Genomic DNA, 72,089 nt, shown 5'->3' on the forward strand with positions numbered 1-72,089 from the left:
GAGGTGCTGGACTACCAAGGGGTGTACAATCTTTTTTTACGGGAGCACCTCTTGGATAAGTGCTTTCCGGAGCTGCGCCAACATCTGGTGGACCGCAAGTTAACGGATCCCCATGAGCTTGCGGAGGAGGCAGATATTTGGGTGAGCACCCGGGTGTCTCACAAGGGCCCCGGGTGAGATGGCTCGAAAGGCGGACAGGGTTTCCCCCAGAAGAAAGAGGGGGGAGATAAAAAGGTGGAGTTCTCGAAAGGCCCCCAAAATAAGTTTGGGAAGGGAGTAGAATCCCACCCCCGTCCAATTCCACAAGACCCACAGGAGTCAGCAGCCAAGGATTGTGAGGTGCTACGAATGTGGGGAGATTGGACACTACAAAGGAGATCCCAAGTGTCGCAAGCGACCCCCAGCCCCACCGGGTGGGAAGAGCCCCGGGGTAAGTAGTGTAGCACTTGGGGTGGAGCTGCCCTTAGATAGGGAAGGGGAGTGGACAGGCCTGACCCTGGTTTCACTCGGGGATAGAGAGGTGGTCCACGTAGTGTCCCTGCCCCCAAACACTGCTAAATATCAGCAGAGGGTGAGAGTTAACGGGAGGAGGTGGAGGCTCTGAGGGACACAGGTGCCAGCATCACCACCGTAGTGAGGCGGCTGGTGTCCCCAGACCAAGTAGTCCCCGAGGAGTTCCATCCGGCCGTATTGGCTGACGGCAGTGTGAGTCACTATCCAGTGGCTCGTGTTCCATTTGAGTGGTGAGGCGTCAAAGGCCTACTGAGAGTTGCGGTGAGCCCTGCCTTGCCTGTGGGGTGCTTGCTAGGGAACGACCTGGAGCACACCAAATGGAGAGATGTAGAGTTTCGAGCTCATACCGAGATGCTGGGATTACCAGGGTGGACTTGCGTAGTCACGCGGTCCATGGCTGCCCGGCATGGAACTCACCCTGGGTTGGAGCCTGGAATTATGGCCCAACCCAACGCCAAGTGTGGAGAGAAGAAGGTGGTAGAGGACACGCCCCGTGAGGTGGATGGGGAGGCCGCAGAGGTGCCCCTGGAGCCCGCAGAGGTGGATGTCATTCCCGTGGGGGACTTGCCGACCCTTGCCGACTGGCATGTGGAAGGAGGGCCTACCCGGGAGGAATTTTGTCAGGCACAAATGGCGTGCCCCACGCTTGAAGGCATGCGGCGACAGGCCGAAGTCCAAGTGGCCAGTCAGGAGACGGGCGGGTATCATGTGTATTGGGAGGATGGCCTTCTGTACAGTGAGCCTAAGGTGCCAGTGCATGGATCTTCGAGGGCCATAGTGGTCCCCCAATATTACCGGGCCTTCCTGCTGGAGTTAGCGTACGAGATACCCTTAGCCGGACATCTGGGCCAGGACAAAACCTTTGTGCGGTTGGTCCCACATTTTTATTGGCCCAGGATGAGAATTGCCTCAGACACCTTTTGTAAGACCTGTAAGTCTTGCCAGGCAAGTGGCAGGACTGGGACTAAATTGAAGGTCCCTTTGGAACCGCTCCCGGTGGTCGGGACCCCTTTTGAGAGGGTCGGTATAGATATTGTTGGGCCATTGGACCCTCCGACCTCAGCGGGACACCGGTTCATTTTGGTATTGGTGGACCACACCACTCGGTACCCAGAGGCTATTCCTCTGAGGACCATCACTGCACCGGTGGTGGCGCGGGCACTGTTGGGGATTTTTACCCGAGTGGGATTCCCCAAGGTCGTGGTGTCGGACAGGGGCACAAATTTCATGTCGGCCTATATGCAGGCCATGTGGAAGGAGTGTGGAGTGACCTACCGGTTCTCCACTCCTTACCACCCCCAGACTAACGGGCTCGTAGAGCGCTTCAACAAAACCTTGAAGGGAATGATCCGGAGCCTGCCAGAGGGCTTGAGGCGTAAATGGGACGTCCTCCTCCCCTGCTTGTTGTTCTCCTACCGGGAGGTACCGCAGAAGGGAGTCGGGTTCAGCCCGTTTGAGTTGCTCTATGGCTATCCCGTTAGGGGTCCCCTCAGCTTAGTGAAGGAGGGGTGGGAGAAGACTTCGCAGAAGCTTCCCAGTGACATTGTCAGCTACATGCTGGCGTTCCGCAGCCAGATGGCCAAGCTGTGGAAGGCGGCCTCAGAGAACCTAGAGGCTAGCCAGACCGTTATGAAGGAGTGGTACGACCGCAACGCTCGGACGGTCGAGTTGGACGTTGGACAGAAGGTGTGGGTCATGGAACCTGGGGAGCTTTGTGCCCTCCAGGACCGGTGGACTGGCCCGTATGACATTGTGGAGCGACAAGGCCAGACCACATACGTTGTGAATCTAAAGACCCCCGACAGCCCCTGAGGGTATTCCACGTCAACCGCCTGAAGCCGCACCATGAGCGATCAGAGCTTGCTCTCCTTATGGTGATGGATGGGAGCGAAGAGGAAGAGGGTGAAGCTCTTCCTGACCTTCTAGCGGTACAGGAGAAGGATGGCTCGGTAGAAGGTGTAGTCCTTTCCCCATCCTTGACCCCAGAGCAACAGAGGGACTGCCGCCATGTCCTGGGACAGTTCGCCTCGTTGTTCTCCCTCACGCCTGGAATCACTCATTTGTGTACCCATGATGTGGACACAGGGGACAGGCCCCCGGTGAAGAACAAGTCTTACCGGCTCTCTGACCGAGTGAAGGATAGCATCCAGCGTGAGGTAGCCAAGATGTTGGAGCTGGGGGTGATAGAACCTTCCAGCAGCCCGTGGGCTAGTCCGGTGGTGTTGGTGTCGAAAGCGGCCCCACCGGGTACCACACCCGAACTTCGGTTCTGTGTGGACTACAGGGGTTTGAACTCTGTCACGAGGACAGATGCTCACCCCATCCCACGAGCAGACGAGCTGGTGGACCGGCTGGGAGCAGCCCGGTACCTCAGCACCATTGACCTGACATCCGGATATTGGCAGATTGCCATGGCCGATGGAGCAAGGGAGAAGGCAGCATTCTCCACCCCCGAGGGCCACTTTCAGTTCCGAGGGATGCCCTTTGGGCTCAAAAATGCTCCGGCCACATTCCAGCGGTTAGTGAATCAGGTACTATCTGGTCTGGAGTCCTTCTCAGCAGCATACCTGGATGACATAGCTGTCTTCAGCAGCACCTGGGAGGACCATCTGCAGCACCTCCAGGAGGTATTGCAGGCGCTGCAACGCGCTGGCCTAACAATTAAAGCCAGCAAGTGCCAGATTGGACAGGGATCTGTCGTGTACCTGGGACACCTGGTGGGCGGAGGTAAGGGGCAACCCCTCCAGGCCAAAATAGAGACCATCTTGCCTTGGGAGCCCCCCAAGACCCAAACAGAGGTCCGAGCTTTCCTCAGCCTCACTGGGTATTACCGCCGGTTTGTCAAGGGATATGGTACCATCGTAACCCCCTTGACGGAATTGACCTCTAAGAAGCAACCTCGCAAGGTTATATGGACAGCTGCTTGCCAGGAGGCATTTGACACGCTGAAACATGTGATGTGTACCGCTCCAGTACTCGCAACTCCAGATTTCAGTAAGGAATTCATTGTACAGACAGACGCCTCAGAGCATGGCATAGGTGCGGTGCTCTCACAACTCAACACCGAGGGCCAAGATCAACCAGTGGCCTTCATATCCAGAAGACTCCTCCCTCGGGAACGGCGATGGAGCACCATTGAAAGAGAAGCCTTCGCGGTGGTCTGGGCTCTGAAGAAGTTGAGGCCATATCTCTTTGGAACTCACTTCCTCATTCAGACCGACCACCGGCCCCTTCGCTGGCTCATGCAGATGAGGGTCCATTTCCCTACAGGGGATGGACTTTCGGGTGGAACATCGGCCCTGAGTTGACCACGCCAATGCTGACGGTCTCTCCAGGTTTTTCCGCCTTAGCGATGAGAACTCCCTAGAGGTTGGGTAGCTCTCCCCTCTTTCGGCTGGGGGGGACGCGTGTTAGACCTGTCAGCCCTAGGGTGGTCTCCCCCTCTATTTATGATCGTGCCTCGTTTTTTCCACCCTCATTTTTATGTTGGACTTAGGTCTCCGGGCGCCTTTTCATTGCCAATCAGTGTTAAGGTGCAGGTGCTCCCTTCTCCCAAGATGGCTGCCGCAGGCCCCTGCTACTGCAGAGTGGTCTTCATTAGTAGCACCCTAGCTGCCAGGAGCTGGCTGGAACCCCACAACAATGTTGCGACACCAGCCTGCCTTTTTGTCCCATAGGTAGAATGGGGAAGCTCCTGGAATGTGCTGGAACCTTCTAGAAGGGAGGTGTGGTTTTTACTTTTGCCGCCTTGGCTAGAGGTCACCTGACCTAGGGCTACTTAAGTGAGGGAGGGAACTTTTTCTAGTTAGTTGGCCAGTGGGGTAAAGCAGAGCTGGAGAATCCACGCCGGAGTTTTAGGCGGTAGGGCCTAGCCAGGGACTTATGCCTCTGAGAGTGACAGGATTTAGGTGCTGCTGATAGAGATCAGGGTGTATATAATATCCCTACTTCCACAGATAGAGTAATCTCACAGTTACACGCACATACATTCTTCATACACTAGGGCCCATTTCACTAACATACACTCAAATACTCTACCAGCAATAACCTGTGGAAAGAAAAACTCCTAAACACCCTGCATCTATATCGGGGTCGATAAGATCTGGTTATTGAGACTGCCCTTAAACATAATCTAAACAATCCATACAATAATAATCAAAATAGGATACTCAATAATTGACAAGAAATAATAACCAACACCATATTCAAAGTTATATTGCTTTATCTAAAATTAGTCAAAGAAAATCAATCAGAATAAATCATTTTTCTCATAGTTACCTATTCTAGCTAAATGTCAGAACGGGTCAGGACAAGTCTCTCGGTAAAGTCTCTCAAGACGAAGTCCTCTTCAGCAACGATCCTCACCAACGCAGATTCGGAACGCGGCAAAAGGCAAATGGCAAGTGGCAAAGCCCTCTCTAGACTAACAATTCTTATAGCAAATCGAACAAAAGAAAATATAATTTGTATTAACTTCTTCCGTCAAACCTCTGAGCAAAGCGAGAAGGAAAGGATGTAGCATCGCTACATTTGAAAATCTTCGCTCAGGAAAAATCACAAAATAAACATAACGGAACAGGAACCAAAAAATACATTTGTATCTTGTAACTTCCACGTCTCCTCGGCAATGAGATCACAGTTCAGAGTCTTTCTTTAAAGCTCCTTTGTTTCCCAAAGCTGCCAAGGACACTTCATTCATTTGGAGATCGCCCAAAACTGCTGCTGTCCTCACGGAAAATTTCAACCAGGCAAAGCAAGGACTGTGGTCAGCTGACTTCAGGACCATATTCAGCAAGGCTCTCTCTCGTCACAGATTCTACTCGAGGCCAGGCTTTACGTATCGGCCATCTTTGTTTAGGCCACAATAGGCCACAATAGACCATCTTAATTAAAAGAGACAAAAACAACGTTACCACAGCATAGTGATTGAACAGTGTTAACCCCACTAATACCCTTATGTGTATGCAATTATCTAGCTCTTGCAACATAGAAAAGCATTAATTCGAAAAGCGTTTCGTGCTTAAAAATAAACAGCACTCAGCAACGTTTAAACATGAAAACATGCACATTATTGTTAAATAGCACACTTATGCATTCCCACGTGTAATTCTCTCTTGTTAAAACAAACGAGTTGATTAGTAAGTATAAACACTTACACAAGACAAATAATTAATAATTAATAATTAGTAAATTAATATAACAAATAGACATGCCAGAGCTTCAAAACCCAGTTATTTTCAAACTGAAAACTCTGCTCTAGCAATCCCCCCTTTGGTGATTTTATCACCAAATAAACCCAAAAAACAAAATTAGTGAAAATTTAGTCCCATTTTAGGAGAAATCGGAAATGTCTTTTTCTCATTACACAACACTACACACCAGTCACTCTTTCATCATCCCTCTTTGTTTCTAAATAAACACTCTCCCTCAATTCTTCTAATTCAATTTCTTGTGGTTCCCTTTTCAACCTTTTGTTTTTCTTCTCTTTATTCAGTTTCTTCTTCCCTCCCCTGTTTTTACAACACACACACACTAATCTCAGTATCAATAAAGCAATAATTATACAAGTTAAAGGAAACAATATTCTACCTATAATAGTACTACCTATTTTTGCAATAAAATCTTTAACAGCTATCACCTTATTAGCTATTTTAGTCCATAAACTCCCAGCTTCAAGTGGTACTAATTCTTCATGCAAATCAGTAATATTTTTGATATAGACCTTCAGGTCTTTGCTTTCATCTGGAATGTAAGTGCAACAATGTTGAACTTTCAGCATTCCACAAACTCCACCCTCCTTGGCCAATAAAATATCAAGGGCAAGTCGATTTTGCATTGACATGGCACGTACGGCACTTAATTCCGTATTCACTAAAAGAAACCCCCCAGCGGTATTTGTCGATAAGCGATCCACCACTGTTGACAGTTTCCGAATTCCATAAGCATTTAAAGAAATTCCCACTGCTGGAATTAAAACCCCAAAAATATCACCCACAATTTCAGACCAGGTTTCTCTCTTGAAACGCATTAGTAAATTAATATGTTCTACATCTGTTATTTTATCTATATGAAAAATCTTTGGAAAGACCAAACCCACATAACACGTGCCATACCAATGGTCAGGCAACTTGTAATAAGCCTTGTTCCCACAAACATAATACACTCCTGGGAAAACTGTATCTTCTCCACCTCTGAAACCCCAACCTGTTGCAATGAAGTATGTATCATGGCACTCATTAGTCCCAACAAAATATGTATCCTATTGGGATTTCCTCCTTGTAATGCATAGTTTACCCTTCTGTGGTACATCTAGAGCTAAAGTTAGACTAGCCCCATGTCTCAATTCTTTTCCCATCTCAATGTCCCAAATTGTCTCACTCACTTCATATTTCCCTGCTTTCTCATGCATGTTCAATCTCCTTTCCTCTACCATATCCAGGAAAGCTTTCTCCTCTTCTTTCAGACTGCAAGTTAAATTATTCTTAAAAATGTAATCTAATGTTAATCCTTTTTCTTCAATAACAATTTCACCAAAAGTGTTAGCTTCTTTAGCTGGATTCAGTTCTTTGTTCATTGGCAAATGCCCAAAAATACTATCTCTGTTAGACATCTTATAATCTACTTTCCCTAACAAATAAAAAACACTACTTAATATACTACATGAAATACCATATGTAGCTGGCAAATGATGATAAGTAACACCCTCTGAAACGGATGCAGGTAATTGCATACAAACGTAGCAATCCCTTACTTCCATTGTTTTCACATATTCGTACAATAACTTCGAAAAAACATTACTAGAAAAATTATTAATTGACCTATCTTTGTGTATGTAAGTATTACTAATTCTATTCAAAACTACTTTTTGCGAATTCTTCTCTATATCTGTCATATTTTCTGTATGCATCTCAAATGTAACTTTAAAAGTAACTAATAAAACTAAAACTCCCCATAGTAGCATTAATAATCCAGTACAGCAGCAGCACATTCTACACCATCTTTTAAAGAAGGCACATCTACTTTGATTATCCTCTATGTTAGCCATTTTATTACTTTGACCTTGTCTTTTGACTTAGCCTCTACTACTCCACTACTATTATACTTTGGATTACTTCAGACAACTGAATTTCAGACTTTCTCTTTTCACTTTTCCTCCAAGTGATTTTTCAATTCACTCAATTTGGATATTCATCAGTTTTCACTCCTTCTTCTTCAGTAACATCAAATTGTATCAGATCATCAACAACATCTTGTGCATCTGACTCTTCTCCAATGTCAGTCAGGATAACTTTTAAGATTCCTTCTTTTTCCTCAACCACTTTTCTCAAGATCCCCTCCGGATTATCTCGAGTCACTGTTTCTTCTTCTCCTTCAGACAGTGCCACATAAGACCATTCCGGTGATCTGTACTTTTGGTTGGGTCTTCTTATTCTTTTTATTTCCTCAGGTTCTCCTGATTCTTCTTGCTCCTTTCTTTTTACTTCATTTTGACTCGATACTTCATTCACTTGTTCAGCATTTGATGTATTTGTTCTTATTACTCTGTATCTCAATCTCTTTACTCTGTTGTTAGGCCAACGATCTCCTTTTATCACCTTTTTCGGCCTAATTTCTTTATTGTTTCTTTCTCCAATCCAAGTTCTCTTTCTCAGAACTCGACCCTCTGTTTGTTCATTCTCACTCTCATCCAATTCTGTTTCAAGTGCCTTCTGTTTTCATTTTCTAGCAGTTTTCTTTTCCTCCACAGTTTCTTTCACCACTATTTGAGACTTCCCTACTCCTGTCCCTCCTCGGGTCTCCGACACGCAATCTTCTTGCTGTCTACTTGTCCCTTCACCTAGCTTATTAGAAGAGTTCCCTACACCTCCTCGGGGGTCTTCCGCAATCTGTCCCTCTCTATCTTTTTCTGACCCTGCTTCTTCAAGTATAATCTCAAGTGGTTCTTCAGTCTCCTCCTCTTCTGATTCAGGAGTAATCTCTGTGGAATTGCTCTTTTCTTTTCTTTTTTCTTCACTGCTTTTTGAAATTTCAGGCTCTCTTACAGAATCTGATCTCCTTTCTGAGACTCCCAATGGTTCTCTTGGAGTTTTTTCTGCTTCTTTTCTCACTGGTTCTGGGTCTTCATCATCACTGGAATCTGATTCTTCAAAGTACTCTTTACCAGTTCCCTCTTTTGGGTTTGGAACTCTCAGAGTATGACTCGCATGCACCCAGTTTTTCACACCAGCACACTTCACTGCAGTTGTCGTAGTTAGAATGACTTGTCTCGGCCTTCCCCACCTTGGAACTAAGCAATTTCTTCTTCTGTGCACCTTAATCCTCACCCAGTCTCCTGGACTCAGATCATGAGCTTGCTTCTTCTCAAGTGTGGTAGCTTCTTCTCCAACCTGGTGAAACACAGAATGAACTGCGTCAGCCAGGCCTTTACAGTAATCCAAAATCATGTCATCAGTTATTGTCATCAACTTATTGACAGGTACAAATGCATGGCGCATTGCACGTCCCATGATTATCTTGTGCGGACTTAAACCAGTAGTTCTATCTGGAGTAGATCTAATAGTCATTAGCACTAGAGGCAAGACGTCCGGCCATTTCATGCCAGTGGCTAAGCACATTTTACCAATCCTGTTCTTGATTGTGCCGTTTATCTGCTCAACCACACCAGAAGCCTCTGGTCTGTATGCACAATGTAGCTTCTGCTGTATGCTTAATGCTTCACAAATCAAACTCATGAGTTCATTATAGAAGTGTCCACCTCTATCAGACTCAATCGTCACTGGAAACCCGTACCTAGGAATCAACTCCCTTAACAGTAATTTTGCCACTGTTACTCCATCATTTCTCCTAGTCGGATAGGCCTCAACCCATCTTGAAAACAAACAGACTACAACTAGTACATATCTCAGTCTGTTCACTTGGGGCATTTCAATGAAATCAATCTGCATTCTTGTAAAAGGACCTCCTTCTCTGCCTATTGTTCCCAGACTCACCACTGTCTTTTTCCCAGTGTTAAATTGCTGACAAATCAAACACCTTTGACAGATGCTCTCTGCAATTGTCCTGAACTTTGCATTGTACCAGGTCTGCTTGAACGACCTTATCATCGCATCCCTCCCCAAATGTCCCTGGCCATGATACATCCTTGCCATTGACGACAAAATGGAGTTGGGCATTACTGGTCTGCCATCCCTATAGACCGAAACATGGTCTTTTTCTCTTGGGGCACATCCTGCCTTAATCCAATCTTTTTTCTCTTCCTCTCCTGCCTCATCCTGCAACTGCTTCACTTCATCCCATGTCTCTAAGGCATTAGTAAACATCACAGAGCAAAAAGACATTTCTCCCTCTCGTTCCCTATTAATTGACTGATTCGATTTTGCACAGTATTGAGCAATGTCATTTGCATACCGGTTTCCAACCGTGATAAAATCCTCCCCTTGTCCATGGGCAGCACACTTTACAACTGCTAACTCCTTAGGCAGCTGTATCGCCTCAAGTAATTTCCCAATTGCTTCAGCATTCTTTATTGGAGTTCCACTCGATGTCAAGAAACCTCTTTGTAGCCAAAGCTGGCCAAAATCATGCACCACTCCAAATCCATACTGACTATCAGTCATCACAGTCGTCCTCAAATCTTTCCCAATTTCACAAGCTCTTGTCAATGCCACCAATTCAGCAACTTGTGCAGATTTCACTCCTTTCAATGGTGATGCTTCCATAACCTCTGAAACTTTGCACACCGCATATGCTGCACATAGCACACCATCATCATTTCTCAGGCATGAACCATCCACAAACAACACATGATCACTCTCATGTAAGGGAAGATCCCTTATGTCTGGTCTCGGTTTTGTACAGTATTCAAGCACATCCAAACAATCATGATCATCTTCTGTTTTCACACCCACATTTTCAATATCCGGCAAAAGTGTCGCTGGATTCACATTTACACATCTCTCAAGAGTCACATTTGATGCTCCCAGAATCACTTTCTCATATTTAGTCAACCGACTATGTGACATGTACTGAGTTCTGCTTCTTGTCAAAAGAATTGCCACATTGTGAGGTACGAATACCCTTACAGGATATCCCATTATGATTCCCTCACTCTGTTCCAGACTCCTGCATGTTGCAGCCACAGATTTCAGACAACCTGGTAAACCCACAGCTACAGGGTCAAGTGTCGATGAGAAGTACGCAATAGGCCTTCTCAGTAATCCATGCTTCTGAATTAACACTGAAAGTGCACATCCATTTCTCTCACTGCAGTACAATTCAAACTCCTTTTCGTAGTCAGGCATACCCAAAGCTGGAGCCTCACACATTTTATTTTTAAGCTCTCCCCAGAAACATCCTCACTTCTCTCTGGGTCTTTGGAGCTTTCATTTCCCTGATGATTCTGATTCTGTCATCAGTCACTTTTCTCAGACCTTTTTCAATATTATGTCCAAGATAATGCACCTCTTTCTTGCAAAATTGCAATTTGGCTGGAGATACCTTTAACCCTCCATCTGCCAAATGATTCAGTAAAGCTATGGTATCTACTTCACAAGCTTCTCATGTCTTTGATGCCACAAGTAGGTCATCAATATATTGTACTAGTACTGAACTTTCAGGCATGATCAAACTCTCCAACGATTTTTTCAACAATTGATTAAATATCGAAGGACTCTCTGTATACCCCTGTGGGATTCGACACCATGCTAAAATACGCTGGCCAAACCTAAATGCAAAAATCGGCTGGCTATCATGATGCAATGGAATTGAAAAGAACGCATGACACAAATCAATCACTGTATACCACTCAGCATCATGTGGAATCTGATACAGGATCACTGATGGATTTGGCACAATAGGACAACATGCCACTACAATTTGATTAACTTTTCTCAGATCCTGTACGATCCTAAATTTCCCATTAGGCTTCTTTAGCCCCATTATCGGTGAATTACACGGACTACTCAGTAGTTCTCTCAGGACTCCCTGCTGAATCATTTTCTCAATTATAGGAGTTATTCCCTCAATTATTTCTGGTGTCATTTTGTACTGAGGAATGTTAGGATATGTAATTCCCTCTTTCACTGCAATTTTCACTGGATCTACATTATTCATCAATCCCACATCCTCTCCAGTAAAATCCCAAACTGTCCTTTTCACTGTGTCCCTCAGCTCTCGAGGCAAATCCTCTGGATCAAACACAGCAAATGCACCAATTAACTCACTTTCCCTATTTTCTAGAGTCACTCGGTACAAAACATCCTCATCTGGTGTTTCAAAAGCTATTCCATCCGGTGTACAGAAAATTGTGCAATTCATCTTGCATAACAGATCCCTACCTAACAGGTTCACTGGACTCGTGTCACAGACAATAAATCTGTGCATGTCTGAAAATTTCCCTATCTGTACTCTTACTGGTTCCGTAAGACGTGTTCTGATTTGTGTATTGGCTACACCAACTACTTGGATTGCTTCATCCGAGAGAGGAAGATTTCTAATATCTGTTGACCTGACAGTTGATCTTGTCGCACCTGTGTCTACTAAAAAAGTAACACTCTCTTCATTTATTTTCCCATCCACAAATGGTCCTGCCTGGTCTATTTCTAGAGTTGCACCAAGTATGCACTCTTCCTCCTCTCTTCGGCACCGTCAATAATCACCCTCAGACTCACTCCCTTCATTCTTTAACAAGTACTGCTGTACCTGATTAGAACGCCTTGGTTTGTTTACCTGCTCATCATTGTAGAATCCCGAATCCTGATTATACTTTTGTGCTCCTCTATTCTGCGGCAAGGGCGGTTTTGGCTCTTGACTCTGCTGTCTCACAACTTTCTGCTGTTGCTGCTGTTGATTATTCCCCTCGTTCTGCACCTGTTGATTTAAGGTTTTACCCTCATTATTCACTAATGGTGGATTCGTACAATCATTCCTCCAATGTCCCAGTTGGCCACAGTTGTGACAAGGAAACTTTTTTTTCGCTTCCTCAAGATTCCCCTTTCCTTTCCCTGCATATCTAGGTCTATTCCCTGCATTATTTCCTGGATTATTCGCCTGTTCCATCAACTGTGCTTCCTGTCTTTCTGCAACTTTCACTTGTGCCCACATTGCTTTCTCTTTCAGCTTTCTTTGTTTTGCTTCAATTTCATCACTGAAGTATTTAGCATGTCTCAGAATCTCATCTATTTTCTTACTCTGCCAATCCACTGTATGCTCTCGAATTCTCTCACCAATTTCAGGTCTCAGGCCATATACAAATCTGTATACAAAATGACTCAAATCTTTGTCACCCAGGTGTTCATCTCCACTGAATTGTTTAAACGCCAGTATCAGCCTCTCGTAAAAAGCATGAACTGATTCTTTTGCTTCCTGTTGTGTTCTATCTATTTTTACCCAATCTGTCTCTTTTGCAGGTACTTTACTCTTCAGGTATACCATCACCTGATCGTACTTTCTCATTACCTCTGGATCTGGTGCTCCTGTTCTTGGATCTCTTGGATATTCCTCAGTAGGCCAACTCACAACTATTTTACACTCAGTCCACAAATCTGCTGGAACAATTATATCAAACAGACTATTCAGGTCAATCCACAGCACTTTTGACAATTTCACAAACCTATCTACCTGCCTATACCACTCGACGGGCTTTTCTCTCAATCGAGGGAAATCATTCGTAAATGATAAAATATCCTGTCTGGTCCATGGAACATGTACATATCCTCCTCCAGGTATTTCTCTCATAGGATAATTATCCACTGATTTCTCTTTTTCTCTCACTGGAAAAGCTGAATAAGTTGTTCTATCTTCAGATTCCTCTCTTTTCTTATACCACCTATCCTTCCATTTTTCTACATCTCCCCATCTTCGCAATAATGCAACCATTTCTTTAATCTGTCCTGTTCTACCAGTTGCATTCAAATTTTCAATGTCCTTTTCTGAAAAATCCATCCTGTAGGTTTTTTGCAAAGCTTTAACCTTATCAATGTCAACTCCCTGCTCATTCGCTATTGCTCTTAACCTGTCATGTGTATTTCTCGCAATCCAGGTAATGTTTTTACACATAAACATTAGTTCACCATCATGATGACTTTTAAGAATTTCTGTTGGAACTGTCCCTGTAACAAGCTCTTCTAATTCTACCCGTAACCTAGCCACATCAATTGCTTGTGAATCTTTATCCTTTTTCTGAAGAACTTTCATCCAATCATTCAAATCTTCTGCTGTTATTGCAGTAGTTTTTCTCACTGGAACCACTCTCTTTTGCGGTTCTAAAATTGGCATCCCTGAACAACTAGCTTCACTAGCATCTAATATTTCACTACATGTATCATGTCTGGATTGTCTCAGGTCACTACTTTCTGTCCTTTTTCCTGAATCTCCTGAAGGACCAACTGAACTTATCAAATTATTCCCAACATATGGAATCACCAAACCATTTTCACCTATTCTCTGCTTGTCAAACACAGGCATAACCGGACCTATTGTTACAGGCACCGTAACAGCTTCCAGATTCTTCGTTAACTCCCTAATCTTTTCAGTCAGCTCTGTTGTAGTTCTAGCTAATTCTCTTGCATTTTCGTCACCACTTCGATTCACTTTCTCCCTGAAAGAATTACCACTTCTTGATTCAGGTGTCACATTTTCTGTCTCAATGATACAAACTGTATCTCTTATTGGAGAAACAACTGGTGTACTCTTGTAACGCCCTGAACGTCTTAGGATCGTTTAACAGACACGACAATGAGGACGCAACCACTTGTGAAGGGTTACTTCTTTTAATGAAGGCAAATAAAATACAAAGAACAAACAAAAGTTATAGTCACTGGAATCCTCCAGGCTAAGTACGTTACCAGCCCACAGCACGGATGGTCCTAACCGTCCTCTGCATATACGCCGATCCCGGCGTATGCCAACAGAGGGCAGAAATGAAATGGCCGACAATGCCAATCGGTAGGCTGTGAGGGGCACGAAGAGTGTTGGGGAGAATCGAGGAGTCAGGGAAACACCCAGCCGGGGTCTCTACCTGAAGGGAGCAGCCGCTCAACCTCTTCCTCAGACTGCACCGGGACGCGGAGTCACCTCCTGGTGATGCGTCACCGATACCCCAATCACAAGCAAGAAGACTGAACCGAGAGCAGCCGCTCGATCGATCCTGTGGACTTCCGAGTCTGTAACGCGGCAAACACCTCCTGGTGTGCGTTACAGCTGGCAGTCCCTGTGTCTCTGGTCGGGCTGGGAGTTACGACTCCAACCAGCAAAAGCGCCACTGCGCTTGGACTCAGCCGAGTCAAAAAGCGAAGCTCAATGGTTGACCGGTAGAGCTTCCGGGTCCTTCACAGGTGACGATGGGGCAAGACACGGCCCAGGGAGTAACGACTCGACCTACCTCCGTTCTTGCCTTACTGGAGCACCACTCCGGAACACTGCTCTTCACGAAGCAGGTACGTCGGTGTAAACACAATATCCGACAGCCTTGTACCTCCCGGTTCCTCCCTTTATAGGGCGTGTTTTCCTTGAGTTATGTAACAGCTCTCCTGTTTACATAAGGGCGTGTTTCCCTTGAGTTATGTAACAGCTCTCCTGTTTACATAAGGGCGTGTTTCCCTTGAGTTATGTAACAGCTCTCCTGTTTACATAAGGGCGTGTTTCCCTTGAGTTATGTAACAGCTCTCCTGTTTACATAAGGGCGTGTTTCCCTTGTATGACAGGAATTCTTGACAGTACATCCTCCCTCTCAGCGGCTCCCCACGGGTCCAGCGCTGGCAGGAAAACGCCGATGGAACAAGGAGACCAAGCGCGGAGCATGAACCCCTTCAGCCGGTTCCCATGAATGCTCCTCCGGGCCATAGCCTTTCCACGCAACCAGGTACCACAGCTTCCCCCTGCGCCATTTGGACGCCCGTATGCCCGACACTTCATACTCCACCTCCGACTCCACGCATACCGGCCTAGGTGTCCCAGACGGCTTGGAGGGTGCTGGTTTGAGCAATGATACATGAAAGACAGGGTGTATCCGCAATGACTGGGGCAAGCACACCTTCACGTTCACGGGACCCATACACTTGGTAATTCGATAGGGGCCCATGTACTTGGGATGGAACACACTGTTCTTTCGAAACCTCATGTTTCTTGTGGATATCCAGACGTAGTCTCCAGTGCGGTACAGTGGCCCGGGCCTTCTCTTCCTATCTGCCGCAGCCTTGTATCTTCTCTTGGCCTCTATTAGGACAGCCCTTGAGCGCATCAACGTGTCTTTTATGTGTGCCACCCTGTCCGCTGTGGCGGGAATCCTGTCCTCTCTGAACGGATGTAGAAATGGCAAGAACCTGGGATGTTGGCCATAGTTGCTATAGAACGGAGATGACTGTGTGGAGCTGTGAGTGGCGTTGTTATAGGCTATCTCTGCAACCCATAGCAAGTCGACCCATTCTTCCCTGCCCTGGTCCACAAAACATCGCAGATACTGTTTGAGCGTTTGGTTCAGGCACTCGGTTTGGCCGTCCGTTTGAGGGTGGTAGCTGGTGGACAGGGCGGTCTTAACATGCAGCGCAGTGCACCAAGTCTTCCAGAATTGCGCAGTAAACTGCGACCCCCGGTCCGACACGATCACCCCAGGTAATCCATGCAGTCGTACCACATTCTTTAGGAGTAGTGACGCCAATTCCCCGGCCGTAGGGACTCTCTTGCAGGGGATGAAGTGCCCCATTTTCGTCAAGTAATCCACCACCACCAGTATTGCCGTCATCCCCTGGTCAACCGGTAGGCCCACCACGAAGTCCAGTGATATGCTATCCCATGGTCTATCCGGGGTCGGAAGTGGATGTAAGAGCCCTTGGGTTCGGCCATGGTCGGCCTTCATGGTAGCACACGTAGGACACTCCTGTCCCCACCTCCTGACATCCACTCTCATGGTTGGCCACCAGAAATGCCGTCCCATGCTAGCCACCGTTTTTTCAAAGCCCAAATGACCTGCGCATGGAGAGTCATGGCACCAGATGAATGCTTGTTTCCTTAGCCTAGGCGTGGGTATCAATAGGCACCTGCCCTTCAGGGGTATCCCGTCCTTCAGCTGCCATTCTCTGTGACTGAGGAGCCACCTCCGCCATGCGAATGACCTGATCCCTCTCTTTATTCCCCTCAGGAAAGTATCCGGTTGGATAACCCCCAATACCATCCTCGGGGAAATGATGGAACGCTCGGTTGCAGGCAATGGTTCCTTAACTGCAGATTGACGGGACAGGGCGTCCGCCTTCCGGTTTTCCGTCCCCGGCCGATATGTGATGCGGAAGTTGAACCCCGCAAAGAAGATCATCCACCGCAGCTGCCTGGGAGAAAGGTGTCTAGTGGCCGTCATGAACTGTAGGTTCCGATGGTCCGTGTACACCGATACCACATGTCTTGCCCCCATCAACCAATGCCTCCATTCGGTGAAGGCGTCCTTGATTGCGAGAAGCTCCTTCTCCGCAATATGGTAGTTGCGTTCGGCGTCGTTGAGTTTGCGGGACATGTACGCAACGGGATGAAGCACCCCTGTGTCGTGGTTGCGTTGGGACAAGATAGCCCCCAGCGCCACATCCGACGCGTCCGCTTCCACCACGTAGGGGAGATCCGGATCGGGGTGAGCCAACACCGGCGCCTTACCAAAGGTGCTTTTCAGGGCCTCAAAGGCTTTGTTCGCTTCAGGGGACCAGACAAACTCCTTGGACTTCCTCAGTAGCTGTGTGATTGGGGCCACCACTCCTGAAAATCCATCTATAAACCGCCTGTAAAAGTTGGCGAAGCCAATGAAACTTTGGACGTCCTTCACGCTTTGGGGCACCGGCCATTCTTTCACCGCCTTGATCTTTCGTTCTGCCATCTCCTGTCCCTCTGGACTCAGCATCACTCCGAGGAATTCCACGGATGTGACGTGGAAATCACACTTGCTGAGTTTACAAAACAGCATGTTTTCCCTCAGCTTTTGGAGCACAGCTTTGACGTGGTGTACGTGCTCCTCCACACTGGACGAATAGATGAGGATGTCGTCGATATATACGACCACGTAGATATCCAACTCCTCTCTGAATACCTCATTCAAAAAGTACTGAAAGGCTGCCGGGGCATTGCACAGACCGAACGGCATGACGAGGTACTCAAAAAGGCCGAACCTGGTCTTAAAGGCGGTCTTCCACTCGTCTCCGTCCCTCATGCGCACCAGATGGTATGCCCCTTTCAAATCCAACTTGGTGTAGATACGAGCTTTCTTGACCTGTTCCAGAAGTACACTGATGAGAGGCAAGGGGTACCGATTTTTTATGGTTATCGCATTCAATGCCCTAAAGTCCACACAGGCTCTCAGCTCCCCATTAGCCTTCGGGATGAAGAAGAGTGGCGAGGCGGCCGGAGACTTGGACGGGCGGATGAATCCTAGCTTGAGGAGTTTATCCAGGTACCCCCGGAGATGCACGTTTTCAGGCTCCGTCAGGGCATACAGCCTGCCGCTGGGAACGCTGGCCCCTGGCACCAGGTCGATCTGGCAGTCAAACTGTCTATGTGGTGGTAGCACTTCCGCCTTCACCTCATCAAATACATCCTCAAAACTGTGATAAGCCTGGGGGAGAGCCACATCTTTTTCTGCCGCTGTAGCCACCGTCTGACTCCCGCTCTCATCTGCGTCAAGGGATTCCGTTCTTATTCCACAATGCAGGATGCAATACGGTGACGTCATTTCGATGCGATGTGTTGGCCAATCCACAAAGGGGTTGTGTTTCTGTAGCCACGGCAATCCCAATATGACGCCATATTGGGGCGCTCGGATGATGTTAAAATCGATTTGTTCCAAATGGTTCCTCCCATATCTCATCGGAAGGACCCCCGTGTGCTGTCCGATGGGCCCCGTCACCAATCGCCTTCCGTCTACCGCATAGACGTCTTCGGGTACTGCTTTGGGAAGAAGCACTAGCCCTAGCCTGCATGCCTCGTTGTGGTCTATAAACATGCCAGTGGCCCCTGAATCCACCATGGCCACAACGGGTATCCACTGGTCATGCACTCCCACGTGCACCGTGATAAACAGGTGTCGTTGTCCCTTAGTGACCGAGTTGGAAAGTGAAGGGATGGATGAGTGACTCCGAGATGCCCCTTCACTGGTCTTGGAGTCCTCTAGTTTTCCGCCGGTATGTCCACCACGGCTGTTACCGACCGGTTGGCCCGATAACGTGGCGTCTTCGGTTTGGCAGGGCATTCACGTACGTAGTGGCCTTTTTTGCCACAATATAGGCACAATCCTTGTTTACGGCGTGACTCTTTCTCCGTGGCTGTGAGGCTCGCTCGTATTGCGCTGATGTCCATGGGTTCTCCCTTGGATGCGGTGGAAGTTTCAGGACTTCCCACCGTCACATAGGATGGAAGGGATTTTCCTTTTCTCCCATGATCCCCCTTTCTTTCACTTAGCCTATGTTCCAGCCGTAATACCAGGTTGATAAGGCCCTCACATGTCTTGGGTTGAGGGTCAATATGAGCCACGGCGTCCTTGAGCTCATCGCACAGCCCTTGATGGAAGAGCGCCGTCTGTTTAGCAACAGGCCACTTGGTTTCCGCAACCAGCCTTCGGAACGCGTTGAGATACTGCACCAGGTCGTTGGATCCCTGTCTCAACTCAAGCATTTCACGGTCCGCCGTGTACGAGTCAGCCCTTCTGTCGAATACCTTCAGGAATTCCTCGCGAAAAGCACCCCAATCACATAAGAGGGGGTCGTCCCTGCTCACCAGAGGTACGGCCCATTGTGCCGCGTTTCCAGCCAAATAGGATATAAGGAAAGCCACACGAGCCTGACTCGTGGGGAACGCCTTTGGTTTGCACGATAAATGTAGCGCCACTTGTGTGAGGAATACCTGCACTGTGTTAGGATCCCCACTGTACCTCTCTGGTGTTGCCAAGGGGATGGCTACCGGCATTTCCACTACTACCGCAGGGGTCTGGTTCGTGAGGGAGGTGCTGGGCGTGAGTGGGTCCAATTGGATAGCATCCAGTCTGGCTTTTACATCGGCTGTTTCTTGCCTAGAGGCAGCCACTTCAACTTGCATGGCCGCTAAAGCAGCCAGCACATCATCAAGTGTTGCCATGTCTGTTATCGACCGGGAGACAGTTAGTGTTATTAAGGTCGGATATTTTGTAACGCCCTGAACGTCTCAGGATCGTTTAACAGACACGACAATGAGGACGCAACCACTTGTGAAGGGTTAGTTCTTTTAATGAAGGCAAATAAAATACAAAGAACAAACAAAAGTTATAGTCACTGGAATCCTCCAGGCTAAGTACGTTACCAGCCCACAGCACGGATGGTCCTAACCGTCCTCTGCATATACGCCGATCCCGGCGTATGCCAACAGAGGGCAGAAATGAAATGGCCGACAATGCCAATCGGTAGGCTGTGAGGGGCACGAAGAGTGTTGGGGAGAATCGAGGAGTCAGGGAAACACCCAGCCGGGGTCTCTACCTGAAGGGAGCAGCCGCTCAACCTCTTCCTCAGACTGCACCGGGACGCGGAGTCACCTCCTGGTGATGCGTCACCGATACCCCAATCACAAGCAAGAAGACTGAACCGAGAGCAGCCGCTCGATCGATCCTGTGGACTTCCGAGTCTGTAACGCGGCAAACACCTCCTGGTGTGCGTTACAGCTGGCAGTCCCTGTGTCTCTGGTCGGGCTGGGAGTTACGACTCCAACCAGCAAAAGCGCCACTGCGCTTGGACTCAGCCGAGTCAAAAAGCGAAGCTCAATGGTTGACCGGTAGAGCTTCCGGGTCCTTCACAGGTGACGATGGGGCAAGACACGGCCCAGGGAGTAACGACTCGACCTACCTCCGTTCTTGCCTTACTGGAGCACCACTCCGGAACACTGCTCTTCACGAAGCAGGTACGTCGGTGTAAACACAATATCCGACAGCCTTGTACCTCCCGGTTCCTCCCTTTATAGGGCGTGTTTTCCTTGAGTTATGTAACAGCTCTCCTGTTTACATAAGGGCGTGTTTCCCTTGAGTTATGTAACAGCTCTCCTGTTTACATAAGGGCGTGTTTCCCTTGAGTTATGTAACAGCTCTCCTGTTTACATAAGGGCGTGTTTCCCTTGAGTTATGTAACAGCTCTCCTGTTTACATAAGGGCGTGTTTCCCTTGTATGACAGGAATTCTTGACAACTCTCTTCTGGTTCTGGTCTATATGGAGGTGGTCTTTTGTAAATCATGTCATTCAAGACTTCATCCTCATATTCATTAACTCCATATCTTCTCATTTCTGACTCAGGAACCCTCTCTGCTCCTTCTTCAACTGTTCTTATTGGATAGAATCCCTCTGACATACTAGCATCTCGCCACCTTTTCATTCGATCATGATGAGTCTCACGATCATGTCTCCTCCCAAACATGTACCTGTACTGTCCTCCAGATCTCTGTTTTTCTCGCTCATGTACTTCCTCTTCCCATTCCACTAAAGCCTCAAACTGTGTAGGTCTTGGTTTCGGGTCAAAAGACATAACATCTTTTCCCGTAAATTTCTCAACACGGCCAAATTAAATGAACCATGTTCTGGAAATGCTAGAACACCATCCTCTTTTGTATACCTAACCCAATTCTCCAACCATATACAGGTATGATACCCATATCTTGCAGCCATGTAGGATGCAGGTGTTTTCGGTGGAGGTAACAATTCACCCTCTCTTGTCTTAACATCTTTATCCTTGTTAAACCACTTTTTAATTTTTCCAAAGAATGTTTTCTTCTTTTTCTCTTCTTGGTAATACATTTTAGTTTTTTACCAAAGCTCTCTACTCTTTTCCGTATTATAAATATACAATACAGATTTTCAACCAATAATAGCGCGACTCACACTAACGCACCAATCCTGGAGCGTCTACGTCACTAGAATAGCTCTTCCAATCCTTGCGCGGCTCACACCAACGCACCAATCCCAGCACGAACACTATTCTGATCTATTATCCAATCAGAGCGCGGTCTTCCTGACGTCAGCAGTCGCTGCAGTCGCTTGTCTCCTGTCTCCTGTCACTCGTCTACCCCTCCTTTACAAAATCTTTTCAATAGACTTCGTGTCAAAATTTCTACAAAATCTATTAGTTACAACATATAAACATCTCCATTGTCTGCTTCGCTAACCACAGAATAGTAAAAGAAATCTATTTCACAAGAACCTCTCGTTGACACAGTAGCACTTCCCTCTACTCTGCCCTTCTAACATACATTCATTAACTGCTTCCTCTAGGACTTATCCAAAGAGTCTTCCAATCAACTAAATGTATATGCATTCACGCACATTCATACAAGAAAATATAGTACATACACACAGAATCCTGCTTCCCGAGAACAGCGAACAATCTGCTCCACTTACAGAATTATAACACACGTTAAACAAGCAAGCTCAGAGAATACCTATTACTCCTCCCGCGATAAGCTTTAACGGCAAACCTTACGGATCCCTGGGACTTAAGACCAGAGTTTCACAGATAACCTTCACTACCATACACACTCCTTATATGCCAGAAATATATTCTAATAGTAACATACAATAATGTCACTGATTCCGAACCCTAGACAATGTGAATTTTCCTGCATACATACAGGACCAACAATCCCGTCTTTCCCGAGAGCAGCATATACTTCCCTCTGCCCTACTACGGAACTGCTACCAGCTTCCAAATTCCAGAAGCACTACATATAACTCAACATGACAACTCCAACATATAGTATTAGTACATATACCAACATCAATAATCAATAATCAATATGTAATCTAATCAGATCAAGACAATCATCAATAACCATCCTCTGCTACCAGGAAATTGATAGAGATCAGGGTGTATATAATATCCCTACTTCCACAGATAGAGTAATCTCACAGTTACACGCACATACATTCTTCATACACTAGGGCCCATTTCACTAACATACACTCAAATACTCTACCAGCAATAACCTGTGGAAAGAAAAACTCCTAAACACCCTGCATCTATATCGGGGTCGATAAGATCTGGTTATTGAGACTGCCCTTAAACATAATCTAAACAATCCATACAATAATAATCAAAATAGGATACTCAATAATTGACAAGAAATATTAACCAACACCATATTCAAAGTTATATTGCTTTATCTAAAATTAGTCAAAGAAAATCAATCAGAATAAATCATTTTTCTCATAGTTACCTATTCTAGCTAAATGTCAGAACGGGTCAGGACAAGTCTCTCGGTAAAGTCTCACAAGACGAAGTCCTCTTCAGCAACGATCCTCACCAACGCAGATTCGGAACGCGGCAAAAGGCAAATGGCCTAACAATTCTTATAGCAAATCGAACAAAAGAAAATATAATTTGTATTAACTTCTTCCGTCAAACCTCTGAGCAAAGCGAGAAGGAAAGGATGTCGCATCGCTACATTTGAAAATCTTCGCTCAGGAAAAATCACAAAATAAACATAACGGAACAGGAACCAAAAAATACATTTGTATCTTGTAACTTCCACGTCTCCTCGGCAATGAGATCACAGTTCAGAGTCTTTCTTTAAAGCTCCTTTGTTTGCCAAAGCTGCCAAGGACACTTCATTCATTTGGAGATCGCCCAAAACTGCTGCTGTCCTCACGGAAAATTTCAACCAGGCAAAGCAAGGACTGTGGTCAGCTGACTTCAGGACCATATTCAGCAAGGCTCTCTCTCGTCACAGATTCTACTCGAGGCCAGGCTTTACGTATCGGCCATCTTTGTTTAGGCCACAATAGGCCACAATAGACCATCTTAATTAAAAGAGACAAAAACAACGTTACCACAGCATAGTGATTGAACAGTGTTAACCCCACTAATACCCTTATGTGTATGCAATTATCTAGCTCTTGCAACATAGAAAAGCATTAATTCGAAAAGCGTTTCGTGCTTAAAAATAAACAGCACTCAGCAACGTTTAAACATGAAAACATGCACAATATTGTTAAATAGCACACTTATGCATTCCCACGTGTAATTCTCTCTTGTTAAAACAAACGAGTTGATTAGTAAGTATAAACACTTACACAAGACAAATAATTAATAATTAATAATTAGTAAATTAATATAACAAATAGACATGCCAGAGCTTCAAAACCCAGTTATTTTCAAACTGAAAACTCTGCTCTAGCACTGCCTCTTAAGTGAGTGAGGGATCCTGTAAAGCCCACTGATCTTGCCCAGCAGTAGGAGGACCCAGGGAACCTCTGCCCAGCCTGACTAGGAAGGACCTAGTCGCCAACTCAATCCCTACCCCCCAGGAACAGAACCCCCCAAGGGCGCCAGAGACATCTGCGCCATCAGGACTTCAGGTCACCCCTGAATGCAGAAACGGAATGTTGAAACCTCATGTCATGACGGCATGCTGAAACTGAATTCTGAGACCTCATGTCATGACTGCATGCTGAACCTGAATGCTGAGACTTCATGTCAAACCTAAACACTGAAACGTAATGCCAAAGCTGATTGCGGAACGGCTGGGGATCAACCAGGTACTAGCGCTGAGACCCCTGCGCTCCCTGACCTGGCCTGGGATCCCCGGCATTAATCCCCGTTGAGCGCGGAGCTCTCCCGCTTAATTTGACCCCCCCCCCTTCTGTGCGGGGACCAGAGCGTGCTCACCGCTGCGGCCCGGAAGCCTGAAGTGTGCCCCCTCATCGCGTCGAGGCCCGCGGAGAAACCCGGGGCCCCGTCGCTGCCGTTGCAGCTGCTGGCGGAGGTGTGTGAGGCCGTGGCCTGCCCCCGTCACGGAGGGATCTACTGCGGAGTCCGGAGCTGGGTCGGACACCTCCATACGTCGAGATCAAGGTAAGCCGGGAGGCTTGGGACCGACCCGGTGCGCCCCCTACAGACCGGGAGCAGCACCGCACCCTGAGACCCTGATTCCCCTCTGTGGGAGTTCCCCCCGTTCACCCAAGACTTTGACACCCCTCCGAGGGATTGCCCCTTTCCTCCAAGACTGTCGAGTAGCGTTGTGCCCCATGAACTGCATTTACCTCTAATGAACTGCATTTACATCTAATGAACTGCATTTACCTCTAATGAACCGCATTTACATCTAATGAACTGCATTTACATCTAATGAACTGCATTTACATCTAACTGCTTAGATAAAACTTGTATGATTTTCACTGAACCTACGGTGTGGCGTCCATTATTGTGTGCATTTCCTGCTTCAGGGGATGTGTGTACTGTATGGTCGCTTTACACTCAAGCCTTCGGGTGCCCAGCCGCTCGAGTCACGTTACCCCCTTAGGGCCCGGTGACCCCAGGTCTTACAAGGGGGGAGATAGAAGTGAGGGAAAAAACGAGTGAAAAAGGAGAGAAAAAGCAGAGCACGAGAATGGAGACAGAGGTCCACTGGACCACCAGGGATGAGGCGCAGGTGAAACCTGTGGGTGGAGGAGGGCCTCAAACACCAACACTCGAGAGTGCAGGGGCTTGGGGGAAGGCCTCACTTAATGGTGGAGCTGCGAGGGAGGGAGAGCAATTTCACTGACAATGAGTCAGTGGTCTTGCTCGCCTGTCCCCGCAGTGGCCACCATTAATTAGGGGTCGGGGAGGGCTGGACAGCTGGGAGGCAGGAGCGGGGAGGGGAGCTGGATTGGGCTGGTCGCACTGGTCATGCTGGGGGGGAGGGACCGCGGGGGCAGCTGCGGCGGGGAAAAACGGGCTGAATAAGGTTAAAGGAAAAAGGCAAAAAGAGAGATAAAAGTGCAAATAAGGCAGCAAAAGTGCAAGAAAGAGTGGAGGGAAGACACAGAGGGCAGGAGAGTGAAAGGGAGAGATTGAGATGAGGGTAAAAAATAAGTGAAAAACGGAGGAAAGACAAAGAAGGAGAGTGAAGGGGGAGCTTGAAATGAGGGGAAAATGACAGAAAAAGTGCAAGAAAGAGTGGAGGAAAGACACAGAGGTCACAGGAGAGTAAAAGGGGGAGATTGAGATGAGGGTAAAAAACCACAGAAAATGGAGGAAAGACCCAGAAGGAGAGTGAAGGGGGGAGATAGAAGTGAGGGAAAAAACGAGTGAAAAAGGAGAGAAAAAGCGGAGCAAGAGAATGGAGACAGAGGTCCACTGGACCACCAGGGATGAGGCGCAGGTGAAACCTGCGGGTGGAGGAGGGCCTCAAACACCAACACTCGAGAGTGCCGGAGCTTGGGGAAGGCCTCACTTTTTTTTTTTAAGTATCTTTATTGGCATTTTCAATTTTTGCAATACAAGTCTAATAAAATAGGCATATTTAAAACCGTCCTAAGTACAATTATCGGAATAGCCACAATGCATAATATTTGCCGTAGGTCATAATACATGTCCCGTCCTGCTCAATACTTGACAATGTACAGTGTAGGGCTAACCACCAATCTACCAGGGAACCCAAATAACAATTTGAATTTGCAAAATTCCACTTCAATTATCAAAAACATAATTCCAATAGCACGATAATAAAATAACTCAAAAACAAATGGCCCAACTGGGGCAAAGGAAATGAAAAAGGGGGAAGGCCTCACTTAATGGTGGAGCTGCGATGGAGGGAGAGCAATTTCACTGACAATTAATCAGTGGTCTTACTATAGTGTTGACCTATGGATTGCCATGCACTTTCCCCCCAACTCAAGGGAAAATGGAAGGAGGGACCAGCAGAGTACATATGCACAGGCACCAGCACTCTCTCTCGGTCTTGATGACATGCTGCATGATGTCAGCTGCCATCAGGACGCACCTCAGACTCAGTTGCCGCCGCCCCAAAGGACCTATCATACTCCGTTCATACCACAGAAGACTGTTAGCCCCTATGTCTCAGAGCAAAAGAGTCGAAGCCGGGATATGTTCTAATTGGCACACCTCATTCCTAGCACAAACGCCTGAAAATTATAGCTTGTCTTGTGTGTTTAAATCACCATAACTGTCGAATTTCAGTAGTTTATCATCTCTGAGACAGAGCCATATAATTCAGTTTTTATGATGTACTTACTTTACAGCTCCTGTTTTTCAGAGTCGTAAAACCAATGAAATACCCTGCTGTGTCTGAATACCTACACTGGTAGGCAGAGAAGGGCGTGCTGCCATTTGTTGGTCTCTTGGCAAAGGGATCAGTGAAATAGGAGTGAGGCAAAGAAACATCAAACTGGAATTCATGCTGTCATGTAATCATCTGACTGAAGGAGCAGCAACACTGGTATTGTATGGGTAGGTTGTTCTGAACCAGCTTTGAGACAGGGGCAGAAGGCTCGCCCATTGAACAAATAATGTACAAATAATGCAACCTAAGATCACCGGCTTCAGCAGCTGTGTGCAAAGGCTGTGAGCAAAAACTGCGCGGCAAGGGTCCGCAGCCAGCCGTGTGCCAAATCTGCTCCGGATGGCAAAATCCCATTGCACAAGAACTTTGTCTGTGTTCAGCTGACGTTAGCTGCAGGGTTTGCACTGCCACCAGGCCCCAGCAAGACAAGTGTTCCCAGCAACATCTGGATTCACTTTTAGACCTGTGCAATTGTGTTGCTCTGGAGTGTGTTGGACCCTTTGTGTTTTTTTTTTTTTTTTGAGGAGGCTGATAGGCAACCCAGTGTAACTACATGAATACAGTTGTTCCACTGACCACTGACTGGACATTGATTTATTGAGTGTTATTTGTAAGCCAGGGTGAAATTGTAATTATCCCAGAGTAATCGGAGTAATTTTGTCAATTTTGCATTAGTCTTTTGACATGAAATTACCGAAAAGTATGCAATTACACACGTTCATATAATTATGTGTAATTTGGCACATAGATCCTGCCGCAGGAGAACAAGAACAGTGAACTCAGCGAGATTGAGTGGCTTTTGGCTGCTTCTATTCATATTGGGTTGCATTTATTTTCAATTTCCTAGTGTAAAAATTAATCTTCTGATCCATTGTGGACGTGAGTGTCCATTTTGCGCTACTAAAATATCGCTGAATGCTGGGTTATGCTCCTCCTGTAATTCTGTGTAATCTCATAGAATTTTGCTGTAATCTTGTGTAGTTACACTACATCAAATTGCACCAGTTATGTCCACCCTGCACACCTCTAGTTCTTTGTTACGTGCCTGAGTTTCAGAGTTTCTAGCCCAAAGTACCTCTCTGAATTAGTCTTGGATGACTGTCTCTTCCCTGAGAGTCAAATGCAAAAGGGCTACTTGATCCCCAGTTTCAAGGTCCTCTGTATTTTTTCAAAATACATTTCTTGTGTCATATTATGGCTTTACCCAATACATTGTCATTTTCTGAAAAAGCATTATTTGTTCCTCTAATTACCTATTTTCATTTTTAGATTTAGCCTTTGAGACATCATTAGCTATCTTACCAGACAGTTTTTTCTAGATAAATATACCTAATATACATACATAGAGGAGCCTTCGAACAGATGGCTTCATCTATTGGTCTATTAAATTGGCATTTACATTTTGCTTCTGCCCATCTCAGCATAGAGCAATAGGCAGTGGGTCAGCCCACTGAATCCTTGGCTATCTTCACTCTGAATGACTGAACAAAGCCTGAGAATATTGATCACATATGCCTAAGAATAGCTCTTTTCTCTTCAGTTGCAAAGCTGGTATAACCCCTTGGCTGCGGCAGGAATTCCGCCGCAGCGCTGGGGGGGGGTTTGGGGGCACTACGGTGGCGCCGTGCTCATGACGGAACCACTCCGTCATGAGTCACGGTTGAGCTGTGCTCATGACGGAGTGGTTCCGTCATGACTCCGCCCACGGCGCTAATCGCCCACACAGGCGGGGAATTAGCGCCGCGTGGGCGGAGCGTCCGCCAACGGCCGCAGCATGACGGACCCACTCCGTCATGAGCACACGGCACCCGTGGCTCATGACGGAGTGGTTCCGTCATGAGCAGGGAAGGGGTTAAAGCGTGCCAATTTATTTACATGTCATATTAACTGTAAATGCCAACTGTAGAGAATTTGGTTCCTTGGTGGTGGTGGTCGGTAAACCCTACTCAAGCAGCAACCATAATCTCTGTCAGGGTGAACCACAAACACATTCCAAATTACCTGTGCTCAGCCCTCTAGTAGCTTGGCACAAAAGCAGTCAGGGTTAACTTAGAGGCAATGTGTAAAGTATTTATGCAGCACTTCAAACAATAATAAAGTGAAAATACAATACAAGATAGACCCCACATCAATTAAGAAAAATAGAGTAAAATTGAAGAAATTATTTAAGATCAAAAGAACAAAATTCTAATCAGGGGGAGAGGCTTGGATTGTCAAGATGGTGGACAAGCATTAGTGAGGCACCACTATGAAGTATCTATTATCCTGGCTATTATCTGCTTTCTGGTGCGCCATCTATTACTGGCACATAGCAGAATACATTCCTCTTGATAGGAGGAGCTGCATCATAGCCCCCTGGTGTGCTGGGAAGCCTGAGGGAGTTGGTGATGGTGAGAGCCACGTGGGCCGCCATGTGTGGCCTGTGCCTAACGTGGCGTGCTGCTGGGGAGTGGCTGCTTCCATGCATGACGCAAAATACTGGTTATGTGAGGTGCCCTGAGCTTACCGCCCTTACTGTGCCACCAGACATTTGTGGAACCCCTGGCGCTTGTTGCTCATGATGCCTGCAGTGGCTGAGGATGAGCGGATTCACGCCGTCAGTGGCTGCGGCCTATGCCTGACGTGAGGTGCTGCCAGAGCACGGCTGTGACTGTGGATGCCGCTGGACATGGGCACTGTGGATCCTCGCTCAGCTGATTGCCCTCCCCATGCGGCTGATATCACAGGGGGCCCCTAGTGCCTGCCCTGAGGGCACCATATGGAGCGTGCCATGGTGTGAGGCCCACAACCGCCATGTTGACTCTTACATGAAACCAGGTAAGATTGGTGCCGATGATAGATCAGGGTAGAAGTGAGAGCGTTTGTGTGCCTGTCACTGCGCCCAACCTGCTACCCATTTGGTGAGCGCATTGGCCCTGAGCCCCCAAGTTCACTGCAGCCCCTTAATTATTTACTTGCCTACTGTGTTTGATCTTGGCTGTGGCCTACATCTGGGGTGATGAACTTGGAGAATCACACGGCAGAGAGTTAGGAACTTCCTTCCCTCACTGGGTCCCCGCACTGCTTCATCTTTGTCTAGGGGTCGGGACCCTGTCCTCGGCTCGTGCCTTGTTCCACTGAAACTTGGAAGTGTCAAACTACCCTGTGCCTGATGGCCTACTTGCCAAATTCTATAAAGCTTATGCCCCACTAGTCACTCCCTGATGGAAACTCTTGTATGAGGATGCCCTTTCTACTTCTACCTTATTTGCCACTCAATGCGAGGCAATGATTGGCTCTCTCCCCAAGCCGGACAAGGATCCCATGGAGTTGGGATCGTACAGGCCTTTGGCATTGCTTAATTCAGATTATAAGGTCCTGGCTAAAATCCTCACAAACCGATTGGTGCCTTTAGTCCCAACTCTGGTCCATTTGGATCAAAATGAGGTTCGTGCCTACGCGTAGTATCTCCTTGAATCTCCGGAGTTTACTTCATGTCATGAAATATTCAACACAACATTGGCCCTGGGCTGGATGCCTTGTGCTTGACCTCGAAAAGGCCTTCAACTCTTTGGAGTGGCCCTTTTTGTTTGAGGCACTGCAACGTTATGGCATTGTTCCTGTTTTTTGCGCTCAGTACAATTATCTGATAGAGACGTCTAGCTGCAGATTCCTTTCCTTTGAAATTCCCAGGCGTCAGGCTGGATCCGGAAACTTTTGCTGAGCAATACCCGTTGCACGCGATGTTTGGTGGCTCCATTCGACTCTGCGTGACGTCATTGGCATCGGTAGTGTCGGTTATGACGTTGCTGTGCCTACATAGGCGCCACCCAGGTGCGCGTGCTGGAGCAGGGTTTTCTATTTAAACCCAAACATCAGTTTATATTTTTGTATGTTATAATTAAAATTACTAATGATTAATTAGTAAGTACTAAGTTTTGTCGAGTTTTTTTTTTATTAATCAACCTTACTAATGAAAGAACTATACGTGGGAATGCAATTGCATGGCTAAATTAATAAGTGAACTAAGTTGGTGAGCAAATTAATTAAATAAGTGTGGCTTATGTAATATTTGTTATGTGATTGCACTTTAAAATAATATGCTTTAATGCTTCTTTATGTCGCAAATGGCTAGATAAATACATACACATAAGGGTATTAGTGGGAATTAACACTGTATAATCAATACAATGTAGTAACGTTGTTTTGTGTTTCTTTTTAATTAAGTTGTCCATTTTGGCCTGTTAAGAAAATGGCCGACATCTACAGCCTGCATTTGAGTAGATGAAATATGAAGAGAGGCCTCGCTGATTGTGACCTCGGCCTCTGCCTGAACTAAAAGTTATGAAAAGACGACAACTCCGGGATGTCCGCCAGTTATCCTTGGTAGAGAACATTTGTCACAAATGAACATTTTTGATAAACTTGTGGTGGCTTCACTGCGAGTGATACAATTCCGGAGAAGAGCATCCATGGATGTTACAAATTAGTTTTGGACTTCCTATTTCCTTGTTTTGAATTTTGAGATATCCAAGAGCGGAGATTTTTCTAATGTTGCAAGCTAACATCCTTTCCTGCTCTGCTCAACGGACGTTTTAGAAATTGTTTGTAACTTTTAGTATGTAAATTTTAGTATAAATATTACTAGACTAGAGAGGGTCTAAGGCCACTTCTTCCTGAACTTATGCTCAAGAGGATCGATGCTGACTGAGAGGACGGCGACCTTAGAGACTTTGATTCTTTACTGAGAGACCTGTCCTGACTTAAGAGTACGAAATTTAGCCAGAATAGGTAAATATGAGAATAATGATCTTGCAATTGAATGACTTTTCATTTAAACTAATTTAGATAAAATAATTTCAGTTTGAATTACAGTGTCGGGTGGTTATTTCTTTGTCATGTTATTGAGATCTCAAATGTGTTTAACTGTTTTGATCATGACTCAAGACAATTCAATTTGGTTGCATTGACCTCCAATTAGGTGCAGATTGGATTTGGGAATTCTCTCTTAGGTTCAGTGTGAATAGAGTAATAGAATGAATGTTGGTGTAATGGGCCCCACCAGCGTATGATGAGTGTATGTGTGCATGACTGTGAAATTACTCTGTCTATGGAAGTAGGGAGAATTTATAAGCTCTGATCTGCAGCAGTTTCCTGGTAGCAGTATGATGGTTTTGATTATTGTCTTGATCTGATAGATTGCTTGTACATAGGCTTTTGGATTTATTGATTGATGTTGATACATGTACTAACACTAAATGAAGTCATATTGAGTTATATGTAGTGTGTGCGGCTTCTGGGACGTAGGGAGTCGGTGACAGTTCCGTAGTAGGGCAGAGGGAAGTGAGTGCTGCTCTCGGGAAAGGCGGGATTGTTGGCCCTGTACGAATGCAGGGAAAAGCGTGTGACAATTGAAGTTGCGCGTCGCATTGTCTGGGTTCGATTCAGTGACATCGTCGTGTGTTACTACTAGAGACATATTTTCTGTATAAGAGAAGTGTGTATGGTTGCGAAGGTTATCTGTGAAGTTCTGGTCTTAGGTATCAGGGATCCTTTTTGGGATTGCCGTTAACGCTTATCATTGGGAAGGTAATAGGTATTCTCTGAGCTTGTTTGAAGGACAAAGCAGAGGTAAGCGCTGCTTGGTTAACGAATGTTATAATTCTGTAGTAGGACAGATTGTTCGCTGTTCTCGGGAAAGACAGGATTTTGTGTAAATGTGCTATATTTTCTGGTGTGAAAGTGCGTGAATGTATGAGCATATAGTTGATTGTGAAACTCTTAGGAGCATTCCGGGAGGAAACAGTTAATGGATGCATGTTAGAAGGGCAGAGTAGAGGGATGTGCTACTGTGTCAACGAAAGTAACAATTCCGTAGTAGAGCAGAGGTAAGCGCTGTTCTAGAGAGAAGCGGGATTCTCGTGGGAGATGTCTTTACTATTCTGTGGTTAGCGGAGCAGACAATGGAGATGTTTATATGTTGAAACTAATAGATTTGTAGAATCTGAAACAAAGTCTACCAAGAAGATTTTGTAAAGGAGGGGTGGACGAGTGACAGGACACAGGAGTAGAAGCGACTGCAGCGACTGCTGACGTCAGAAAAGACCGCGCTGTGATTGGACAGTGGGTTAGAACAGTGCTTTCACTGTGATTGGTGCGTTGGTGTGAGCCGTGCGGAGATTGGAAGAAGTACAGGGTGACGTAGACGCTCGGGGATTGGTGCGTTAGTGTGAGTCGCGCTGTTATTGGACAAAAGTTCGTACAGTTGTAGAGAGTACTAGAGGGTTGTGGTAAACGCAAAAATGTATTACCAAACAGAGGAAAAGAAAAAGAAATCCTTGTTCAGTAAAATTAAAAAATGGTTTGATAAGGATATAATAACTAGAGAAGGTGAGTTACTACCTCCGACAAGAACCCCTGCATCCTTCATGGTTGCGAAATATGGGTATCATACCTGTATTTGGTTAGACAATTGGGCTAAGTACACTAGAGAAGATGGTGTTCTAGCATTCCCGGAACATGGTTCATTTAATCTGGCAGTGTTGAGAAATTTACGGGAGAGAATGATGAGTCTAGAGCCCAGACCAAGGCCGACACAGTTCGAGGCATTGGTAGAATGGGAAGATGAGGTGCATGAGCGAGAAAAACAGAGGAGTGGAGGTAATTATAGGTACATGTTCGGGAGGAAATATGATCGTGAAACTCATCATGATCGAATGAGGAGATGGCAAGATGCTAGTATGACAGAGGGACTATATCCTATGAGAACTGTTGAGGAAGCGGAAGGGAGGAAAGGTACGGAAAAGGTACATGATGCAGAATTGAGAAGGTATGGGGCTAATGAATATGAGGATGAAGTCTTGGATGACATGATCTACAAGAGACCACCTCCATATAGACAAGAACCAGAGGTGAGAACACCAGTTGCTACCCCAATGAGAGATACTTTGCAAATCATAAAAACAGAAGTTGCGACACCTGATCTGAAAGGTGGTAGCTCTTTCGCGGGAAGGGAAAGAGAGAGAGAGCGAGAGAGAGAAAGAAAGAATGAAATCGAAGATGAAAAAACGAGAGAATTAGCAAGAACAACATCTGAGTTGACAGAGAAAATCAGGGAATTAACTAAGAATCTAGAAGCTGTTACAGTGCCTGTAACCATAGGTCCGGTTATGCCTATTTTTGATAAGCAAAGAGTGGGTGAAAGTGGTTTAACAGTTCCATATGTAGGAAATGGATTGGTTAGTTCTCCAGAACAGTCAGGAATGAGGACGGGGGAGAATCAGTTGAGACATACCATATGTGGTGGAGAGTTAAATGTACAGCCTAATTCAGGATTGAATACTGGTTGTGTGGAAAGAAGTGTTATGATGGGAGGATCAATTTTGGAACCACAGAGGATGGCAGAACAAGTGAGTACAGAAAAATCTACAGGAATAACAGCTGAGGATTTGAATGATTGGTTGAAGGCTCTTCAAAAGAAGGACAAAGATTCTCAGGCAATTGATGTAGCTAGGTTGCGTATGGAATTGGAGGAGCTTATAGTGGGAACAATTCCTACAGAAACGTTAAAAAATCATCATGATGGAGAATTGTTATTCATGTGTAAGAGTATCACATGGAGGGCTAAGAATACACATGACAGGTTAAAAGGAATAGCGAGTGAAATGGGAATTGACATGGACAAGGTGAAAGCTTTACAGAAGCCTTACCGAGTGGATTTTTCGGATAAGGACATTGAGAATCTACATGATGTTGGCAGAACAGGGCAGATTAAGGAAATGATTGGATTATTGCGAAAATGGGGTGATGTGGAAAAGTGGAAGGATAGATAGTATAAGAAAAGAGAAGGTACAGTGGACAGAACTTACTCAGCATTCCCCATGAGAGAAAAGGAAAAAACTGTGGATACTTATCCTATGAGAGAGATTCCTGGAGGAGGATATGTACATGTCCCATGGACTAGGCAGGATATTTTGTCATTTACAAATGATTTCCCTCGACTGAGAGAAAAGCCTGTCGAGTGGTATAGGCAGGTTGATAGGTTTGTGAAATTGTCAAAGGTGCTGTGGATTGACCTGAATAGTCTGTTTGATATAATTGTTCCAGCAGACTTGTGGGCAGAGTGTAAAATAGTTGTAGATTGGCCTGCTAAAGAATACCCGAGAGATCAGAGAACAGGAGCTCCAGACCCGGAGGTTATGAAGAAATATGAACAGGTCATAGTATTCCTGAAGAATAAGGTACCCCCTAAAGAGACAGATTGGGTTAAGATAGATCGAACACATCAGGAAGCAAAAGAATCAGTTCATGCCTTTTATGAAAGGTTAACACTGGCTTTTAAACAGTTCAGTGGAGATGAACATCTGGGTGATAAGTATTTGAGTCATTTTGTATACAGATTTGTATATGGCTTGAGACCCGAAATCAGTGAAATGATACGTGAGCACACAGTTGATTGACAGAGTAAGAAGATTGATGAAATCTTGAGACATGCGAAGTACTTCAGTGATGAAATTGAGGTGAAACAAAGAAAGCTGAAGGAAAAAGCGATGTGGGCACAGGTGAAGGTTGCAGAAAGACAAGAAGCACAGCTGGTTGAACAAGCAAATAATCCAGGAAATAGGCCCAGATATGGTACAGGAAAAGGAAAGGGGAACATAGAAGAGGCGAAGAAAAAGTTTCCGTGCCACAACTGCGGAAAATTAGGGCACTGGAGATCCGAGTGTACGAATCCACCATTAGTGAATAATGACAATCAATCCTTGAATCAACAGGTGCAGAACGAGGGGTGTAATCATCCGCAGCAACAGCAGAAGGTTGTCAAGCAGCAGAATCAAGAACCAAAACCGCCTTTGCCACAGAACAGGGGATCCCAGAAATACAATCAGGACTCGGGATTCTACAATGAAGAACAGGTAAACAAACCGAGACGGGGGGGGACTTCTGACGGTGCCGAAGAGAGGAGGAAGAGTGCATACTTGGAGCAACTCTAGAAATAGACCAGGCAGGACCATTTGTAGATGGGAAAATAAATGGGAAAAGTGTTACTTTTTTAGTAGATACATGAGCGACGAGATCAACTGTCAGGTCTGCAGATATAAGAAATCTTCCTCTCTCGGACGAAGCAATCCAAGTGGTTGGTGTGTCTAATACACAGATTAAGACTCGTCTTACTGAACCAGTAAGGGTGAGGATAGGGAAATTTTTAGATATGCACAGGTTTGTAGTGTGTGACACTAGTCCAGTGAATTTGTTAGGAAGGGATTTGTTGTGTAAAATGAATTGCACAATTTTTTGTACTCCGGATGGAATAGCCTTTGAGACACCGGATGAGGATGTCTTATACAGAGTAACTCTAGATAATAGAGAAAATGAGATTGTTGGAACATATGCTGTATTTAATCCAGATGACTTGCCTCAAGAATTGAGACACACAGTAAAAGCAGCAGTTTGGGATTTTACTGGAGAAGATGTGGGATTGATGAATAATGTAGATCCAGTAAAGATTACAGTGAAAGAGGGAATCTCTTATCCCAATATCCCACAATACAGACTGACACCAGAGATAATTGAAGGAATAACACCTATAATTGACAAAATGATTCAACAAGGTGTCTTGAGAGAATTACTGAGTAGCCCATGTAATTCACCTATAATGGGACTGAAGAAACCTAATGGGAAGTTCAGGATAGTGCAAGATTTGAGAAAAGTTAACACAATTGTGGTATCATGCTGTCCCATTGTGCCAAATCCATCAGTGATTTTGTATCAGATTCCTCATGATGCTGAATGGTACACAGTAATTGATTTGTGCCATGCTTTCTTTTCAATTCCATTGCATCATGACAGCCAGCCGATTTTTGCATTTCGGTTTGGACAGCGTATTTTGGCATGGTGCCGAATCCCACAGGGGTATACAGAGAGCCCTTCAATATTCAATCAGTTGTTGAAGAAATCTTTGGAAAGTCTGACTATGCCAGAAAGCTCAGTACTAGTACAATATATCGATGACCTACTTGTGGCATCAAAGACACGTGAAGCATGTGAAGTAGATACCATAGCTTTACTGAATCATCTGGTTGGTGGAGGATTAAAGGTATCTCCAGCCAAATTGCAATTTTGCAAGAAAGAAGTACATTATCTTGGTCACAATATTGAAAAAGGTCTAAGAAAAGTGACCATTGACAGGATCAAAATTATTAGAGGAATGAGAGCACCAATGACCCAGAGAGAAGTGAGAATGTTTCTGGGAATGGTAGGTTATTGTCGTCAGTGGATAAGTAACTTTTCCCTGATAGCAAAGCCACTGATTAATTTGACCAAAAGTGAAGTAAAAGACCCATTGGAATTGAATGCAGAACAAATGGCAGCATTTGAAGAATTAAAGAGCAGATTATGTGAAGCTCCTGCTCTAGGAATGCCAGACTATGAGAAGGAGTTTGAGCTGTACTGTAGTGAGAGGAATGGATGTGCGCTTTCAGTGTTAATCCAGAAACATGGACGTCTGAGGAGGCCAATTGCATACTTCTCATCAACACTTGACCCAGTAGCTGTGGGTTTACCAGGTTGCCTGAAAGCGGTAGCTGCTACATGCAGAAGCTTGGAACAGAGTGAGGGTATAATAATGGGATATCCTGTACGGGTGTTCGTACCTCATGATGTGGCAATTCTTTTGACAAGAAGCAGAACTCAATATATGTCACATAGTCGGCTGACTAAATATGAGAAAATCATTCTGGGAGCATCAAATGTGACTCTTGAGAGATGTGTGAATGTGAATCCAGCGACACTTTTGCCAGATGCTGAGAATGTGAGTGTGAGGGATGATGTTGATCATGATTGCTTGGATGTACTTGACTACTGTACAAAACCAAGACCAGACATAAGAGATCTGCCACTGCCTGAGAGTGATCATGTGTTGTTTGTGGATGGATCATGTCTGAGAACAGAAGAAGGTGTGCTGAGTGCTGCATATGCGGTGTGTAAAGTTTCAGAAGTTATGGAAGCTTCACCTTTGAAAGGAGTTAAACCTGCTCAGGTAGCGGAATTGGTGGCACTGACAAAAGCTTGCAAGATTGGAAGAAATGTGAGAGTGACTGTAATGACTGATAGTCAGTACGGATTCGGAGTTGTTCATGATTTTGGCCAGCTTTGGCTACAGAGAGGTTTCCTGACCTCAAGTGGAACTCCTATAAAGAATGCTGAAGTGATTGGGAAAATGATTGAGGCGATACAGCTGCCTAAAGAACTAGCAGTTGTAAAATGTGCTGCCCATGGACAGGGTGATGATTTCATTACTCTTGGAAATAGGTTTGCAAATGACATAGCACAGTATTGTGCAAGGAACAATCATTCCATTAACAGGGGAAAAGAGAAAGAAATGTCTTTTTGTTCTGTGATGTTTACTAATGTGATGGAAACATGGGATGAGGTGAGGCAGTTGCAGGATGAAGCAGGAGATGAGGAAATGAGAGATTGGATCAAGGCAGGTTGTGCACCAAGAGAAAAAGATCATGTATGGATCTATAGGGATGGAAGACCAGTCATGCCAAATGCTATGTTGTCAACAATGGCAAGAATGTATCATGGCCAGGGACACCTGGGGAGGGATGCTATGATTAGATCCTTTAAACAGACCTGGTACAATGCAAAGTTCAGGCTGTTAGCAGGGAGCATCTGTCAAAGATGTTTGATTTGTCTGCAATTCAATACTGGAAAGAAAACAGTGGTGAGCCTAGGAACAATAGGCAGAGAAGGAGGTCCTTTTACCAGAATGCAAATAGATTTCATTGAAATGCCTCAAGTCAATAGATTGAGGTATGTTCTAGTGGTAGTCTGTTTGTTCTCAAGGTGGGTGGAAGCATATCCAACTAGGAGAAATGATGGAATAACAGTGGCCAAGTTGCTGTTGAGAGAGTTGATTCCTAGGTACGGGTTCCCAGTGACAATTGAGTCAGACAGAGGAGGACATTTCTATAATGAACTCATGAGTTTAATTTGTGAAGCATTGAGTATACAGCAGAAGCTACATTGTGCATACAGGCCAGAGGCTTCTGGCGTTGTTGAGCAGATGAACGGCACAATCAAAAACAGAATTGGCAAGATGTGTTTAGCCACTGGAATGAAATGGCCTGATGTCTTGCCTCTAGTGCTGATGACTATTAGATCTACTCCAGACAGAACTACGGGGTTGAGTCCACATGAAATAATAATGGGACGTGGAATGAGACATGCATTCGTGCCTGTCAACAAGCTGATGACTATAACTGATGACATGATTTTGGATTACTGTAAAGGCCTGGCTGACGCAGTTCATTCTGTGTTTCACCAGGTTGGAGAAGATGCCACCTCACTTGAAAAGAAGGCAGCCCATGATCTGAGCCCAGGGGACTGGGTGAGAATAAAAGTGCACAGAAGAAGAAATTACTTGGTTCCAAGGTGGGGAAGGCCAAGACAAGTCATTCTGACTACGACGACTGCTGTGAAGTGTGCTGGAGTGAAGAACTGGATTCATGCAAGTCATACTCTGAGAGTTCCAAATCCAAAGGATGGGACTGGGAAGGAGTACTTTGAAGAGTCAGATTCCAGTGATGATGCAGACACTGAAACAGTGAGAAGAAAAAAGAATCCTGAAAGGGGGGAAAGAGAGTCAGAAAGAGAGTCAGGTGATTCTTTTTTCTTACCAGAAGAAGTTTCAAGAGTTTCAAGAGGAACATTGCGAACTTCAGAAGAGAGTTCAGATTCTGGAAAAGTGCCTGAAGTTCTAACGAGCAGTGGAGAAAATAAAGAGAAAGAAAGAAAAGAAAAGAGCGATTCCACAGAGACTATACCTGAGTCAAATGAAGAGATTGAGAGGAATCCATCTAAGATAACTTCTGAAGAAGTAGGGTCAGAAGAAGATAGAGAGGGACAGATTGCGGAAGACCCCCGAGGAGGTGTAGGGAACATTCATGATAGGCTAGGTGAAGGGACAAGTAGACAGCAAGAAGATTGCGTGTCGGAGACCCGAGGAGGGATAGGAGTAGGGAAATCTCAATCGGTGGAAAAGAAGACTGTGGAAAAAGAGAGAATTGTTGATGAACAAGAGGCAAATGAGACAGAATCTGATGAGAGTGAGAATGAGATACCAGAGGGTCGAGTTCTGAGAAAGAGAACTTGGATCGGAGAAAGGAACAATAAAGAAGTAAAACAGAAAAGAAGTGTAAAAGGAGATCTTTGGCCTAACAAGATAAAGAGGCTGAGATATCGATTGACACGAGTGAATTCATCGAAAGCTGAACAGGTGAACGAGGTGTCAAGCCAAAATCAAGCAAAAGAAGAAGAACCAAAAGAACCAAAGGAACCAGAAGCGATCAAAAGAATTAGAAAGCCTAACCAGAAGTATAGGTCACCAGAATGGACGTACGTGGCACTGTCTGAAGAAGAAGAAGAGGCAGAAAGTCAAGGAAATCCAGAGGGGACCTTACAGAAAGTGGTTGAGGAGGAGAAAACTGTTGGAATCCTGAAAGTTATCTTGTCTGACTTTGGAGAAGAGACAGATGTTCAGGATCTGATACAATTTGATGTTGCTGAAGAAGAAGTGAAAAGTGATGAAAATCCAAATTGAGTGAACTGAAGGAGTCAAGAAGTAGAAATCTAAACATTAACAGATTGTAACGATCTAGTGGATATTTGCTGTCCTAGAGATTCAGTAGAGGAGTAGTGGAGGCTAAGTCAAAAGACACAGTCAAAGTAATAAGATGGCTAACACAGAAAATAATCAAAGTAGATGTACCTTCCTGAAAAGATGGTGCAAAATGTGCTGCTGTTGTACAGGACTATTAATGCTACTATGGAGTGTGCTTGCTTTATTAGTTACTTTTAGAGTTACAATAGGCACCTTGGGAATACATACTGAGAATATGACTAACATAGAGAAAAGTTCACAGAAAGTAGTACCAACTAGAATTAGTAATATATACATACATAAGGATAGGTCAATTAATGATTTTTCTAGCAATGTTTTTTCAAAATTGTTGTATGAATACGTAAAGACAATGGAGGTAAGGGATTGCTACGTCTGTATGCAATTACCTGCATCCGTTTCAGAGGGAGTTACTTATCATCATCTTCCAGCTACGTATGGAATTTCATGTAGTGTGTTGATTGGTATTTTTTATCAATTAGGGAAAATAGATTATGATATGTCTAATAAGGATAACATTTTTGGGCAATTGCCTATGTATAAAAAATTGAATCCTGCTAAAGAAGCTAACATTTTTGGTGAGATTTTTATTGAAACAGAAGAATTAACACTAGATTACATTTTTAGAAACAATTTAACTTGTAGTTTGAAGGAAGAAGAAGAAGCTTTCCTAGACATGGTAGAGAAAAGGAGAATGAGCATGCATGAAAAGGCAGGAGGATATAAAATGAGTGAGACAGTGTGGGACATTGAGATGGGAAAGGAATTGAAGAATGGGGCCAGTCCAACTTTGGCTTTAGATGCACCACAGAAGGGTAAACTATGCATTACCAGAAGGAAATCCCAATATGATTATTATTTTGTCGGGACTAGTGAGTGCCATGATACATACTTTATTGCAACAGGATGGGGATTCAAAGGAGGAGAAGATCCAGTTTTCCCGGGAGTGTATTATATTTGTGGGAATAAAGCTTATTATAGGTTGCCTGACCATTGGTATGGCACATGTTATGTTGGCCTGGTCTTTCCAAAGATTTTTTATATGGATAGAATAGAAGATGCAGAACAAATTAATTTACTAACACGCTTTAAAAGAGAAACTTGGACAGAAATTGTAGGAGATATTTTTTGAGCTTTGATACCAGCAGTGGGAATTTCATTAAATGCATATGGAATTCGGAAGCTGTCAACAGTGGTGGATCGCTTATCGACAAGCACCGCTGGAGGGTTTCTATTGGTAAATACAGAGATGGTTGCCTTACGCGCCATGTCTATGCAAAATCGACTTGCCCTTGATATTCTATTGGCAAAAGAGGGTGGAGTCTGTTGAATGCTGAAAGTTCAACATTGTTGCACTTACATTCCTGATGAAAGCAAAGATTTAAAGGTTTATATCAAAAATATTACTGATTTGCATGAAGAATTAGTACCACTGGAAGCTGAAAGTATCTGGACTAAAATGGCTAATAAGATGATTGCTGTTAAGAATTTTATAGCTAAGATAGGTAGTACAATTTTTGGTAAGATATTAGTTCCATTGACATGTGTGATTGTTGCTTTATTGATTCTTAGATTAGGGTGTTTATGTTGTAGATATAGGAGGAATAAAAAGAAAATAATAAAAGAAAATGTTGAAAAGAGACAAAAGAGGTCAAAAAGAGACCCACAAGAAATAGAATTGGAAGAATTTAGGGAGAGCATGTATTTAGAAACAAAAAGAGATGATGAAAGAGAAACCGGAGTTTAATAAATGAACAAAAAGACATTTGAATTTTTCCTAAAAGGGGGAACTAAAATGTTTGGGTTGGATTTTTGTGGTGATGATATATCACCAAAGGGGGGATTGCTGGAGCAGGGTTTTCTATTTAAACCCAAACATCAGTTTATATTTTTGTATGTTATAATTAAAATTACTAATGATTAATTAGTAAGTACTAAGTTTTGTCGAGTTTTTTTTTATTAATCAACCTTACTAATGAAAGAACTATACGTGGGAATGCAATTGCATGGCTACATTAATAAGTGAACTAAGTTGGTGAGCAAATTAATTAAATAAGTGTGGCTTATGTAATATTTGTTATGTGATTGCGCTTTAAAATAATATGCTTTAATGCTTCTTTATGTCGCAAATGGCTAGATAAATACATACACATAAGGGTATTAGTGGGAATTAACACTGTATAATCAATACAATGTAGTAACGTTGTTTTGTGTTTCTTTTTAATTAAGTTGTCCATTTTGGCCTGCTAAGAAAATGGCCGACATCTACAGCCTGCATTTGAGTAGATGAAATATGAAGAGAGGCCTCGCTGATTGTGACCTCGGCCTCTGCCTGAACTAAAAGTTATGAAAAGACGACAACTCCGGGATGTCCGCCAGTTATCCTTGGTAGAGAACATTTGTCACAAATTAACATTTTTGATAAACTTGTGGTGGCTTCACTGCGATTGATACATTTCCGGAGAAGAGCATCCATGGATGTTACAAATTAGTTTTGGACTTCCTATTTCCTTGTTTTGAATTTTGAGATATCCAAGAGCTGAGATTTTTCTAATGTTGCAAGCTAACATCCTTTCCTGCTCTGCTCAACGGACGTTTTAGAGCTTGTTTGTAACTTTTAGTATGTAAATTTTAGTATAAATATTACTAGACTAGAGAGGGTCTAAGGCCACTTCTTCCTGAACTTATGCTCAAGAGGATCGATGCTGACTGAGAGGACGGCGACTCGAGAGACTTTGATTCTTTACTGAGAGACCTGTCCTGACTTAGAGTACGAAATTTAGCCAGAATAGGTAAATATGAGAATAATGATCTTGCAATTGAATGACTTTTCATTTAAACTAATTTAGATAAAATAATTTCTGTTTGAATTACAGTGTCGGGTGGTTATTTCTTTGTCATGTTATTGAGATCTCAAATGTGTTTAACTGTTTCGATCATGACTCAAGACAATTCAATTTGGTTGCATTGACCTCCAATTAGGTGCAGATTGGATTTGGGAATTCTCTCTTAGGTTCAGTGTGAATAGAGTAATAGAATGAATGTTGGTGTAATGGGCCCCACCAGCGTATGATGAGTGTATGTGTGCATGACTGTGAAATTACTCTGTCTATGGAAGTAGGGAGAATTTATAAGCTCTGATCTGCAGCACGCGAACATCAGTTCTTTTCTTTCCGTGCCAGTTAACCGCCGATCCGGGAAGAGCTACCCCTCTGCTGCTTTTGGCAGGCTTTTTTTCGACTTTTGTTGATATTTTTGACGACTTCGTGTGCGAGGGGTGTTGGGTAGGAAGACAGGTTTTACACCATGAGGGACTTGTACCCGCATGATGTCGGCCATCGATCCCCACCGCGTATGTCGATTCAAAGTTGTGTTCAGACTGCTGGGTGATGGCTCCAAAGACCTTGAGGTAGCGGGCGAAGAAGTTGCTCATGGCCCGGCAGTTGACACCGTCTAGCGATACTCCGAGTAGGTCAAGATTCCGTTTGAGGAAGAGGAAGTCGAGGGATCTCTCACAGACAGAGCCCTAAGGGGCATATTATCAAGCACGGCGTTAAAATTACCGCCGCTTTAGCGGTAGAAAACTGCCGCTAAAGCGGCGATAATGGGCTTGATAATATGCCGCAGAGAATTCCAATAGAAGCCCATGTTGACACCAGAACATGGGCTTCTATGGGAATTCTCAAGGGCATATTATCAAGCCCATTATCGCCGCTTAAGCGGCAGTTTTCTGCCACTAAAGCGGCGATAATTTTAACACCGTTTCTTGATAATATGCCCCTAAGTTCTTTTCCTCCCATTCAAGGTCTTCAGAACACTTGTGGTAGAGGTACAAGAAGAAGAAGTTCAAGCGCACTTCGACTTCACCTCAACTGGCGTCCATCATTAAAAGGGGTAAGTTACACCGACGCTCTAGGCACGGTTATGCGGAGCCGGAGCCAGAGTGACTTCGCGCCTCCCTCCATTTCCGGGAGCCGGAGCGACTCAAATTAAAGTTTTTTACGAGACCATGCGCTGCGTATTTGAGCGGAACGACCCTGTTGGTGAGCCCTCGGATCCTGCAGGGTCAGAAGGGGGCTGCATTGGGTTCGACGCTGTTGGCTTCAGCTACGGCACTGGTGCGGCCTCAGGGATCTGATCCAGGATCTGGTTCAACGCTGGTCGTGCCAACATGTCCTTCCCCAGTGTCGACCCCGAAGTCGGTGCCCGCAAAGTCGCCGGCGGCTGTCAGTGGCGCAAGCCCATCCTCATCCCCGGTGACACGGAGACGGAACGGCGTTGAGCGACACCGATTCAGACGTCAAAAGAACCCAGGGGTTCTACGTTGTCGCCTGAGCACTTTGTAGATGTGCTAGGCTCATGAGAGGAATGGGAGGTGTCTGGAGACCCTCTAGAGAACAAGGATGGCTGTGAGGAGACAATGAACTGGTATGGGGAACTTGGGGAAGCGAGTAGTCTGGATATTTCTCCAGATACTGGCATGCTCTCTCCACCTACTGTGGCTACGGAGTAGGGGGCGTCCTCTGCCATGGTGGTTAAGAGGGCAGCTGAGGTCCTTGGAATGGAGCTGCCCTCGATGCAGGTCAGGACTAATCTCCTGACCGAAGTGCTTCAACCTGGTGCTTCCACCTCTGAACCCCTTTCGCCCCTTTAATGACGCACTTACGGACGTCCTTCTAGGAACATGGTTTAAGCCTAGCACAGGGGCTTCTGTGAACAGGACGATTGCACGCCTCCATCGCCCAGCACCGGGTGACCCAAAGTTCCTCAGCCAACACTCCACCCCAGAAAGTCTGGTGGTACAGACCTCATCTTCCCAGGGCGCATTCCCTTCCACCCCTCCGGATAGGGAATCCAAGAGACTGTGACTCATTTGGGAAGAAGATGTTTTCTTCCTCCAGTCTGGCATTGCGGTCGGTCAATACTGCATGCTTATTTGCCTGTTTCTCCCACTCTCTTTGGGAGACGGTTACGCAGGTGCTGTCACAAGTCCCAGAGGAGGCCCGGACTGTGCTCTCCCAAGCTGTCTAGGACAGGAGAGATGCAGCAACATTCGCCATATGGTGTAGTTTGGATATGACCGATTCGCTGGGCAGATCTATTTCAACAACAGTGGCCTTGAGGCGCCACGCCTGGCTTCGCACAACTGGCTTCTCGGGGGATGTCCAGGCCAATTTGATGGACATGCCTTTTGATGGAATCCGCCTCTTTGGGTAAAAGGCAGACTCGGCCCTGGTCAGGTTCAAGGACTCTCGATCCACGGCTAGATCCTTGGGCCTCTCCTCCACTCCTCGTGGCCAGTCTTCCTTTTGCCTCTTTCGTGGTAGTGGAAGGGGGCCACCGTCCTGCTCAGACTACCCAAGCCATGCGTGGATGTGGACACCGTACTTTCCCTCATCAGAATGGAGGCAAGAAGTTGTCTATCACACTGCCCCCGGCAGCCGCAGTCGCAGCCTCCAAGCACTCCTAGGCTGATTCTTCAGGACCACACTACTCCAGTGGGTGGGAGAATTTGTCACCATCTCCCCCGCTGGAGATCTATAACATCAGACAAGTGAGTCTTGCAGATCGTCCAGGAGGGCTAGTCTCTTCCTTGCATTTCTTTTCCTCCTACTATTCTGCTGAGTCAGGAACGGCTGGCGAAGGATCATTTAAAGCTGCTCCAAGAGGAAGTTACAGCTTTTTTGGCCAAAGGAGCTATAGAAAGGGTTCCAGCTTCAGAAATAGGCAGTGGCTGTTATTCCCACTACTTTCTGATTCTGAAGAAGAACAAGGGGCTTTGACCCATTTTGGATTTTCGGACCATCAATCTCTTTCTCAAAAAGGAGAAATTCAAGACGCTCACATTGGCTCAGGTCTTGTCTGCCCAAGACCAAGGAGACTGGATGGTGGTGTTAGACCTGCAGGATGCGTATTTTCATATTCCCATTCTGCCGAACCACAGTCATTACCTGCAGTTCAAAGTAGGCCACTAGCACTTTCAGTTTACCGTGCTCCCTTTCGTCCTTACCAGTGCCCCTCGGGTGTTCACCAAGGTGATGGCGTTGGTTGCAGCTCACCTGTGCAGGTTAGGGGTTTCAGTCTTCCCCTAACTCGACGACTGACTGTTGAAGGCATCCTCGCCCCAGGAAGTCATCTCCCACCTTCAGACTACGGCGGACATCCTTCATTCGCTGGGGTTCTCTATAAACATGCCAAAGTCACACCTGACTCCTTCTCAGATGCTCCCTTTCATCAGAGCTGTTCTGGACACAGTGAATTTTCGGGCTTTTCCTCCCGAGCAGCAAGTCCGGGATATTCAGGTTATGATTTCGATATTTCAGCCTCTATCTTGGATTTCAGTGAGGTTGAGTCTGAGGCTGTTGAGCCTCATGGCCTCCTGCATCCTGTTGGTAAGACACGTGAGATGGCGTATGCGGGCTCTGCAGTGGGACTTGAAGTTCCAATGAGCACAGCATCAGCGAAATCTTACTGATGTTGTTCAGATCTCGGAAGGAACTACAAAGGATCTGCGGTGGTGGTTAACAAACCGAGATTGGGTCAAAGGAAGATCTCTCTCCCTTCCCCAACCAGATTTCACCATCGTGACGGATGCATCACTTCTGGGATGGGGCGGCCGCTTGGGAGAGATGGAGATCAAGGGTCACTGGTCTCCGGCAGAGACGGACCTCCACATTATCTTGTTGGAACTCCGATTGATTCGCTTGGCATTGAAAGCATTTCTTCCCTCTGTCAAGGGGAAGCTGGTGCAGGTGTTCACTCACAACACTACCGCCATGTGGTACTGCAACAAGCAAGGCGGGGTGGGGTCATGGACCCTTTGTCGAGAGGCCCTGCGTCTCTGGACATGGCTGGAAGAGCAGGACATAACCCAGGTGGTTCAACACCTGGCAGGTTCTCTGAACGCCAAGGCAGACGATATCAGCCATCGGTGCCTAGCGGATCACGAATGGCATCTCCAGTCGGAGGTGGCACAAGGTCTCTTTCAGGAGTGGGGAGAACCTTGGTAAGATTAGTTCGCCTCCGAAGAGAACGCGTAATGTCAGCAGTACTGCGCACTGGAGTTTCCAAGGCGGCTATCGCTTAGCGACGTGTTTCGTCGCGAGTGGAGCTCAGACCTGTTGTATGCCTTTCCGCCCATACCACTCCTTCCCAGGGTTCTGAAGAAGATCAGGGGTGACCGGGACCAACCCACTTGTGGTGCCTGATGGGGCAAGGAGAGTCAGGTATCCAGAGCTTCTGAGTATGAGTGTTGATCCTCCGATCAGGCTTCCCATTCGGGAGGATCTTCTGTCATAGCAGCAGGGGAGGGTTCTCCACCCGAACCTGGCAACTCTGCGCCTCCATGCGTGGAGACTGAGCGGCAGCAGTTGATGGCATTTGACCTTCCGCCCGAAGTCTGTAATGTTATTCTGGCGGCCAGGCGGCCCTCCACTAAGTCGGTATACACCTGCCGTTGGCAGAAATCTGTATGATACTGTACAGAAAGGTCTATTGACCCTCTTTCTGCTTCTTTTATCTGTCCTTTTGTTCATTCTTACCCTTGCCCAGCAGGGCTCTGCTTTGGGAACTCTCAAGGGTTACCATTCTGCTGGGTCTGCTTTTTTGCGGCTGCCAGACTCAATCAATCAATCAATCACAGAATTTGTAGAGCGCACTACTTACCTGCGAGGGTCTCAAGGCGCTGGGGGAAAAAAAGGGGGGGGTGGGCTGCTACTGGTCGAATAGCCGGGTCTTGAGTAGCCTCCTGAGGGTCAGCAGGTCTTGGGTGTCGTAGGCTGAGTGGGAGGGTGTTCCAGGTCTTGGTGGCGAGGTGGGAGAAGGATCTGCCGCCGGTGGTTGTTCTTCGGATGCGCGGGACGGTGGCGAGGGAGAGGTCGGCGGAGCGGAGCTGGCGGTTCGGGACGTAGAAGAGGAGTCGTCTGTTGAGGTAGTCTGGACCGGTCTTGTGGAGTGCCTTGTGTGTGTGGATGAGGAGTTTGAAGGAGATTCTCCTGTCGACGGGGAGCCAGTGCAGGCTTCTCAGGTGGGGGTGATGTGGCCGTGGCGTGGTACGTCGAGGATGAGGCGTGCAGAGGCGTTTTGAATGCATTGCAGTCGTTTGATGAGCTTGGCCGGGGCTCCCGCGTAGAGGGTGTTTCCATAGTCGAGTCTGCTGCTGACGAGGGCCTGGGTGACTGTTCTTCTTGTATCCGTCGGGATCCACCTGTAGATCCTGCGGAGCATGCGGAGGGTGTTGAAGCAGGAGGAAGAGACTGCATTTCCTTGCTTGGTCATGGAGAGTGTTGAGTCGAGGATGACTCCCAGGTTGCGTGCGTGGTGGGTGGGTGTCGGGGCTGCCCCCAGTGCCGTTGGCCACCAGGAGTCATCCCAGGGTGATGGGTTGGAGCCGAGGATGAGGACCTCCGTCTTGTCCGTGTTCAGCTTTAGTGGGCTGATCTTCATCCAGTTGGCGACGGCCTTCATTCCTTCGTGGAGGTTGGGTTTGGCGGTTAGGGGGTCCTTGGTGAGGGAGAGGATCAGTTGAGTGTAGTCGGCGTAGGAGATTATGTTGAGGTCGTGCTGTCGGGCGATGTGTGCGAGCGGGGCCATGTAAATTTTGAATAGTGTCGGGCTGAGGGATGATCCCTGGGGTATGCCGCAGATGATCTCGGAGGTTTTGGCTCGGAATGGGGGAGGCGGACTCTCTGGGTTCTGCCGGAGAGGAAGGAGGTGGTCCATTTCAAGGCCTTGTCTCGGATCCCTGCATCATGGAGGCATGCGCGTAGAGTGCGGTGGCAGACCGTGTCGAAGGCGGCGGAGAGGTCCAGCAGGATGAGGGCTGCGGTCTCACCGTTGGCCAGCACAGTCCTGATGTCATCGGTGGCAGCGATGAGGGCAGCCTCTGTGCTGTGGTTGCTGCGGAACCCTGACTGGGATGGGTCCAGGATACTGTTTTCTTCGAGGTATCGGGTTAGCTGTCTGTTGACGATCTTCTCGATGACCTTGGCAGGGAACGGGAGCAGGGAGATGGGCCGGAAGTTCTTGAGGTCTCTCGGGTCCACCTTGGGTTTTTTGAGTAGGGCGTTGATCTCGGCGTGCTTCCAGCTCTCTGGGAAGGTTGCGGTCTTAAAGGAGAGATTGATGACGTTGCACAGGTGGGGTGCGATGGAGCTGCTGGCTTTGTTGAAGATGTGGTGCGGGAAAGGGTCTGACGGGGAGCTGGAGTGGATTGTGCTCATGGTCTTGATGGTGTCGTCGATGTTCACGTTGGTCCACGCTGGCAGGGGGTCGTGGTCGATGGTGTGCGGCGAGTCTGGTGTATCTCCTATTGTAAATAGATTTTTGAAAGGGTTGGTTCATTTATTTCCACCTACACCCTTTGTTATGCCTCAATGGGACCTTAATTTGGTCCTCACTTATCTGATGTGCGCTCCTTTCGAGCCTTTGCACAATTGGCCTCTCCGGCTGTTGACCATCAAAACAGCCTTCTTAGTGGTGATTACATTGGCCCAGAGGGGGAGTGACTTGCAGGCATTATCCAGCTCGCCTCCTTATCTTATGTCCTTTCCGGACAAGGTGGTGCTTAGCACCAGGGCATCATTCTTACCAAAGGTTATAACCCCATTCCATCTGGGTCAGTCCATTACTTTGCCCACCTTTTTTGCTCCACCACATCCTTCTAAGGAAGAGGAGCGTCTCCACCAACTGGACTCAAAAAGAGCGTTGTTGTTCTACCTTGACTGCACAAGAGAGTTCCGGGTGGATGACCAACTCTTTGTGGGGTATGTGGGAGCAAAGAAGGGAAAGGCAGTGCAGAAAAGAACCATCTCTCGCTGGGTTGTTCTCTGCATTTAAATCTGTTATGCCTTGGCAAAGAAGCAGCCTCTGGAGGGATTAAGGGCCCACTCCACCAGGGGAAAGGCTGCGACTATGGACTTGGCTCAGAGTGTCCAAGTCCAAGACATCTGTCAGGCAGCGACGTGGGCATCATTGCACACGCTCACAAAAAAGTCTTGCAAGACTTTTTATTCTGGCCCATGAGTCCGCAACCCACCGCCGGGATGGTATGGCTTAGGTATCTGATTCAAAGGTAAAGAATCTGCAGCTAGAAGTCTCTATCAGATGAACAAGTTACTAACCTTCGGTAACGCATTATCTGGTAGAGACTCTCTCTAGCTGGCGATTCCTTACAGCCCCACCCATGCCTCCCCGCTTTGCGGACTGATGCTGTAGGTCTAGGGTTACTCCCCTTTCAGGGCCCTAGTTTTGCACACGTTTACGTCAGTTACTTCGTGGCTCTGCGCTTCTGGCGTGGAAATACGCGCATCTGGATGGCGCCTATATAGGCACTGCGACGTCATAACCGATGTTACAGACGCCAACGACATCACGCAGAGCCAAGAAAAGGTTCCGGATCCAGCCTGACACCTGGGAAATTTAAAGGTAAGGAATCTGCAGCTAGATGGAGTCTCTGCCAGATAATGCGTTACCAAAGGTAAGTAATTTGTTCGTTATACACACATCCTCTGACCAAGGTCAAGACTGGCTCCTCTGTCTCTGAGCCAATGTCAATATGCAGGGGCACCCAGCAGGATAGCCCGCTCTCTCCCTTACTCTTTTCTCTAGCGATGATCTGCTACTGTATGTCAGAGACTTCCAAAATGTCCCTGGCATGATTGCTGCAGCACTGCATCACTTTTCGACACTGTCTCGCCTTCAAGCCAGCTTTTGTGATGTGCAAGTGTGGTGGTTGACAGCTCCTTCCCCTCCTTCCCCCCATCAAGTCAGAGATTGCCCTTCCTGTCAATACCTATTTTCTCTTTGTATCACTGTCTGGGAGAAATGCACAAAGACCGACTGCTAGTTACACCTAGTCAAGTGACCCAGTCGAGAGTTATCAGTTGTTAGATGTCAAAGTTAACCCAATGTTATCCTATCAGAATGGTAGGCCTCACAGCAGTGAAAATTTCATGTAAGAGTTTTTCATTACTAAGACATACAAAACATAAAAAATACTTGTCAAACATTTTAAATACACTGCACCGTGTCCTATGGGCTGTTTAAGGCCTAGCCTGGGGTGACATATGAGTTAAAAAGTGAGGTTTGGGCCTAGCAGGCCCAAACCTCACTTCACCCAAAAATGCACACATGGGCTGCTATGGCAAGTCTGCGACATGTTTAAAGGGCTACTTGAGTGGGTGGCACAATAAGCACAATAGGTGGCACAATAGGTGATGCAGGCCCACTATTAGCATTTCATTTACAGGCCATAGGTACATGTATTATCACTTTACAAGGGTCTTACAGGTAAACTAAATATGCACATTTTTGTGTAAGCAAATTTTACCATGTTTCCAGGAGAGAGCACTAGCACTTTAGCACTGGTTAGCAGCAGTAAAGCGCATAGCCATAAAAGCCATAAAAAGGCAACAATTTTTGGGATGTCCTTGAAGAATGGGCAAAGTCCAACACCAACTATTTATTTTACCTGTTTATTTTATAAAGTGCTCAAGTGACACGCTAATATTGTAGCTGCTTGCAATTTGAGTGTTTGGGTAAATAGTGATTTATTCTTGCCTCATTCACCAATAACAATAATAAAATGCATAGTGGAGCTTAAAGATGTTGTTTGAAAAACAATGTGAAACAGCTGCATTAATGCACATGTTTTAAATTGAGCATTTGTATTGCCAGATAAGGTGCCCCTGTTTATGTGATGCCATATTTTTTCCTTTTTTTAGTTTTGTTGCACATGCTTGCAATAAGGAAAAAAATATATTAACTATCGCACCAGGTGCCAAGGTCAGACGTTTTGGCTTTGCTGATGCTTGTTAAAAATGCATGTTTTGAACCCAAACATCAGCTTGATATTTTCGTCATATCTTCGCATGTACAACTGCGTCATGGGGACAGTTTCTGAGTCACATGTTGATGAGTATTGCGTGCCAAGTATGGTAACCATAATGCCAAAGATGTCTACAATTTGTCTAGAATGTCACTATTATCCCAAGGCTCAACGTCATAATGCAAGAGATGCCAAACATATGCAACTAAATAACATCATTATGCCACTGTCACCATTGTATCTGGAGAGGATGCTATACTTCCTTGAATACTCACAATATGTCAGGGTTGGAATTCTGTAGTGTATGCTGGGTGTTTCCCCCACTATCCAGGGGCTAAAGAAGCCTGAAGTATGCCTAGAACACCTACCATTAGGCCAAGTCTATACATCGTAATGCCAATGATTAGAGGAATATGGCAAAGATTGCTGTAATTATCCCAAAAGTTGCCAACAGAAAGGGGCATATTATCAAGGGCCGGCGATAAATATCACAAAGCGCGCTTAGCCCTTGCATATTTATCACCGGTTATCTCTGGAATTTACCGCCTGGTGAGCACGTTATCAACAACGCGCATCGCTGAGGCGATAGAAATTCAAGAGTTAGCTGCCAAATGTGCGACTATCGCTGGAAATCCAGCAATAATCGCACAACGATTGGCGATACGTTGTTGATAGGGCAGGGCAGACTTAGCCATTATATCCGCCTTCCATTGGAAATAATGGCTAAGTCAGATTGAAAGCAGGTGTAAGAAAAGTAGTGATAAGCGCGGTTAGCGCTACTTTTCATAACGCCATGCAAGTTAGCGGGAGGTTTATTGATAGGAGAAATGTCGGTTAGTGACATTTCTCACGTTATTTTTGTGTGGAACGCCCACTTTGCATCTCATTAGAGATGCAAAGCTGGGCATTGAGGGCAAGGGCGCTAAGGTAAGGATTCACACGATAGTGTGACCTTGCTGATAATGCGATAAAATTATCGCCACTTTTCGTCCAAAAACGGACGCTAAAGCGGCGATAATTTTATTGTGGCACCTTGAAAATATGCCCCAATGTTGGTAGTGATCAGGATTGTGCCATGGGTGCCTAAGGATTTTTTGGGAAGGATCACCAACAAGTCACAGACGCACACATACACACGCACCCACACACAGACAATGACACAAGAATGTGTGCATGAGTCTACACTCACAGAAGCACAGACACACTCACACAAGCACACACACACATATAATAGCTTTGAGCCTGACTGTATGACATAGATGGTTGAGACCAATTTAGCACACAACTCAATGATCATCTAGCACTAGGAAACTTTACATTGACTGGAAATGTCATTGCTCACACCTGATTCAGCCACCTTAAGAACTATGTGAACCAATTTGGATTGGCTGATTACTGGTTGCACCAAGAAAGGACTACGACGTCTTCTAAGAATGCAGCCTGTGCTGGATAATGAATCTCTGCCTTGGTTAGTCCCAAGTCTTTTAGATACCTTTGTCATCAGTTAGATATGGACTGGAAGAAATACCCCTTAGAACTTAATGTGCAACTCTGGGCGAAAATGTCATTTGCGAAATATAGGACAGGTAACCTTCTCCTGGCCACAGTTACAGTAGAGTGGAATTTGGCACAAAGTGTGCTATCGATGCCGAAAAGTTGGTGAAACACGGAAAAGTGGCCACTCACCCATTTACAATTTTCGGAAGACATGTGGAGAATAAGAAGCATCTCAAAGGAGTAAACACTTATTCCATGATTCTGGGGGAGGGGCTTATGATTTAGATATAAAATACTGAATGCATTTTTTCATTAAAATGAATTGTTTAGGTTGCTGTACTTAAATTGATTAGGTCTACCATTACAATGGAGAAAACTACAGTTTCAGACCCAGAGGATGAAGTAGATTATCGACTAATAACTCATGCTCTGGGAAAGCCTGTAAAAAAACTTTGCTTAAGTAAGTGACTGAATCCCTGGAAGAGCATAAGGTATTTGGCCACTGGCAATTTGGCTTTTGTCCTAGAAGAGGAAACAGCTATTCTAATAGCAATGGAAGAGGAAAGTCTATTGTCGGCGACAGCGATACAGCAAGAATGCCCCTTGCGGAACATCAGTTTTGTACCATGGACCATATCATTTTAGCTTGGCATGTCACCTGAAGGAAACAGGGCTACAAAGCACCCACCTTTAACTGTTTTTCATTCCAATAATGTGGTTCTCAATTTGTAAGGCTGCTGCATTTTACATCTGCCAGCATGGTAAGCTTCTTCGGGGTCCCACAGGGCTCCTTTCCACCAGTGATACTTTTTATTTGCATGTGCGTCCTCTCTGCAGACTAAGCCACACTTTTGGCTGCACAGCGAAAAGTTGATAAAGATGATATTCAGTTCATCATTCCTTTAGACCACCTTGCTTCCTTGCCTCTCATCCACTAAAACAACTGGTTGTGGGCAGTAGAACTCTGGATGGTCCATAGCTACTTAAAGTTACGTTAGCAAGGCTGGCATACGGATTACTGACAAGACCAAAGAGTGCTGTAACCATCCCTAGACAATAACAAAGGGTGGTTGAGCAGGGGAGCACGCGGAGGGGGGTGTTAATAAAGTTAAAAATAATAAAATAAAAGTTTACCTGAAGCTGCCAATCACCTCCCACATCGCTCCTGCTGGCCCTGAGACAGACTTCCATCCAATCCCTGTGCCGCGGAGAAGCACGGGCATTGACCTGAGCGAGCTGGAAAGACACTCTGCTCAGGTCATGGAGTCTGTGGGGTTTCTCCAGCCCGGCTGCTGAATACAGCAGGGCTGGAGAAACCATAGTGTGCATGTGTGCTTTAGTTGACCTGAGGTGGCTGGTTAAACACATATGTGCACATAGGGAGTGCCTAAGCACTCTTCCTTCCCGCTCCCATGCCTCGCCCCTCCCTGCACAAGCTGGCTCAAAACTGGCATACGAAAAATAAAACAATGCTAGAACATCATTTTATTTTTCATTTGCTGGCTCTGTACCAGGCAGTGGGGCGATGCTCCTCCTCCAATGTGGAGGAGCCACCGTTGTTGGTAATGCATGCTTCCTGTCAAAAATATACTACTGTCATAGCTTGTATGTGGATTTACCAGCTTTCACTCTGATGAAAAATCCACAAGTCCAGAATACAGTGGTGCAACTTTTTTTGCCATTAAAAAACGTTCATCAAGGTTTCTCAAACCTGAAGAGGTCAACACTGTTCAGCAATCGAGAAGATAAACCGGTTCCAGCACACCTGTTTAGTGCGCAAAGCTTACCATCATTCAGTCCTGTCCTGCTGGTCAACTTTCCATTATCATTTTGTTGAACACTCGGCACGCATGGAGACACATTGGGGTATATGTACAAGAACTGCCGCCAACTAGCGTTAGCGTTAGTTAGTGGCAGCTTTCTTAACGCAGCCTATTAAAAAACGAAAAACCATCGCCCTGTTAGCGATGTATTTACAATACGTCCCTACTTGGAGATAGTTTCAGGTAGCCGCAGTGGAAACTGCCACTAACACTAGTGTGAAGGCAATACAAATTCTGACGTTAGTGGGCGAAAACTGACGAAAGGCCAATTTGCGGGCAAAAAACTCACGTTAGTCAGCAGAACTTTACCTTTTTTGCTTCTAGGGGCAGAAATAGCCAATAAGTCCACCTCCAATGAAAATATAAAATAAAAACAATGGAATGCAGAATGGAGCAGCCAGGAACAAGTGCAGCATAGATCAACAACCTCCCCAAACCCCCCAACAGCCAGGATGACCAGCCAGAGTCCCAGGGGAACAGGAAATTCAAAATCAAAGCTACATATATGAAAAGAGGAGCATCAATGGGGAAAACCGGTGATGCATCACTTTCCATAGCGCCCTCCATGCAACACCATGGCAGCCAAAACCTTGAAAGCGCAGACAGTCACCGTGGCCCGGAGGCCTCGCTGGTCCTGCGTCTGGGACCCGGAGTGGGATGCGGAGGTGCTGTGGATTTGCTGGGCAGTGGCGATAGACATTGAGGTGTCGGTGATCGCCCTAACCTGGTGTTGAAGTCTCCCAGGTCACGCGGAGACACTTTACTGACCTGTGTGAGAAGATCGCCTGGTGGCCCTTGGAGCTGTAAATGGTAGAGGTGCTTTTGCACACCAACGTAGGGAGGTCTGCATTGCATATCATGCGCCACCACTACACCGGTTGCACGGAGGGGATTGCCAAGGTGGGCCATGCCTCTCTGCTTCACATGCCAGAGGATGTTGTGTTGGCCGGACGCTGTGGAGGTGCGGCCCCTGAGCTGCACCAAACATGTGTGGTGGGAGTGCTGCAACTTCACACATCTCCTGCATCAAGAGGTTCACCTGTGGACTTGGCTGTGACTGTTTTACCCAGGCTTGTAAAATCCCACTTGACTGAGGCTCCTGCTGACTGAGTCACAGATTTGGAGAGAGTGCAGCGGATTGTGCCACGGTGTCAATGTCCAGGTGAGGAGAATCTGGGACACGTAGCGGAGAAGCGCTGGGGGTCAAGATGGGCCCAGGCCTAGCACCTGTGGGTGATGCAACCCCAGTGGTGGATCCTCCACTATAGCGGAAGAGCGTTGCCCCACTACTTTCAAGCAGTGCAAGAAGAGGAAACATAACATGAAGATAACTTTCTGATATTCTCATGCTATGTTTCCTTTGCGGGCGGAAGGGTGGGTTGGGCTGCTCTACTCATGGAGCAGGGCAGGGGCAGGTTGGTATGCCCACACAAGTGCGCAATGACTGGTCTGCCCAAAGCAGTCATGTGCATTTCCCTGTTCGCAATGCAGGCTGCATTATAGTCTGCATGGAGAACATGCCCACCCCTCCAGCCCCTGGCTGAACGCCTTGTCACGGAGCTCAAGAACAATCACAACACCGCATTGCAGTGTTGTGATTGTTCCTGGAAGCAGACTCAGGAGAGCAGGAGCACAGAAGGCGCAGGACCTGGCCTCGAGGTAAGATTTAAAAAATATATATATATACAACCCCTGCTCCCCCGCCCTCTCCAGTGTCCTTTTCCATGTTTCCCACCTCCCAGCTGCCCAGTCCCCCCCGCAGCACAACTTAATGGCGGCTGCTGTACCAAAGGCAAGCCTGTCTTTGTCCATCCGCCCCAGGACCACACCCAGCACCAAGGACCCTTCCTCTCAGACACAGCTACGACACCAGCACCCTCCTCACCATCATCTCTGGATGCCACACTGCCTGCCATCTAGCATCACTGTAGAACTCCCTTGCACCCTGTGCCTGCCAAAACTGCAAACGCACCTTCTCCCACATCAGCACACCACACCTCCTGACGCCCAACCAACCAACAGTGCAGCTGACCTGCTCAACTGCATCTTCCTCAACGTGTGGTCCCTCCACAAACACGCAACAGAAATCTTGAACCTCCTTGACGCCACCTCTTCACACATCACCTTGTTCACAGACACCTGGACCAACCTCTGCTCCAGACCAGACATCGCCATCTCCATCCACGGCAGCTACAAAATCACCCGCAAAGCACACTCCCACTGACCCGACGGCTACCATGGAACACCTCCACTTCCAGATCTGGACCAACCCCAACCCCACCCTCCACGGCACCCTTGTCTACAGATCCCCCCCCCGGAGCCACGAACCCCCATTGTAGACTTCATCGCACCCCAGGCTCTCCCATCCACTGGCTACATCCCACTCGGACACCTCAACTTCCACCTGGACAACCCCATTGACCAGAACACCACCACCCTCCTGGGGATCCTCACCAACATCGGACTCAGGCAGCTAGTCACCGCAAGAACCCACATAGCTGCACATACGCTTGACCCCGTCTTCTCTGCCAACTTCAACTACAGCCACACCCCCAAACTCTCCTGAACCGACCATCATAGTATATATCACGCCTTCACCATGCCCACCAAACACCACCCCAATCATCCCCAACCAGCCACAGCTGGGTAAAGGCCATCAAAGAAGATTTCGGCAACTCCCTCAGCCCCACCACTCCACCAACGCTTACAGATGCCAACACCACAGCGTGCAAACTCCACTGATGGAGCTCCAGCTGTGCAAACAGCCTGGCAGCTCCTCCGTGTCAGTGGACGAAGCATCTGGGGGTCGCTGGCCGCCGGGGAAGGTGACTGCAAACACCCTGGGCGCCAAGCTAGACTCTGTACGAAGGGACACATCTAGGCATATGCGTGACCTGGTCAACCCCTATGCTATATTATACCTGCGTCAGGTAGGATGTATGCAGGGTGGGAGTTCCCATGCAACAAAGCCTCGTAGGAGTGGGGCAGTAAAATCTATGAGATTTCACTGCGACAATTCTAGGACACCACTGTGTCAAAAACATACGCCTGCCTCATGCCAGGTGTAAGGGTGACGCAGTGCCATAGGGATAGGCCTGCCCCATGCATTGCTGTAGTTGAGTCATGCTTGCGACAAAATTGCAGCAATGCATGACTTTAGCGCCGACAGATACATCAGGAATACTGACATATCTGTAAATACTTCCGACATGGAGCGCCGTACAGTAAATACAATGTATCAATGGTGTCGCAAGGAGGGCCCATTGAAAAGTGTTCCAACGCTGTTTTGTTGCAGCGATGCATCAGTTTACATGAATGAGGCCCAGGACTGCACCATATCTTATTATGGGGTGCATTCCTGAGATTTTATTTTGGCGCAGGGCGGCGCTGCAGTATTCTTTGCTGCGCTGCCCAGCGCCAAAACCTCTGAAATCAGGCCCCAAGGGTTTGCACCAATTTTAAGACCAGCTATTTTCTGGTCCTAAAAAACTACCTTTAACTGAACTTAGAGACAGTTATTTGGGTTTTGCACCATACAAGGAATTCCTGGTAAATATCGAGAAGTGGGGTTAGCAGCAGTTTTTTCACAGGGACGCCCACCTTGCATCTCATTTTCATTAACTCTCGCTAACAGAAGTGGCGATCTTTAAAATTCACGTTTTCACCGGAAAAGTCCAGCTAATTCCAATTAGCGGCAACTTGTAAATAAGGCGATAAAAATATAGCCACCGTAACGTCAAACAATTTACGCTACGGTGGTGTTAAGTCCTTGTACATATGATAACTGTGTGCGCAGAGACACTTTCTGCATATGCAAATATCAGAAGACGTTTGTTGGGGAGCAATAAGACTATAAATTGTGTAGCAATTTGTGTTTTTTTTTCTAAGCCCCCCTTCTCTAATTTAGGTCATCTATAAATTATATACCTCAGCCAGAGATTGAGCTATTGAGTGTGATTTCTATTCATACAGTATTTGAGTTCTAATTTCTCTATCACATCCTGGAGTCAGCTGTGACCGGTCACTATCAAAACTTTGAGAGAAAAGTTTAAAAAATTAACAACTCTGGTATTTAGTGTTTTGCTTTAAAAAAAAAAACAATGGTACATATCATTGAAGAGGTGTGGCGCAGCGCCTGGGCAACTGCCTCCGGAACCCGGAGGCTCAGGTTCGATCTCCGGCGCGGCGGCAGATCAGCCCAGCACCATGTGACTCTGGGCAATAGCTTGCTTAATCTTCCCGACGGCCCCCAGCGCCTTGACACCTTTGGGTCAAAGTTTGCGCTTTACAAATACTGGACATTTACATCAGTATCTACAGCATACTGCCCAGTAACTCGCACAACTGGGTAATGTATATCCATTGCAGCAAGTAGTAGTGTGCATCATTCTCGGGTCTACTATGTAATAAATTGTTTGATTCTGAGCAAATCATACTCTCCACGGGCCCCTGTCCAGTTATCTGACAATATGTCAGCTCTTAGAACAGACTTAGTGGAAGAAACAAACACTGAGTGCATAGTCACAGGACAGGTCCCCAGCATGGTAGTCATGAACACATGCATGGCTGGTTATGGCTGGCTGTATTCACATTACAACAGATGATTAACTCCTCCTGAAGCTGCTTTGTGCAAAATCCCTTCTGCGCTACAGCTCATTCCTGCTGCGCACCAAAAATACCTCTTTCACAGCTCATAAAGGGCTGAATAAAGAGAGTTGCTTGTCCTTTGAGAGGTTTAACATTGTCAGGGAACAAAAATGCTGGTCAATGAGCGCATTTGCAGTGCCTCTGGGCGGTCTGCCCGATTGCAGTAAAAACCTGGAACGTGCGGGAATGGTTGGCCACCCCATCCTTTTAAACTATCAAGGACTCCGCTCAGAAACACAACTGCTAGTTCCGGTCCATCACGGGACATCTGTTCCTATGGGAGGTCGATAATGTACGTTTTTAGGCTCAGCACCATGGAATAAATGTCCACCACAACTGAGTCAAATTGAATCATTTCTTGAATTTAGAAAGGCTTCGAAGACCTTCTTACTATTCCAGATGTTGTTTCTCAGCCCTGCTGTATATGTTTGGTTGTTCTCTAGCGCCAGGAAGTTGATGCTAGCATATGTCACGCGCTAGAAGAAATCAGATCAACCAAACCAAATCAAATTAATGAAATGTGATTATGATATTTTTACTTTTAATGAATAAATGAAAAAAAACATTCGTCTGCAGGGCCCAGAAAAAGGTGATTTGACACCGAGTGCCTTTGTATAACCCCTGCGGCTCAGTAACAGCACCCATTCATTGTTCAGTTTTCCAGATACAGTGTGGTGCACACTAATATTTTTAGGATAAGGTATCTATGGGCTTGTTTATCAAAGCATACTGCAATAGAAAGCGCCTTTGAAATCCGATTAGTGGAAAAAAAATCATCTTTTAGTTTTGAAATCTATATTTGTATGCCGTTCCTTTTGTATATTTTTCGTTTTTGATCTGGCTAAAAAGTAATGTTTAGCTTAGCAGGCTCACCGTAGTTCAAGACACATTAAAAGCATTCAGGGATTTGAGACGACCCATTATGCGTCCTGTGAATTATTTGTAACAACTCCACCCCCCCCCCCCCCCCCCCCCACCTCCTCCTCCCCCCACTACTCTCAAACGCTCCTAAAAATAGCTTTCCTAAGGTGGATGTTCTGCCTATATCAATTGGGGACACACAGACCTGATCAGGCATCCCTTGTCTCATTAAAGTGTGTGTTATTTACCGAAGGGAAATGCAGCTTTTGTTCTTGCAAGAAAAAACTCTGCAGCAAAAGCTTCTGCCTGGAGCCCAGCTCCGGATCGTAATGGGGGCGATTTAATTCCCTCATTGTTTTGTGCCAATTTTTTCCTCCGTTTTCACCTGTGTCAGCTGATATTTCTGACTGCTTTAGGATAATGTTTGCAGTGGAAATGTAATGAGGTCGATACCATAAAATTAATTCACGGCCTCTCTGTTTATAGCTGAGCTTCTCTGCTGGGATGAAGAATGTGCAAAGTGTGTGCCCATTCTTTTTGGAGTACCTCTACTGGGGGATCCATGTATTCATCTATTCAACCCCTCCTTCCATCGACCCCTTCTTACTTCCCTCTATTCCATACTCCCTTCCTCCACTCCCCCTTTCCTCTGTCCTTCCTCGCTCCTTCCATCTATCTTCCCATCTGTTCATCCGTCTATTCATCTATCCATCAATCAGTCAGTTCATCTCTTGTGTGAAGAAGGGAGCTCATACAAGCAGTGGTGTACAGATGTTCTACTGAAATAATTCAAGATGCAATAAAAAGCATGGATCTGCAGGATAGCATGAGGTTCAACTGTTCATTGCGCCTGTCTGGTGTCAACTTACGAAACGCTGAAACTTTTCAGACACTCTTACTTCATACCAACTTAGGGCAAACAAAGCAAACACACAGTGATCATGGACGGTATGCTGAAACTTTGCGGACACTCACCCCCAGTCACATATCTGGGTTGAATCCATCATCGTTTTTTAACTCACTACACCACCCCAGTTCAGACCTGGCCATATGCAAACCAGTCTTGAGCCTTTTCCTCATGGGAACAGTCCAACCCAAACTGCAGCACACCACCAAACACAAGGAGAGCATATAGAGGCATGGAGAGGGTAGACAAAAGAGGGTGGTGGTAGGGGGCGGGGGCACTCGGTAACACCTACTGTAGACTGCTGAACTGAATGGTACATCCTGGAACATGTAGCATGTAAATTCGACTAAACTATGTGATTGCAATGTTGAATACTGAGCGTGTTTATTAAAAATAGTTTTAAAAAAAATTCCACATTATTCCATCGAACATCGAGGGATAGATAGTCACCAACCACCATCTACGACAGATTTTAGTGACCACATAACACATAAATTCACAAATGTAAGATACCAAACATCTTCCCCTTCACTCAACTCTACCTCTCTCTCTTACACTCAAAACACAATCAAGGTGACTGGTGACCATTAATAATGCTCAAGTGTAATTTCATCTCCAGATAGATGTGTGTGAGTGAGTTATGCTGCAAGCTCTCCTTCTTCCTTGAGTTTGGGTGATTTTCGACTCAAGAAAATGTTGAAGAAATAGGGCGACATAAGACATCGCAGGTCAGTGTTTTCACATAAATGTGCTTAAAGTTATTGATCTACAAGGAGCACTCATGAAATATTCCAATGCTTTCAGTGTGTGGCAAGCATGGTAAGAGTGTTGGCGCTTTTCCTGTCCCAGTATAAGCATGGGAACATGGTGGCAAAGTGGAGCCTTCTTATGACAATGCACAGTAAAATGTATCAAAATGTATTAAACTCCACTGCAAAGAGTTGGAAAGAAAATAAATGAAGCGTTATGAGACCGAGGCAAAAAATGTTTATAAAGAAGTCACAAAAAGTGTTGAAAACAGCGGGCATTCGCAAAACGCAGTTTGAGGCTTTCACGAGGCAAATAGTTAAAGCAAGCCATGCACCAATGGAAAATTTTAAGACTGTTCGCTCGTGTGTCAATAAAAAAGTCAATTTCACAACGCTTATGCGACATTCTGTGAGAATACATTCATGAGAAGGTGGAGGATATTTACAGAAATCTTGCCAGCCTAAATTGCTCTAATAACCCAGACCCTGATTATCAATGTTTTAGTAAGAAGGCGGATCACAACTTAACGCTTTTCAACTTATTTGTTTGGCTGACTCAGAATTGTCTATATGTAACAGAAGGTCAGGTTCCTCCATTGACCCTTGTCCTCCATGGATCCTAAAATTAGTAGCCTCGGCCATCCGTGCACCTATTAATTCCTTGTTCAATGAATCATTGGAGTTAGGACCAGTTTGTGTTAATTGGAAGAAAGTGCAAGTCCTGCCTTTATTGAAGAAGCCTAATCTTGACTCCTCGATTATGAGCAATTATAGGCCATTTTCTCTCTTACCAGCCCTCAAAATGATGGGAAAACTGGTGAATAAACAGCTGTCACTTTTTATGGTGAATCTGTAGATACTTCATGGAACCAGATCTGGCTTTCACCCAGGTTTCAGTAGTGACGTTGCCTTATTGGAGGTCTCTGAGGGGCATATTATAAAGAAACGGCGTAAAAATTATCGCCGCTTTGGCGGCAGAAAACTGCCGCTAAATAGGCGAAAATGGGCTTGATAATATGCCCTTGAGAACTCCAATAGAAGCCCATGTTCTGGTGTCAACATGGGCTTCTATTGGAATTCTCACGGGCATATTATCAAGCCCATTATCACCACTTTAGCGGCAGTTTTCTGCCGCTACAGCGGCGATAATTTTAACGCCATGCTTGATAATATGCCCCTGAGTTCGTAAAACTATCTTAGATAAGGGAAAAAAGCGGCGGATATAATTTTAGATCTTCCAGTGGTATTCACCATCATGTCCCATCCTATTTTGCTGGAGTGTTTATAGGCAGCTTGAGTGGATGGCCCTGCGAGACAGTGGTTAAAATATTTTTTGTCTGATCGTGCTCATAAATTACTCTTCAAGCTATAAGGAGTTGCAACAGTGTCCCTCAAGATTCAGCCCTTAGTCCCACCTTGTACATGGCGCCCCTGGCTAAGGTGGTGGAACCTTGGGGCTTCAATATTGTATCTTATGCTTATGACACTCAAACTACTGCTTTCCTTCTGCCAGATTGGCAATACTTTAGTAGAGAGTTTCCAAGGATGTCTATCTGCAGTGGCTTGATGGATGCAGTTGAGCTGTCTAAAGCGTAAATCTGAAATGTAGGAGCTATTGTTTTTTCAGCAACTTCTCTCCACTTGACTGACAGGGTTGGTGGCCTGTAGCTCTAGGAGTACTCGCATATCTGTCTACTTTGGTGAGAACCCCAGAGATAAAACGTAATCAGGAGCTTTCTCTCAAACCCCAAATCCATGTCACCTCAGTGTCCTCATGTTCAACTACTTAAAAAAGAGCTTAAAATTCCTGCCAGTCCATTCATGAAAACAATTGTGTATGTTCTGGTGACTGCTAGATTAGATTATGCCAAATCTTTACATCTATGGGTTTGCGCTGGTCTTATCAACAAATTACAGATGGTCCAATATGCTGCAGCTCATCTGATTCTTAATCGTTCCATAAGGCAGGGTTGTATGTTCCAAACACTCTATCCCCAACCATGTGTGGCTGAACAACACAGTCTTAACAACGACCTTAACCAGGCATGTTTTTACCACACATGCCATTACAACAAATTTGATTGTAGTGACATATTTGGTAAAGGCATATGCGTGGTTAAGGTTCTACCCTAGCCCCAATCTTTGCCCTAAAACCTAGCCACCTGTCCTGACATATGACCCCAGCACTTAAAACACCCCCGCCCTAAATCCTAATAGCGGTCCCCAGCTCTAAATATGAAGCCCTCCCCATCCCTTAAAAAAAACCCAGCCCCTCTGTGCCCTGAGCCCTAAAACCCAGCCCCAAGATTTGAATTCGACCCGACCTCCCCAACACTAAGCCCTAAATCCTTCACCCCTGAACTCAACCCTGACCCCCCTCTCTGCCATGAGCCCTAAAATCTTCACCCTGTATCTTAAAAACACCCCTGCCCGGAGCCCTAAAACCGCCCCCCACCCGCAACCCCCTGAACCTAAGCCCTTAGTCCTTCACCCCAGAACTCGACCCTAAAACCTAGCCACCTGTCCTGACGTATGACCCCAGCACTTAAAACACCCCCGCCATAAATCCTAAAAGCGGTCCCCAGCTCTAAATATGAAGCCCTCCCCATCCCTTAAAAAAAAAACAGCCCCTCTGTGCCCTGAGCCTTAAAACCCAGCCCCAAGATTTGAATTCGACCCGACCCGACCTCCCCAACACTAAGCCCTAAATCCTTCACCCCTGAACTCAACCCTGACCCCCCTCTCTGCCATGAGCCCTAAAATCTTCACCCTGTATCTTAAAAACACCCCTGCCCGGAGCCCTAAAACCGCCCCCCACCCGCAACCCCCTGAACCTAAGCCCTTAGTCCTTCACCCCAGAACTCGAGCCAGACCCGCCTTTCTGCCCTGAGCCCTAAAACCTTCAAACTATAACCAAAAAGATCCCAGGCCCCCCGCCCTAATCCCTAAAACCTCCCAGCCTCGACCTCTGACCCTAAGCCGTAAAAATATCTCCCATCCCAACTATCCAGCCCCCCGCCCTGAGCCCTCAAAATGGCCTCCCAGTCAAAACCCCCTCTCTGCCCTGAGCCCTAAAACCTTGAAACTATAAACAAAAACACTCCTGCCCCCCCCTAAGCCCTAAAACGGCCACCCAGCTGCGACCACCTACCTTAAGCCATATAAATATCCCCCATCCCAACTATCCAGCCCCCCACCCTGAGCCCTAAAAACAGCTTCCCAGTCAAAAAAGAAAGTTAAATAAAATCGTACTCACCACGTTCCTCGTCCCGGTAGGAGCTCACTACCGACTCTCCGCCCAGATCTCCTCCGCCCACGGACTAGAGAGCTACTACCATGGATGTCTAAAGTTTAACCACACATATGAGTGGTAAAGGCATATGCGAGGTTTAGACGTCCGTGGTTACTCCTGCGTTGTTCAGCCAGGCATTGTTCTGACTGCGTGGTTCAGGCTGTTTCCCATAAGGCAGGCCATTGTCTCATATCTGACACAAATTCACTGGCTGGTAGTGATTAAAACATCAACTTCAAGGCCTTATTGATCACATGCATAACAAGCATTTGCAATGCAATAGGTCTCGCAATTGCGAGATTTTGAGTTATTGGCCTTGTAAATGGCAATGCCTTTTAAACGAATAAAAGGCATTGTCATTTACAATAACAATAAGTCAAAGTTTGGCAAAAGCGAGACCTATTGTATTACAGGGCGCGGTGTCCCTGAAGTGGGTGCCGCATTCATCATTGAAGTAAAAAAAAAAATTAAACAGTGCGGTGTCCCTGAAGCGGACGCCACGATCACCATTAAAGTTTTAAAAAAATATATATGAAACAGGGAGCGGTGTCCCTGAAGCTAGGTGTTCTGGAATGTATGTATGTGGTGTGTAGTGGAATTGTGTGTTGGACTGGATTAGTTAGTTGTCTAACTGTGTGGCATGGAATTGTGTGGTGTGGCTTGGATTTGTGCAGTGGAATTATGTGGCATGGTGTGCCGTGGAATTATATGCATAGTAAATATGTGGTGTTGAGTATACTGGAATTATGTGGAGTGGGATTGTGTGTTATGGATTGTAATTATGTGGAATGGTATTTTGTGGTGTGGAGAGGTACGTTCTGGACTTTAATTATATTGTGTGCTGTTGAATTTTTTGTGGCGTGATGTGGAATTGTGTGGTGTGGATTAGTTGTATGTGTAATTGTGTTGTTGAGTTGTATTATGTGGTTTGGTGTCGAATCATGTGGTGTGGATTGCAAATGTGTGGAGTTGAATTGTGTGGTGTGGAACTGTGTGGATAGGTTTACCTGTTTGGTGAGGAAAAGAAGAACTAGGTTGGAGATGAGCTTCAGATCTATGTGTTTGGATGCAAACAAAAAAGAAAGAGTTAGAGCTATTGGAGTTGTAAATGTCTTTTCCCTATATGTTATGGATTGGAGTGGATGTATGTGGTGTGTAGTGGAATTTTGTGGGTTGTATTGGAATTGTTAATTCTGGCATTGTGTGGCATGAAATTGTCTGTCATAGAGTGGATTCGTGTAGTGGAATTATGTGGCATGGTGAGCAGTTGTATTATGTGAATAGTATGTGTTTTTGAGTGTATTGGAATTATGTGAAGTGGGATTGTGTGTAATTATGATGAATGGTATTTTGTGTTGTGGAGTTTTATATAGTGGACTTTAATTCTGTGGTGTGCTGTTGAATTTTAAGGTATGATTTTGAATTGTGTGTTGTAAATTGGCTATATGCGATGTGTGGTGGAATTGTGTTGTGGGGTGGAATAATGTTTGCTTTTTGTAATTTGTGGTGTGGAATGTATTTGGGTGGAGCTGAATAGTGTGGCATGGAACAGTGAGGTATAGAGTGAAATTGTGTTGAGTGGAATTATGTGGCATGGTGGAGAGTTGTTATGTAGATTGTTATGTGGTATAGAGTGTATTTATGTGGGGTGTATTTATGTGGTATTGAGTAGTGTGTAATTAGGTGGAGTTGAATTATGTGGTGCTGAGTGGTATTATATGGATTGTAAATATGTTTTTTGGTGCGATTGTATTGATTGCCATTGTATTGAGTGGTATTGCGTAGAGTGGCATTGCGTAGAGTAGAGTGGTTTGGCGTGCAGTAGTGTAGCATTGTGTGAAGTGCAGTTGGTTGGACTGGTGTTGCATAGAGGAGTGGGGTTGCGTGGAGTGGTGTTGTGTGGAGTGTCATTGCAAGGAGTGGCATTGCGTGGGTGGCGCTGCATTGATTAACACTGCATCGAGTGGTGTGGTGCAAAGTGGAGCACAGTTGGGTGGAATGCAGTTGTGTAGAGTGGGGCCGCATCGCGTAAAGTGCAGTTGCGCGGGGTGTCATCGTGTGAAGTAGCATAAAGTGGCACTACGTGGAGTGGTGTAGAGTAGAGTGGTGTTGCGTGTAGTGGCATTGCATTGAGTGGTGTTGCGTGTAGTGGCTTTGCATTGAGCTGAGTGGTGTTGCGTGTAGTGGCATTGCATTGAGCTGAGTGGTGTTGCGTGTAGTGGCATTGTATTGAGCTGAGTGGCGTGGAGTGCAGTTGTGTAGATTGAAGTGCAGTTTTGTGGAGTGCGGTCGCGTAAAGTGCAGTGGCGTGAAGTGCAGTGGCGTGAAGTGCAGTGGCGTGGAGTTAAGTGCGTTGGTGTGAAGTGCAGTGGCATGAGTGGAGTAAAGCAGAGTGGAGTAAAACAGAGTGGACCGGCGTAAGGCAGAGTGGACCGAAGTAAGGCAGAGTGGAGTGGAGTAAATCAGAGTGGAGTGGAGTAAAGCGAAGCGGAGTGGAGTAAAGCAAAGCTGAGTTTAGTAAAGCAAAGCGGAGTGGAGTAAAGCAAAGCAGAAAAGCAAAGCAGAGTAAAGCAAAGCAGAGTAAAGTAAAGCAGAGTGGACCAAAGCATAGTGGATCGGAGTAAACAGAGTGAACTGGAGCAAAGCAGAGTGGACCGGAGTAAAGCTGTGGAATGAAGTAACGCAGAGTGGAGTAAAACAGAGTGGCGTGGAGTAAAACAGAGTCTATCAGAGTATTGCGGAGGGGAGTAAAGTTGAGTGACATGGAGTAAAGCAGAGTGGAGTCAAGCAGAGTGTAGGGGCGTAAAGCAGAGTGCAGGGGTGTAAAGCACAGTGTAGGGGTGTAAAGTAGAGTGGAGTAAAGCAGAGCTGCATTGAGTGGAGGGGAGTAAAGCAGAGTGGCGTGGAGTAAAGTAGAGGGTAGCGTGGCATAAAGCAGCGTGGAGTGGACCGGAGTAAAGCTGTGGCATGAAGTAACGCAGAGTGGAGTAAAACAGAGTGGCGTAGAGGAAAACAGAGTGTAGCAGAATAGAGCGGAGGGGAGTAAAGTTGAATGACATGGAGTAAAGCAGAGTGGAGTCAAGCTGAGTGTAGGGTCGTAAAGCAGAGTGCAGGGGTGTAAAGCAGAGTGTAGGGGTGTAAAACAGAGTAGAGTAAAGCAGAGCTGTATTGGGTGTAGGGGAGTAAAGCAGAGTGGCGTGGAGTAAAGTAGAGGGTAGCATGGCATAAAGCAGCGTGGAGTAAATCAGAGTATAGGGGTAAAGCAGAGTGTAGGGGAGTGAAGCAGAGTGTAGGGGAGTAAATAAGAGTTGCATTGAGAGGAGTGGTGTAGAGTAAAGCAGAGTGGCATGGAGTAAAGCAGAGTGGAGTAAAGCAGAATGGCGAGGAGAACAGCAGTGTGGCTTGGAGTACAGCAGAGTGGAGTAAAGCAAGGTGGAGTACAGCAGAATGGCGTGGAGTGGAGTAAAGCAGAGTGGCACTGAGCAGAATGGAGTTGAGTGGAGAAAAACAGAGGGGCGTTGAGTAAAGCACAGTGGAGTAGAGTAAAGCAGAGTGATATTGAGTGGAGTGAGGTAAAGCAGAGTGGCGTTGAGCTGAATTGAGTGTAGTAAAGCAGAGTGGTGTTGAGCTGAATTGAGTGTAGTAAAGCAGAGTGGCGTTGAGCTGACTTGAGTGTAGTAAAGCAGAGTGGCGTTGAGCTGGATGGAGTGTAGTAAAGCAGAGTGACATTGAACTGGGTGGAGTGCAGTTAAGCAGAGTCGCGTTGAGCGGAGTAAAGCAGAGTGATGTTGAGTGGTGTGGAGTAGAATGGAGTAAAGCAGAGTGGAGTAAAGCAGAGTGAAGTAAAGCAGAGTGGAGTAAAGCAGAGTGGAATAAAGCAGAGTGGAATAAAGCAGAGTGGAGTAAAGCAGAGTGATGTGGAGTAAAGCAGAGTGACGTGGAGTAAAGCAGAGTGGTGGGGAGTGGAGTAAAGCAGAGTGGAATCGAGTAAAGCAGAGTGGCGTTGAGTAGAGCTGAGTAAGGCACAGTGGAGTGAAGTAAAGCAGAGTGGCATGAGTGGAGTAAAGCAGAGTGGTGGAGAGTGGAATAAAGCAAAGGTGGGTAGTGGAGTAAAGCAGAGTGGAGTAAAGCAGAGTGGAGTTGAGTAGAGTAAAGCAGAGTGGAGTTGAGTAAAGCTGAGTGGTGGGGAGGGGAGTACAGCATGCACAAATATTATAGAATGAATATTTAATTTTTCCTTCATTAATTTAAAACTTTTAATCAGCTCAAACAACACTAATGTAATTTGCAATCTACACCCAATAACTAAGCCTCTTGAAAAGTAAGTTCCACTGCTATGGAAGTTGTCAATAAAACACAGATATGACAGTTTTAGCGGTGATAATCTTAAGCTATGCTAATGTCGTCTTTTATATAGCGTAACTATCACCTGTTTAACAAACTGCAAAGTATACAATGTTCTTTCCGGACGGCAGACTCCTTGTCGCATCCTTCTCGCTTTGAATAAATGTAAGGTGCAAGCACATTACAAAGTGATTGCGTGCTAAAAATAGTCCAAAGGTTTTAACATACAGAATTGACTCCATAAGCACCTTTAGAAAGTTTGTAATTGCTGAAGAAATAATTAGCAAAGGAGGAAGCATCTACTGGTGGGAGACGGAAGAATCCTTTGTAGCTGTGCTCAGCTGTAAAGATTGTTATCATCCTTCTAACCAGCACATGGTTTATATTGCCCCATTTGTCTGTAAAGGTTCCCAACCGCACACACATGCCATGGGACGGTGGAAGGAGGTTCAAGGGGGCTGGCCCTAACTAGTATCATAACAAGGACAATGCTCTGGGTGCTGTATGTTTAACACGCTGTGAGTGACAAATGGCATGCACCAAGCGCTACATTTCTCACACAAGCAGACTGCTGTAGGCGCTTGATGTTTAACTCTACGTCATACGATGTACCAAAGCATATAAATATTGGCATTTTTTTACAGATACACTGAATGTGGCATTGTTAACACACGCTGTGCACCAAGCACTGCATGTTTGACACGAAGAGTGTTCTGTGCGCTATATGTTTAACATTAAGTAAAAGCAAGCAGTACTAAAGCATATAAAAATAGCTGTGCTAATGTACTTCATAGAACACAAAATTGTAGTTAAACTCTGAGCAATGATGGCTTCAACTAGTTACAACTAAGTCTAAACAAATAAAATAAGCAGGAGGGAATGCGACAATCCTAAGAAGCGAGATTGAGCCCTGGAATTCCAGGTTACAACAAGCAGCTATTTAAGGAAGTTACAAACATGCAAGTTTTTAATAATACATTTATTTTTAACATTTCATTGACATGTACAGTGCAAAGACTCAATACACCAGCCTGATGTGTTTTCTGGTGTAACAGCAGCAGCAGCTGCGTGTTCTTTTAAAAGGAGGCTGATTTTATTTTTGTTGGGGACGATGGTTTCTCAAGATCTGCAATAAAGCAACTCCAGGAAGGGGGAGGGTGGAGAGAGAACAGAAGAAGCCTTTGCTTTGCAAGTGATACCACTATTTCTAGTAAATCAGCCCTTTTAAAAATGCTAAAAGCACAGCTTTAACTCATTGTTCCTGGGAAACAGCCGAAGCAGCACTTAAAGTAAGGCACTAGTTCGGATCACAAACATTTATTTAAACTATGGGCAATGCTGGCTGGCTTCAACTTGTTACAGCTAAGTTTACACAAATGAAATCAGCTGCAGGGAAGGCACGGGGATTAGAAGAGGCGAGACGGTGCCCTGGAATTCCAGGTCAGAACGAGCAGCTCTTTAAGATACAAAAGTTTTAAATTATACATGATGAAGATTACAACAGAAATCGCGCACAAATGCGTAGAAGGGGAGAGGAGTGGGGAGAATGAAAAAGTACCTTTGTCCATGTTGTCAGACGGGCTGGCTGCTGGCAAGAGGTTCTATGCACGGTGCCCCCTCACCTAGCATGTCGCCTTCTGTGAATGCCCCCAGAGCTGTTATGCTCCAAGTTGCTGCCCCCGCTTTGGACTCAGCTGCAATTCGATCCTGATGCTAAATTAGCCTAACAAATGCTTTTGATGAAGGGAGAAGGGTCATTTAAAGTAAACAAACTTGCTACTGCTGGCCGGGCTGGTTTAAAACAAAAAAACAGAAACTCATTAAAACAAGATAAAGGCATGCACGTAGCCAAACCACTTCAAAGACGATCACGCGCAATGCAGCTGCCAGCATCTTAGCACCCAGCAAGGGCAGAGCAGGAACTTCAG

Source organism: Triturus cristatus, chromosome 1_1 (assembly GCF_964204655.1).
Source record: "Triturus cristatus chromosome 1_1, aTriCri1.1, whole genome shotgun sequence".
NCBI lineage: Eukaryota > Metazoa > Chordata > Amphibia > Caudata > Salamandridae > Triturus > Triturus cristatus.